A 72089-nucleotide genomic window follows, 5' to 3' on the forward strand; every position below is an offset into this window, starting at 1 on the left:
CTCATTGTTGTTATTTCTTGGACACGCATGACCCTTAACGTCCTTTAAGATTTTTCTTAATTTTGTTTTTTGCCAAGGCCAGCTAGGTTGTGGATATACTCGCTAAATTTCAAGGCACGACATACGTACATCATAACTAGTGAACATTCTCACTTCTCATATTAAGATGTAGCCATGCACACCATATGCACACAACATGCACATTACGGGAAAATTTTCATAAATTTCTGCAATTGGACACTTGAACCAGAAATTTTTCCATCCAGTTTTGAAGCAAGTCAAAACTTAAAATTTATTGCACAACTCATAGGCCCCAACATGAAACACAAACCCTAACTTAACTTCTAAGTATTAATTCATCTTACAAACAACCCATTTATTCCCTAAATCATTGATGAAGGAACTTGGAACTAAACACCCTACCTTACTATGTCTGCCGAAGCTTCAGTTGCCCGAAAAAAATGGAATTTACTAGCCAAAACATAAAATATGGTATAAACATCCTATCTTTAAGGATGGAACAAATTGTTGTGTTTAGTTATGGCAGAACAACACATATAACTCACAGATCTAATCTAAAACCCCGAAAACCCCGACATCACTCTTCTCACCTCTCTTGACATTCTTGTATTCGAAATCAGAGATGTGAGGTCAACCCAAAACCCATCTTACTCTTCTCACCTCTCTTTGGACTTCTCTCTTTGAAATCCTAGCTCATAGATATGTGCTCAATGATGAGTTGATAATATACTATATATTTTACCCTAATCTTAGTGTTAATTTATTGGTTATTTTGTGAGAATTTTGACATTTTGAATTATATTTCCAATATAGGACATTCGATTTCCTCTTGAGCAAAAAGTTATCAAACGGACGAATTTTGGAGTGATTCCAATTGGAGGATATCCATGAGTCTTTCAAGATGATTGTACCAAAGTTTAAGATTTTTCTACTAAGTCGTTTGACTGTGGCAATGAAATAAAGGCCCAGCACGCAACTTTCCCTTTGGATATTTTGGGTATTTTGGAGGTCAAAATGACATATTTTGAGGAAGATTCCTTCTAAAGTTTTGTTGGGAACGACTTAAGCTTTCAAAAGAGACCTTTTGGAAACAAATCGAAGTTGAGTTGGTTGGTCAAAAGTCTAATTTTCTGAGAATTCCAAATTTCAGTGCAAAGAGGAAACCTTTTATTTGATGTTTTATTATTTTATTATGTTTCCTTGTTTTATTCCAAGACCTTTTCTAAGTAGGGTTTTATTTTGTAGTAGTATAAATAAGGCTTTTTAGCCATTAAGGTAAGAGGAGAGGAGAGGGGGAAAAACGCATCAATACTGTGCTAGGCTTTGACAATTTGTGTTTTTCTTTCAAGGTGTTTTCTATCCTTTTTCTATTTTCATTAATATTTTGTTTTATGATTGTTCGTAACTAATTTCTGTTTGCTAGGGCTAGGCCACGAGCCTTAGCAAGAATATGTAGTTTCCTTTCAATTTGCTTATGATATTATGCATGCAGGTTTTGAATTATTAATCACCGTGTTTGAAACTGATTAGCCACCATTATAATATTTAGAAAAGTTATTTGATGTAATTTTCACAGAGGGCTATCCCTGGAATTGACTAAGGCTTCTTGTGATTAATATGTGTGACTTTTTAGAATGGACGACATGTCTTAAGGGTTATATGGTCCTTCAAAATGTTTTCACATAATTTAATGCGTCTTGCATGTTCACATTCGATCTAGACACCATGGACGGGTTGCATGTTAGATATACATTATATGTTGGAGGTTCCAAGTAGGATATACTTTAGGAAAACCTAACCTTCAAATATGCATGTATAAGGTATAAGTAATTGGAAGAATTATATAGGATTGTTAAGGTGACGGCAGAATCCTAATGCTTAAATATATTTTCAAAACTATTTTCTTTTGTTTTCTTTACTTTCCCAATTTATTTAATTGTTTTAATTAAATTCGTTTTTAATGTTTTAGGTCATAAAATCACCATTTTTCAAACTTTGTTTTTAAATAATTAATTAAGATTTGGTTAACATAAATTATTCATTCAAGCTTTGTGGAGAACGATCTTGCTAGAGCCGGCTATACTACAATTACTTTATACTCTTGCAAGTATTTAAGTGTTTTTATCCCCACTTTTGTAGGTGGTAAAAATCCTATCAAGAAATTGGCGCCGTTGCCAGGAATTGTTTTAAATAATCTGTGTTTATCATATTCTTAGTTAATTATTTTTGTATATAACTTTTTATTTATTTTATTTTTTAAGTTATAATTTGTGCAACGATGGAATTTGTTCCTTTTCCTGGATTCAATATATAATTAGAAGAACCGCCTTTATGAGTCAAATATGCAAAATGGGGTTTTTATGGATTTAAACCCATAATTTGAGCACTTTGCTATGTGAAGACCCATGATATTTTGCAGTGTTCGAAAGGGAATATTTTCCATGGGTTGTCCAAGAGCATATCAATGTGAGAAATGACTCAAAAAGAAATTGGAACAATCCATATTCAGAGTTCTACCCCCAAGTTTGCAAAAGCATCTTAAGCACTATTTTGAGCAGTCTAATGTGCCATGAGCTTTTGGTAGAGAACAAACTCTCTAAATTGTTGGAATCAACTGAGTTGTACATAGAAATAATCAATCATGGATTTCATATTCAAGCATTAAACTGTGGGAAAAGTTTTGATGATCAAGAGGATATTAGTGCAGAAATTGAGGAGCAATTTGCCATTTATTCACGCCCAAGGGAGGAAACAACCCTTGATGATCTTGAAAGTTCTCCAGAACTTGCTTTAACTCAAGTCCATATGGCACACATGCCCAATCAAGAGGCTGCAAAGAAACCAACCAAGCTGATGGAATTCATCATAACGGACATGTTGCAAGGGGTTGTTCACACCAAGTTAGAATCTGCTAAATCACATGACAATGCACCAACAAAGCCATTCATAATTGCAGAAATTAAGTGCAAGTCCATCGAGCAGGCTACATTCTATAACGGAAAGAAGAAAAAGCTTAATGGCTGCTCAATTCTTTGTCAAGACATTCAGCCTATATAGAAATTATGGGTATTAAGTCAATTCAAGGGAAACACAAGCATCGATGGAGGGGACCCTATTTGATCACAAAGATTCATTCACATAGAAGGGCAATTATGAAGGATTCAACCACTGATAAACATTAACTCATTATGTACCTATTGTTGTCGTATGATGCTATCAAGGAGTAATTGACTCTAAGAGGACAAGTGACGTGATCACAAACCTCATTTCAATATGTCTAGCTATAAACGTTAACTAAAACACTAATTGGGAGGCAACCCAATTTTTCTAACTTTTTTCTTCTTATTTTCGTTTATTTTATTTTCTTGCTTTTATTTCAATTACAAACAAATCAGAAAATTGAAAAACACAAAAATAACAATTTTTAGTTAATCAGTATTTTATGTTGGGTTTTATTCTAATTAAATTTTTATTGTGTGATTTTTGCATATTGCATTTGGAAGCACTTCGGCCCTAAATATCCAGTAAGCTCGCTTATTCGACTGAATCATGCATTCAGGAGCATTCATCCGTTCACATCGACACATACATCATCCCATTCATCAGAATATTCATGGCAGTCAAATTCAACACAAATTCAAGCAAAGAATACAGAACGAGCACACGCAGAGGTCCAGGGATATACTCACAGTTGGGTTGCTGATGAAGCCCTCTGCTTCGCTTGGAACCTTCTCTCAGTCAATATCTCCTTCACATTTGATTAAAAATTCCATTACATTCATGTTTGGGAGGAACCAAGCAACACAAAGGAAGACCATTGATTAACTTCAGCACTCAGATCTGGATTCATGCAAGTATTTTTCCCATGCATCCATCAATAAAGACATGCACACATAGAGACAAATATACATGAGCATTGATGAAATTTTAGATCCATGGATGCATGAATGACAACACAAAAATCTAAGCACTGTATTCCAAACAATTCACGGAACAGTACCAAGAGAAGAGTGGATGGGGAAGAGATCCCATCCGGATCTCTCCCACCAAATCCTATTAACTTCAGCACTGAGATCCAGATTCATGCAAGTATTTTTCCCATGCATCCATCAATAAAGACATGCACACATACAGACAAATATACATGAGCATTGATGAAATTTTAGATCCATGGATGCATAAATGACAGCACAAAAATCTAAGCACTATATTCCAAACAATTCACGGAACAGTACCAAGAGAATAGTGGATGAGGAAGAGATCCTCTACGGATCCGGCGATTCGGACTCTTAAAATTTAATTCAACGACTACAATTATTATAAATTTTAAAGGGACCCTGTTTGTAGATGTGAGATTAAATTTCAAGAGTTTGAATCTCTAAATCTCTAGGATTTGGTGGGAGAGATCCAGAAAGAAGGGGATGATAGTTACCTTCGTGAGGAATCTTGAATCAACGCTCTGGACCATGGAATTGCAGACACCTCCTTGACAACAGTGATATTTTGGAGGTCACTCAACCCACAAATCCAGAGCTCACATAACTCTCTCAACATCCTTTCTCTTCCAAATGAGAAAAGTAATACAATAAGTTGAGGGCTTTTAGTACTTATATGGGTATTTTAGTAATTTTGGTATTATGTATGACTTGTCCATGGTCGGTTTGTTCTATTTCTATCCCAAGATAAAGAAAATTGATCATTTTTGTCTATTTCCCAAAAATTTATGGCTTGAAAATTATATTTTTAGTGTGGTATCTTGTTTTGCTTTTAGCTCATTTTTTTCTTCTTTTTGGCAGCTACGAATTTGTTGGAAGAGTTGTTCTTCCCAGTTGCAACACATAGGTTTTCATTGCATATATTTTTCGAGAAGGGAATGCGGTTGCCGATAAATTAGTCAATTTAGGGATGCTCTCGTCTTTACTTGTTTGGCATGCGGCTCCACCCTTAGCAACTCTTCCTTTTTTACATTCAGATTTTTTAGGCATTCCTACCTACATGTTTGTCTCCCCTTTTTTATGTGTGTTTTTAATTTCCCAATCATTTTGGCTCTTTGTTCTGCAGCTTGTTTTGCAGGTTATAACCTTCTAGGTTTAGTTTTAAGGGGTTTAGCCTTATGTTCCCTCTCTTCTTTTGTATTTTATTATTTAAGAGGGGTTAGGTTTTATGTTCCTTCCTCTTTTATTGTAATTTGTGTTCTTAATTTCTGAGGGGTAAGGTTTATATTCCTCTGGACTATATATAATTTCTTATTTCATATCAATAAAATTTCCTCGTACCATCGATGTTTTAAAAAAATAAAAAAAATCACCTATTTTTAGTTGTTGAATTTTATTACAAAAATGCTAGGTGATCTTAGGGGTTGAAATCATATTTATAAGTTGTGTGGTACTTTGTCATATGCCTGATGCGAGACTCTATTTTCCAACACGTCTCCTCACGAGTAAACCCACATAGTCACAAGGGAAATCAATTCCTACATCGAGAACTGGTCAAATTAGTCAATATCCACTCTTTGGAGCCAACACTAATCTTTTCAAATGTGCAGTCATTCAGTAGGATGTTCAAGCCCGTAACTTGGGCCCATTCTGTCTAGGAAGAAAATTCAAGTGTAGACTGTTCAATTAATCAAGCCCAAGATAGGTTGAAATAATAACATGCTATGATATCATAATAAACTTTTCAAGCCTATACAAGTCCACCACCTGTATTATCGATATTGCCCTCAATTTAACCACATATTATTAAGTCCTGAGTTTTATCACAAAATGGCTTGGTGATATTAGGGTGGAATATCTCCTATATAAATTGTACTATTTTTTGTCGTATGCTCGATATGGCATGTAGGACTCTATTCTCCCACAATGTGCAACTTAAAAATCGTTACAGTGAAAGCACAATTTAAGGTTACATCACATCGAAAATCAAGGAGGACATTAGATTAAAACTCCGCAGTTTGTCATACATAAAGTTCAATATGCCACCAGCATGAGCAAGGTGACTTCACAAAATTTACAAACCACATTCAGAAACTCAGATTATTTATAACTATCCAATTATTCAAGGCTGTACGTAAATTGCCTCAACTTGGCCATCTCTCTCTCTTATAACAGTGCAAGCAGCAGAGAGAGAGAGAGGCGAATCATTCATTCGTGGGCTACACGAATAACTTGCTTACCAACATTTGTTCCCGCAAATAAGCCTACAAAAGCAGATGGAGCACTTTCCAAGCCTTCATTCATGTCTTCAATGTAAATAATCTTCCCTTGCTTGTAGTAACTAATGACATGTTCCAGGAAGCGTGGGTACAAGTGTATGTAATCACTTTGCAGGAATCCCTGCATCCTGATACGCTTTGATATCAGATTGAATACATTGCGGATCCCTCGGGGATCAGAGAGGTTTTTCTCAGACACCATTCCACAAAGAGCAATCCGACCATGAATTCTCATGTTCACAATTGCTGCATCAAGCATTTCCCCTCCCACATTATCAAAGTAAATGTCAATGCCTTGTGGAAAGTACCTGTAACAACATAACATACTGAGTGTAAACATCTTCATTTGACAATGGCCCAAAGTCTCAAATATCGTCATGTTCACAAGTGTAAACATCTTCAACATAACACGCCCCCTCACCCTAGCTCAAGTGCAACTAGGCTTGAACAAAAATGTGGATCAGTTATATCGAGGGCTCATACGTGGATTGCCTATTTTATGCCAAGTTAAAAGTAAAGCATCCAACCCAAAACCTTATATCATTGTATCATTGTATCGGAAGGTTTTACATTCGCAACATGGGTTATACTCTCAATACAACATAACTCAATCACTAACCTTTTCAAAGCTGCATCCAGGTCTGCCTCTTCTTTGTAGTTAAAAGCTTCATCAAACCCAAGCTTATTCCTCAGAAGATCAACCTAGCAAATAACATGTCCCAATTAAGCTCTATTTCTTGTCAGCGCTATTTTATGAAATATGATTCAAATATATTGTCTCAAACTATCAACATAACTAACAGAGAAACACAAATGAGACCTTACTTTTTGGCTTGAGCCACAACTTCCAACAACATAACAGCCATGCAATTTAGCAAGTTGGCCAACAAGCTGACCAACAGCTCCGGAAGCAGCAGAAACTAAAACACATTCCCCCTTCTTAGGGGAGCAGACCTCGTAGAATCCTGCATATGCAGTAAAACCTGGCATACCTGTAACAAGAAATTCTTGTTTGGTTACTGATTTAAGAGCTAAACAAAAGAATTTTATTTAAACTAATTTTTTTTAATCTAACGAAAACAGTAATAGTGTAATACACTAGTCTAGAAGCAGGGTTGATTTGAGTCCCTCGCATCCTCCCTCATTGCTGTCTAAGGGGGAAAGGAACAATTGGACACAGTTATACAACACTCTAAGCTAAAGCATACACTGAATAGAAAAATGGAAGCGTCTTAAATCTCCAGGAAAACAAGCGGGACTCTGAATGACTAGAATGCTGAAATTGCGGCTGGTTGTTAGAAGTGATCAAATGACTCAGAATCCCTCCAGAAACTATCATTAGTTAAATGTTAATGCTTGATTATCTAGTGCAGAGGAATAAAAAATAAAAAATAAAATGAATGGTTCGTTCTTTAAAAAAAAATTCTCTTGCTTAGTCAGTCAGCATTACATAATCAGTGATTGACCGGACAAGTACATGCGCAATCCAATCTTCATAAGTTCATAACCATAACTAAGGTCTTCAACTATTTACAATGACACTTTAGATATAACGAAGCACTTTACGGTTATAAGTTATCTAAACAATATCGTCAAAGGTGTTTCTAGGTCAATATTCAGATGATTTACTAGTGTTTAATATTCTGATGATATTATTCTTCTCCAGCGGAGATATACATATATGCTGATTTACAAACAAGTGTAGGCATAAGAATCGAAAGATGAGATAGAAGAATAACATTACCAAGAAGACCCACATGGAATGATAGAGGGATGTCGCCGTCTGGCGTAACTTTTCTCAACTGCTCAGTTCTAGAAATCAAACTGTATTCTTCCCATCCAGTGAACCCAGAGATCAAGTCGCCAGGCTTGAAAGTCGGATTATCAGAACCCACAACTTTGGACACACCAAATCCTTCGATTGGCTAACTCATTTATGTGTGTGTATATAAGAGGAAGGAAGAAAAGCACAAATTAAGAATGATTGAAAAAATGAGTGAAATGAAATGACAATTGTTAGGTAGGTAAGGTAGGTACCGTACCTGGCCAGGAACGAATGGAGGAATATAGGAATCACGAAAATCGCGCATACGGCCTCTCATGTAAGGGTCGCAAGAGAGGTAGAGATTCTTGACCAGAAAAGCTCCGGAGCCTTTAGGAGGCTTGAGCTCAGTCGTGGCGCTGACCACCACTTGCAAGTCCGTCTCCTTTGGAGTTCCCTCTACGAACCCCTTGAATATCACTTGCTTGTTGTCTACTAGTACTTTTTCAGCCATTCAGTTCAATAACACTAGACACTCACAGATGCCTCTGGTTTCAACGCTTCTTCCCTATCAAAACAATGTGACTGACTGACTGACTGACTTTCGTGACGAGGGAGGGAGGGATTAGGGACACTGAGTAACTACTCCCTCTGCCTGCCTCTGGGACTGGGTCCGCCCGTACCCATCATTCCAATCACCGTGTTCGTTACCACTTACCTACCACCACCGTCCAACGTATACCTTTTGCACGTGCCATTGTTTCTATCTGCACATCCTGCCTACCTAAGACGGTAAGACCAAACCGGCTCTCTCATTTTTTTTTTTGACCATTAGAGTAAATGAACTGGAAAATATCAATCGACAAAAATTAAAAAGAATGTGTGAGATGTAAAAAAATGTGTAAATAACACTACCCTACAATAATGCCATAGAAAGAGAGATCATCTGCAAAACCTAAAATCCACCATTTGAGGAAGAAAACGAGGAATCCATGTTGTCGAGGCCGCCAAGGCATCAAATATACAAGGGAAATGATCTCATACACCACTTTTCTCTTTGTTACAAACCCCTGTTCATTTCTCAGGAATAATGAGAGGTGAAAATCACTTCCCAATATAAGTACAACGATTGGCCTGTGAGTGCAATTTCCACGGTACGAATTTAACAGCAACCACCACCAGCATTCAATTATTAACATCCCAAAAAAGGGATCAAAGGAAAATTCGGCTTTGAATTCACTATACCTGTACACTTCGGAATTGAAATGAATTCCAAATATTATCAGTTGGACTGATAATAGGCGTAAACAGGAAAACAATGACTCTCATCGCTTGAAGTGAAACACAACTCCATGGACACAAATCAAATTTTGTAAAACCTTAGAAATTCAACAACGTTTCTCGGTTATTTACAACAAAATCCTTGAAGAATTGGTTAATAAAAAAAATAAAAAAAAACTCGTTCTGCCCATCAAAGAGCCAGTTTTAGTGTGCTGCTTTAAGGACTACGCGAACTCCAGAGATGGTCAACCACATCATAGGAACTGCTCAGGTGTTGAAAATCAGACCGGCGAAGAACCGTCCCTTGTGCTTGTCTGGTGCTGTCTCCAGTGGGTTCGTTTTGGTTTGTCTTGGCTGAACAGCATTGGCGCACACATACACGGTGATGTCTTGTGTCAGTAGTGTAACTGCCACGCACCTTAACCACCAATATGACTTCCTTGTCTCTGGTGTCTTCACACCACCAAGTTTGTGGAACACCATGAAGAAACTCTTCTAGGGTTTGGTGCTCGTCGTGATGAACTGTCACCTCAGCTATATGATCTGGTCTGATAATGCCAGCTGAAGGAGTAACCTGGTTCAGAATCAAGACTAATTATCTTTGGCCAAAAATTAAAAATTACAACAAATTATTTTCAACTAAATGTTGGAGAGAACAAGGTTTGACCAAGGTACCACGTTACATCCTGATCCAAATGGAAACAATTTAATTATGCAACAGACGACTCAAATGATCAATAATAACACGACTTCTACTGCTACAACATTAGCACGCTATCCAGAATGTAGTCTGGTGTACAAAATTAAAAAACAGAAGAATTTCCATGTTAACAACAATAACTTTGGTAAACTTTGTTCCTAACTTACGGATAACAATGAAACATGGTTATGCCCAGAAGGATGAATGCACGAGTTTCCAACATTGGTGCAACTCTGATTTTAAAATCCATATCTTAGTCTTAAATTCTCAATATAGAACAATCCTAACTTTCCTTACAGAAAAAGGAAAATGGCAAATTCATAAGCACTTTCTGTGGTCTAATTCACCTTTCTAATGGCAGAAAATCACTTTCTTTTCTTCCTCCCCCACCACCCCACCAGGGGCAAAAAAAAAAAAAAAAAAAAAAAAAAAAAACCCAAAAATGATATTGCAAGGATAGAAACTGGCATAGTATCTTCCAACTCATTTCTAACAGCTCCAATCGTTGAAACTCCAATGCCTACACGCATTCCTTGTCCTAATGGGTTATTGTAGCTAAAAAAACGTATACAAACAACTTTTCACTGCAAAATTACCATGTTGACTAACACCCTCCACAACCAAAACACTCAATTATTGTAATGAAAATTGGGCCAAAAACAATAATTGGAATGAAAAGCACATGTATTGTTCCAAAGCTTGGGAAGTTACCTCAAGCCATCGTGGAAAGCCAAAGGAACAATAGTCTGATGTGGGTCCATCCTCCTTAATGATTGACTGTCCTTCGCAAATAATATCAAAAAAAGCATCTTTATCGCCACATTTATTTGTAATACGCAAAATGGAGGTGTCCTGGTTTTGAAGGATTATGTTGTTTGTACTGACAATAGTTTCTGGAATCTTGCATTGTTCTTCAATAATACATTTGATTTTCTCATTTGATTTAAGGATTTCTCCAAACTCTTGTCTCCTTAGAGACTCATCAACTCGAGCAATATCAACAGTAAAAATGCAACGGACAGGCTTGTGATCACTGTCTGTCACATCCATGCAGGCCTCGTACCTATAAAAGAAGATGTCAGACTTGAAACACATGTTACTCGTGCATTCATCATTCCATCAAAGATTTCACTGCCACCCAATCTCATGAACTTTGCATATTTCATAAAACAAATTTATTTCCAATAAAGTTTGCCTCTAACAACTAAAAAAAAGTCAATGTGAACGCTCGTGAGCATGAAATGCATAGGAGATGAGATCCTCTGGCCACAATAACTATTTTCTTTCCAATCCATAAGTTACACAAGGCACAACATATAACAATAGGCCTGTACGAATTACTTAACCCTATTCCTTTGAAATTTGAAATGGGAAAACTTACTGTGAGATTGAGGACACTACAGGGCATTCTAAGCTGCACTCTGATACTGACGCTGAGCGGCTGTCACGGTACAAGATTCTATCGCACCAAGCTGGAGTGCGCTTCTTCTCACCAGAATCATATCCTATAGGAATGCAATTAATACGAGTTTAGAGTTCAGAAGAAAAGCAACGCAAATGCCTTACATTGAAAAATGTCTTATCTTTTTCTTGCCGAAGCATAAATGTTCAAACAGCACAATACAACATAAAAGTGAAACGATCTAGTAATTCAAAAAACAGAAACATTGTCACTGAGTCTTGACAGACCACCTACCACACAAGTTATAACTAAATACTGCTAAATGACCTAAATAGATTACTCAGCACTCAGTAAAGAATCTTCAACCAATCCCTTTTTTTTTCTTTCACTTTTTTGTGCCCATCTAAAGCAATGAATTTAGGAATCACATGTACAACAGTAAACTGTACCTGCTAAACCAGCTTGATGCCTTTCAAACTTATACGTGGGAGGAAACTTAATATCTGCCTCACGCATTCCTTGGAAGACATTTCCAGCTTCCATTTCCACTCGGAGCTGATCCCTTTCTCTAAGCCAATCAAAACATCTTTGAGAAACAAAATCTCTAGCTTCATCATAAGATATACCATCAAGTCGATAGTTAAAATCGCCAAGAAATATGACCATGTCTGCCTCAGATAACTCAGGCATCCCTTCTGCAGAATTGTTACCAATAGCCTGAAAAGACACCAACAATGGTTTATAAGATGGCTGGAAGAAAATTGATCCTGTAACAAGTAACTTAAAAACCAAAAAGGTGCTTCTACCAATTTTACACATACATGTGTGCCACGAAGCATTTGAACTGCAGATGAAGCACTAGCTGCAATAGAATGGATCAATGGCAAGCCAGATCTATAAACAAAGCAAAACAAATATATTGAGAAGGCAAGGGAACAATAGAAGAAAAGTTAAGTGTTGTACCAGCTGCACAATTGAGAAAGTTAGGTCGGCTGAAGGTCATTGTTCGATATACATGATCGAAGTCTGCATTGCGGCGATTAACGGCTTCTAAGTGTGCAGCAAAGTGACAATTAACAAAGCACATTACCCGGCCATATATTCTAATCCTCAAACCAACAGCTCCCTGTTTGAACGACCTTTAGCCAATTAATATTGGTCATAACCAAATGAAAATGGCAACACAACAGTACAATGAACAAAAGCACAGGTGTACCAGTGTGTATGCAATATGCATGCTTATGAAAACACAATGGGAGACAGAAACCCCCTAAAAAAAAATTTTTATAGAAAACAGAGTACACATATTAGTAAAAATGTAATACAGCAGAATGAAGGTGAACAAGCAGTCCAGGTCAAGTCAAGATAAATCAACATGCACAATATGGGAAAAAATAAAGCAATCTCGTAAGTAACCACAGCCTTCCAATCCAAGAAGATAGGTTTTCTAAAAAACTCAAAACCTGATCCCACAGATGCCCAAAACAAAATTTATCCTACTAAAAATTCACCTCCTCACATTTGGTCTCAAAAAAAATTTCTTTTCATCTCCATCCAGAAATTGAGACCATCTAAATGACTACTAAAAAATATTTGAAATTAATTGACCACCTCCTGATCTATATTCATCAACTTATAAGCAGAAACTTAGATTAGAACCAGAATACTGATGTTTCTACCCTCTATGAGTAGATTAATAAATAAAGTTCACCAAATTGAATAATATCACTAGTACAGGGGAGAACTCATAGGATAAGCAGGAAAACTATCAAATCTCATTTGTGACGTATAACCAGTATTAACACTAATTTTTCCATGAGATTATTCGTGTGTGGAATTGTGAACTTTGACCTCAAAACAGATACTGGGACAGGCACAGAGCTATTAAAATTCACTCACATGCAAAGCACTAAAGTTGATCCTTACTTTAATATATTTCATCTTTCCTTTTCCGTTTTCCCTTTATATCTTTGGCAATCATTTTGTTAATTATCGCAACACAAACACAATTTTTATCACAGTACAAATCAGCATAACAGAGGTAGCCCTACCTTGTTACCAATGGCACGCCCAAAACCACATGGAACTGCTGCAGCATCAAGATCCCCAACATGAGTCCTAAGATTGTTTCTCACCCTCAAAGACAAAAAAACTGAAAAGTTATGATGACAGACTTGCAAGGGTAAAATCTATATAAAAGGGTACGAAAATCAATTCTAGGGCCCGTTTGGATTTAAGGGTGAATTTGGACTTGGATTTGAATTTGGGTCTCTAAATCCAAATCTAGTCATTTGGGCTGCATTAATGAGAACCAGTCATTTGACAAATCCCTCAATCTCTTCAATGTCCTCGATGACAAAATTGCAATCGAACCGTCTCAGAACTCATGCCCCCATCTAAACCTTCACCACCCTCGATTAGAGGTATGTTCCTCATGACCTCTCTCTCCCCTCCGCTGCCATCTCTCAGTATTTCTCCCTTTCTTTCCTTTCTCCACTTGCAGATCAGATTCCAGTTTTTATTTGCAATCGATGCAAAATCATGGATCAAATCTCCATCTCTCTCTACAAAGTGACCTCAAGAAGAGGGAGAGACATATGAGGGACATAGGTTGATTTGTGGGAAATCAACAATCAAATCCCACAAATCTCCATCTTCAGTGTTTGGTTGTTGAGAAATTGAGGGAAAACGCAGGAAAATTCTGAATTGGTGAGACTGTGAATCACTGTTCTTTTACTAAATTTCAGTCTATATATTTAACATTTTAATTAACTGATTATATTTTTTATATTTTTCTAAACCTTTAGATGAAATCTAGGAGCCAAGAATTTTATTCAAACAAAAAAAAATTCAAATAAATGGATTTGAAAACCAAATTCAAATCCAAATTTTAAACCCAAACAGACCCTTAATGATAAAGAAATAATCAATCAACGAATTAGGGAGCTTCCTGTCAAAAGATACTCACCACACAGCAATGAGCAATCCTGCCAATTGCCTGGAGCCAACGCGCTCAAATTTCGAAGCTTCATCCAATGTTTTTCCAATCATATCCAGCCACCACTGCCCAACAGAGCTGCCCTCAAGCCCTACCTACAGATGAAGGAGAGTCATGACGAGAGGTGATTTAGTCAACCATACAAGTGACAATACTAACATGTGAGAAATATCAAGTTACAGCCATTCCATTGCTTTCATTGGAAAGAGAATTGTGGTTAACGGGTTAAGTAAAGAAATACTCAAGCATCGCCTTATTAAAAATAAAAGCATTACTATTTGTGTTTGGTTGCATCATAGAAGATACAGAATGCTGCTCCAGAGGTCCACTTCACCAGTGGTACATGTGCTCTAAACAATGCATGGCATTTGGGTGATGGAAATAGATTCTTAGAGTTTGAGCCCAATATTAATAATTTAAAATGATTTTTATATAAATGGCTATAACCTTAACATCCTCATCGTCTTAATTCTAGACCTAGGCTTCCTGAACTAAATGATTGATGATCACACACAATAACATATATCAGTATTGTTCTTCATCGAAGGCAGTTTGACAAGCATTTCAAAGATAAACTCAACACATGCATATTGCCATCATTATTATAATAACAATAATCTTCGTCTAGGCTTGTTGTATCAATTGAAACTTGCTCATATGCAAAAGAATGCATAAGCATTGTCCTCGATGGAAGGCATTTTGATGAGCATTCAAAGATACTTTTGGATACGATTAACCTTAAGGCATTCTATGTGGCTCAAAATTTCTTGCATCGAACCTTTTTCATCAGGCACCAAGCAGCAATTTATCAACTCTCTAGGCAAGAAAATTCATTAATAAAAAATAAAATAAAAACTTACAGTTTCTTTGGCTGCAGACATGGCAAGAAAACCAGCGCCCATTTCAATTTCTTGCAACCCGACAACAACAATTCCAACAGTAGCAGCAACAGAGCCCAGCCAGGATATAAGTGAGTCCTGAGATGCTCTTCCCTGTCCAACATTCCATGTACCAGTCAATATTTTCAAATTTTCTATCCTTGTATATGTAAATTCTTTGCCGGCTAACTCTGAGCACAATATATTGTCAAGAGGTCCAGGGGACGTGATATTCCATCCACATATACCACCTTGATTAGCCAAGGTAAATATAAAACCCGCTCCTGCAGCCATTTTTATGACAGGACTGCTGTGAGCCACCCATCCTCCAAGCAGATTACCCTCAAGGTCCAATACGTGGACAGTACCACTTGCATAACCAACCCATATACGTAGCCCAAATGTACAAAAGCATTGGACAGCAGAAGAATGATAGTAATATTCTTGTATACGATTGCCATTTCTATCCCATTGTACAAGTAGGCCATTTGTACACCCAGTCCAAATCATTCCATCCATTGCTATCACCAGTGCTTCAGTTCTTCGATTATCATCTCCAAAGGCACCCTTCACTGCAACTCGACGAACAGCATCTGCTGCTCCCATTATGGCATTACGTGACCGCTGAAAGAAACCAAAAGAACTTTGTGTTTTGTCTTTCTTTGATCCAGCAATGGGTTCAGCTGAGAAGTCCTGTGCTGACGAAATGTCCACTCGATTCTCAATCTGACCATCTGTACTGAACAGCTTCAATAACTCCCTTGTACGAGCATCCCTGTATATGAAAACTACTAGCATAACTTAAATACATGACTTTATTTAGCCTGCCCTTACAACTGTAGGTGCCCACAGCTTACTCTATAAAAATGTGAAGCGGGCGGGCAGGCGGGGGTCAAACTTCAAACTTTGAGTAAAATATTCAACAACAAAAAAATTCAACATTCTCCAGTAGAAACGTTTGCCAATTTGAAAAAACAAAGAGAGGAAGAAAGTCCCCCACACACGTAATCATTCGGACAATAAAACCTCTATATAGTCATAATGCTGGGACCAAACCAATTTATTACTACAGGGAGGTTATTACTTAATAGAGCTGCCGTTACAAAACTTGTTCTTTCACTTAGTTATCTAATGAAAGCTGTATAGATACAATAATCTACATTACTATAGAAACATGTCAATTCCCAAGATGTAGACATTGGAAAAAAAGAGAAACCTAGTTCTAAAATATCTAATGCATGTATGTATGTAGTGATATCTTTAATGCCTAAAGTTTCATGCCAAGAAGCTCTAAACATGCTTGAGAAGCTAGAAACAGTTTGGCTTCAAGAACAAGATGTCCATGTTGACGAGTTATTACATACACGGAAGCTCAGAGACGTAGCAACAATTCTAAAGAATAACTCATTATCTCAAACAACTTTAGAGAAAATATTTCATTTCATCTTAAATTTTTATTTGTGAATTGCATATTTTTGGACTTACTGACAATTATTACCATGTGGAAGCAAGTTTTTTTAAGATAGAACCTAGAAAAATTATAACTAATTAAAATGTGGAGTTTATTCCTATTATAACTGGCCCAAGTTGGAACTGAAACTTTTCGTGACTAGATAAAGGTTGTTCCAATAGAGTATCGCTATAGAGAGGTCTGAAGTCACAAAAGGTTAGTAGTTTCTGCAGTTCTCATTCACTAATAATTCTAAAACATTTCATAGTGCATAAGATAATTCAAAGGGGCACTGAAAAAAACTTTAAACCCATATGCCAAAACAATACTCCCTAACATTTTACACACACAAAAATGATGAGTTCGCACCAGAAAAACCAAACTGTTTCTGGTGCGAACTCATCATTTTTGTGTGACATACCACAATGGTGCACCAGAAAAACCAAAAATGATGAATTCAACATTTTTGTGTGACATACCACAATGCGAATGAGAGATAACCAGCAGTCCAGAGCTTGGCTCCAGAACGATCAGATAATAAGTAGCGAACATCTGAAGTTAATATGTTATTGAAACCATTGACGGCAACTTGGGTCCAAGGTTCAATGTAAGATCTCTCGACCAACAAAGAAGACATGTGCCTTTCTTCGGCTGTTAGGGAGAGAGCCTTTTCAAGAGCTTCCCGTGGCCATATCTTGATGGAACCACCCTCTGAGCCTGACCATAGATCCCCTAGATGGATCAAAGTAGTAGTAGTAGCAGCATTAGCAGCAGCACTAGTAGAATAAATAAATAAATAAACAAACAAATAAATTTACCATAGCAGGAGATGACAATTGAAAGAACGGGGCCTCTGTGAGCCTGCCAAGATAAGCCCTCCTTAAACGGATTCGTCGGAGTAGGAGCCGAATCCATCTTCCAACACCTGATCCTTCCATCCCTATGCCCGCTCCACACCACCTTATTCCCCTCATCCCCAACCAAGCATATCACAGCCGATGTGCATACCGACTCCCTATACGGCACCGCCTCCTCATCCCCTGATTTGCCTTGTCCTGCCGCCGAGTACAGATCGCTCAAGTTCCAAACCCTAACGGCGCACTCCGTCCCAACCCACAATTGGGACGCGGTGCTCACCATTGTCCGCAAGAAGCACCCTATCTGAGTCTCCCTCAGCGGGTGGGGCCTCACTTCCAGCCTCGGCGGCCGGTTTGGATGGACTGCCGCCCGAATCGGGACTTTGAAGATCCCAGTCCCTCCCCCACTAGCCACGAACTCCGGAAGCGAAGACGAGCAGTTCCCCTCGGAGGCGTTGCTCTTATTATTATTATTGTTATAGTTACTGCTGCTGTTGTTGTTCTTGTTGTAGTCGTCGTCGTTGATGACGGACAGCTTGCGGTCAAGGAATTGGAGCATGTAGTCGAGGCGTTTGGAGGTGGAGTGGAGGGAGACGACGTTGTCCTCATCTTCCGATGAGGAAGAGGAAGAGTCCGGGAATAGCTTTGGAGCGGAAGGAGTAAGTGTGTCAGTGCGAGTCTGGTCGAGGAGGCTGAATTTGCGGAGGTCGCTTGGTGGTGAGTTACCGGAGAAGCTCGGGGACGAAAACAGGTCCTCGTTTTCATCCATCTGTGGCCGAATCACAAATTCTGATTCAGAGATTTTGGACTGTTAAATGTTGAAGGCGGAAGCAGGAAGTAGGAAGCAGAGCCAACCCCCGATATTGGAGCTTTCCAGATGATCTATGTCTACCTACACCAAACAACAAGTATCATTTTACCGAAAGAAAAATAAACAAGTATCATTAACTAACAAAGTGTCCGTGACCGTTTAATTTATTCCCAAGTGGCGAAATAGCTGCAAATGTAAATCCTCCGTCACTTTGACCGTCAGCTCAAACGTTCGTATTTTCTTTTTCTTTTTCTATTTGGTCAACTCAGAAAAAATGCCCACACATCGCTAGTACCTACCGTCGATATTTGTAATCAAATTAAGAGATTCATGTGTACGTACATGTTTTTTTTTTTTTTTTTTTTTTTTTTGAAGCGAGAAGTATTTGATTAACAAGAACAAAAATATAGAAGGTATCACTACGGTTTAGTTATATTTTTTTTTCACTTATAAGTGACAGGTTTTATATTCAATTATCGCCAAGATAAGTTTAAATCATATTATTGCTAGCATATTATGAGACTAAGCACATCTCTTCTCTCTTAATGTAGATAATATCATTTGTTCAAAAATATATATTTAAAATGTATTCCATAAGTACACATTTTTCAATGACATTTTTTATTTGGAGATATTTTGCACAAAATAAAAATGATTCTAAACCTATGGATGCTACACTAATCTACACTAAGGGTGCGTTTGTTTGGGTTCCTTAACCCTCACTGGACTGGATTGGACTACACATTAGTGTAGTCCTATGTTTGTTACTTACACGGACTAAGTTTAATGGGATAAAGCCGGACTCGCATGGACTATATCCGTCACTAGGAGGTCTTAGCGAGACCCCCCAAATAGCATGGGATTGCTAAGACCTCGCCTGCTCGCTTCGCCAACATCACCTACACCCACCAACCCAGAACTGCAGAGAACCTAGAATCCAGAATCAAGTCATCTCGTTTTGAATCGTGGAGAACCCAGAATTGTCAGTTCTTCGTTTGCTCGTTTCGAATCACGGAGAACCCAAAGCCCAGAACCCAGATCTTTGTCTGATGAGCTTGGCTGTTCCCTTCTCTCTCTAGAAATGGACGGTTTCTCTCTCTCCCTCACCACCAACACTACCCCTTTCTTTCTCACTCGCACTCGTCTTCTTCCTTCACTTTCTTGCACAACCCAAAATTTCCCTCTAAGGCTCAAGAAATGGGTTGTTTTCAGTTCCAGGGAGGAGCCAAAGCTCGACCTTTTGGACCAAATGGAGCTCAAGTTCGTCGATTTGCAGATCCGATGATCGACGAAGCCTTTGCAAATTGAAAAAAAAAATTGGGGATTTTTCTGGGTTTGATTTGAAGAGAAAAGTAAATTAAAAGAAGATAAATATGGGTTTGAATTCAAGAGAAAGTAAATGAAAAGAAGAGAAGATATGGGTTTTATTTTTTCTGGTTTGAGTTTAGCAAATCTGGGCGTGAAGAACCAGAGCAAATGAACAAAGAAAAAAAGAGGCAGGGAGAGAGAGTCAAATAAAAATAGGTGTAATTTGTTTATTTTTTTTAAGATAAAAAAGTGTATTAATAATAGTAAAATATTTTAGTCCGTGATTTAGTCCGATAGTACACCAAACACTTCATTATTCTTATCCAGCTTAGTTCAAGCCAAGACAGTCTAGCTTAGTCCCAAAAGTTAGTCCAGTTCAAAATAGTCCGATGCAACAAACGCACCCTAAAGGTACTTAAAGGAGGTAGGGAGAGTTGGATACAGATACCATCCTGATCCAAATTGTGGGGATCCTAGGGATCCTCACATCCTAACCACTTATCATACATCATACGGTCAAAAATCATAGTACCCAACAAAAATTGGCTGCACAATGTACTGAACTTTTAGGATGTGAGGATCCCTAAAATCCCCACAAAGAGGATATAGAGAAGATCCTCATCCGGGAGAGTTTCAGCTCAGGACGCAGTGAGTTAAAGAATAATACCTAACAAACAAGGTAATCCACTTATTATAGAGAGTTTGAAAATTGTTAGGCCAAGTTTAATGGTTAAATATGAGTAGCACGCGGCTTCGGGTAGACCTTGCAATTTTTTGCACGACTCGACGATTGGACCCAAAATGGCACTAAAATAATGGATTTTGAGTCAACACGTTAACTAATAGGATCATTATCGTGTCACTTGTTAAGAAAAAAAATTAATTTGATAATTTTAAACTACTAATGAAAAACCTTACTAGTTACTACAATCGCCATAGTAGTACATAATCTCCCATAAAAATTCCAAATCACATTAAAAAAAAATCACAATAATTAATTTACAAATGCAATATGTGAAGAAAAAAAATACATATATGCAAATGCTCGTGATTGCATCATCTACAGTTTGACGATGAGTACATCGTCGTTTGAGTTTCTAAAACCCTACAAACCCTCGTAAACAGTGGTTTTAAGGATAATTCAAATAAATAAAAATTCATAATTACAAATCTCTGTGTTACATCCCACATCGCCTAGGGGAGTGGATCATGTAAGCCTTATATGTATATTCTCATCTATACCTAGCACGAAGCCTTTTGGGAGCTCACTGGCTTCGAGTTCCATTGGAACTCCGAAGTTAAGCGAGTTCGCGCGAGAGCATTCCCAGAATGGGTGACCTACTGGGAAGTTCTTGTGTGAGTTCCTATAAACAAAACAGTGAGGGCGTGGTCGGGGCCCAAAGCGAACAATATTGTGCTACAATGGAGTCGAGGTCGGAATGTGGTGGGGGCCCAAGCCGGGATGTGACACTTTGGTATCAGAGCTAATCTCTGGTCGGAAGTGTGCCGACGAGGACAACGAGCCCCTAAGGGGGTGGATTGTTACATCCCACGTCGCTCAGGGGAGTGGATCCTGTAAGCCTTATATGTATATTCTCATCTATACCTAGCACGAGGCCTTTTGGGAGCTCACTAGCTTCAGGTTCCATTGGAACTCCGAAGTTAAGCGAGTTCGCACGAAAACATTCCCAGGATGGGTGACCCATTAGGAAGTTCTAGTGTAAGTTCCCAGAAACAAAACAGTGAGGGCGTGGTCGGGGCCCAAAGCGAACAATATCGTGCTACAATGGAGTCAAGCCTGGGATATGGTCGGGGCCCGAGCAGGGATGTGACATCTGTCAGGTGTGAAGTTTTATTACAAAATGTCTCGATATTAGTTGGAGTGGGGTAATTACATTTAAGGGACACTTTGGATACGGTCCCTAATTGTCAATAATCTTTGACTGAAACCTTATAGGTTTTCAATTTTTGATCGAAGTCCCTAAAATTAATGTGATAAATTGATAATGTATTCTTATGTAGGTTACTATATTTTTTTAAATTAAAAATTGAAATTTATAGTTGTTTGTACTAATGAGATTTTAAATTAAAAAAAACCCATAATTTGTGGATTAAAATTATTAAAATATAAATTATACTCTCCATTATATTGTGTGTGTGTGTGTGTGTGTGTGTGTGTGTGTGTGTGTGTGTGTGTATAAATATGGGTACATTCATCAAAATTACCAAAAAAAATATTGTACCAAAATATGGGTACATTCTTCAAAACCACACAAAAAATAATAGATACTAGGCTAAGTAAACATTAGTAAATTTCTTTGATTAAATTTGACATGGATACATTCTCAAATTAAGAAAAAGAATGTACTCATATAAGTTTAAAAATGGATTAGAAAAAAATTTGAATAGATTTTATATAACAAATAATAATAAATAAATAAATAACATTTTACTACAACAAATTGGTATATTTAAGAATGGGTACATTTTAAGATTAAAAATTTGAAAAATTACATGAATGGGTACATATAAGATTAAAAAAATGGAAACCTTTTCATAAAAAATTAAGGGGTACAAACTTATTCAAATTTTTTATTTTTTATTTTGGAAATGTTTTGAATTGAAAATTAGTTAGGAGTTTAATAAAGGTGTGAGTATTAAAATCCTAAATCAATTATTAATTTTTATTTTAAAAATTATGAAGCTGACATGTAAATCCATTATTGTATTAATGTTAGGGACCTTAATCAAAATTTGAAAACCAATAAGGTTTCAATCAAAGAACATTAGTAACTAAGGACCAGATACTAATTTTTCCTATATATAAAGTGAGAAGCCTAAATAGATGAAGCTTTCAATATTCCAATCATGTCCTTACTTTGATACAGAAAATAATTAACAACTACCCAACAAAATAGGGATAAAATAGTAAATATCGTACCATTTAGAAATCAAACGTGGAAAAGACAAATTCCACCACATTTGCAAATCAGTTTTTCTCAAACTATTAGATATCCTTGCCTAGGAGGATGGGCGGAGACCATTCCATCAGTTTATCTCAAACTGCAGATATTCCAGTAGAGGCCATTGGTAAAGGCTACGGTACTGAAGAAGCTAAAAAAAAAGACGTATGTTAGCGCAAAAAGTCATAGCAGTTTCATTATATTTAAAGATTGGAGGGTACGGGCACGAAGTACCAATTGTGTGGGCTACAGTTTCAATCTTTGTCCAAAGTGTGCAATTTGGGATGATGGATGATGAATTCCAGATGGTTGCGACTTATTATTTAAAGCTACTCCTTGCTTCCTCTTTAGTTTTCTTATTTGCACATGTTTCTGTTTGCATTTTGATATATATGTTCTCTACAATTGTTGTTTGTAGTTTGACTGTTTATTTTTACTCTTCAATGTTGGATATATGTATTTCATCAACGGTGATTAATGCATTCGTTACTGTTTTCCACAAAGAGTTTGCACTTTCTCATCCAAACGATAGTGACATTGGTGATTAATTTTAGCAACAAAAATACATTGAAGCCACCACCATGGATCTGGGGATTGGTGGTGATCGGAGATTGAAAACCCTAGAAACTGGATGTTGACGTGTAGGGTTGAGTTGGGAAAAAGTGACACGAAACCTGAATGGGCAAACGAAAACATTTGGTACTTCAAGTATAGGTGGGTTTTCTTCTCTCTCTCTTTTTTTTTTTTTAGCTGTTCTTCTTCCTTTTCCGGCAAATTTTCTTATAACGATAGGCCATGATTGCTTATAAAGTAATAAAATCATAAGGTTTTGCACAAAAAGAGAGGAGAGATTGACATTTGATGGGTTTCTCTTATTAATTTTTCATTCATTTTTCCTTTTTTCTTTGTTTATTAATTTTATTGACACAAGTTTTTTCATTAGGGATAGAAATTTAGGCAATAATATGCTACTGTGATGTATCTTGCAAGGCTAAAGACGCTTCTATGCATGTTTGAAGGAACTATCTGAGTTTGTCAAACACTAGCGTGGTCATACAGGTTCGATTTTTCCCATTTGTAATTTTAATTATTCAAGTTCTTCATTGTCTTGGTTAATTGCTGTCTTTTTATCTTATCGCTTTATTGTGTTCACTTCCAATATCATACTTGGAATCTCAAAGTAGTATTCCAAATTGAGGAAGAGTAAACATATAGAATATTTGCATTTAGCTTCTTCTATATTTACAAAAGTGGGTTGAAAAACATAAGTAAAATCATGTGTCATAGTTCCCTTCTAAGAGTGTCAATACTAGCATGGATGTTGGCAATGGCCACAGCTCAAGTCGTGGCTTGAACGAAGAGGTGAAGAAAATGAGGGAGGAGTGGATGAATAAAGAAGAAAAACACAGGAAGGCTGTGGAGTTGGTTTAGTAAGATTATGCTGCCAAGCTTGATGATTTGGAAGCTCAAGTTAGGTCAGTTTTAATATCAAATTAGCGTTCAAAAAAAAAAAAAAAAAAAAAGAAGAAATACTAAATATATGTTGCTAGGTTTATTTTACAGTTTCCATTTTTTTTCCTATCAAGATTGATTTGGGACATTATGTTTAGCTTCACTCTGTTTATGTGTTTTTCTCTTCCAGGTATGGAGGTTTAAACAATATTAGTTCAAGACTAATAATATTGACCCCTCCATTATCCCATGGAAATAAAATTTGGGAGGATCAAGAAATGAATAGAGATTGAATTGTTAGGTCATTTTGTCTTATTTATTTGTTAATTTTATACTCATAACAACATTTGAACGAGTTTAAGTTTTTTAATCAAGGTAGAAATTGTTATTTTTTTTGTAGCTAACTATGATCTCCATGCTTATTGTTCTATGTGGACTGTTACAAAACACTCCAGAAAGTGAGCCAATTTTATTTGACCTTGGATTGGTTAAAAGAAGAAGAGCATGTGTTTTTTGCAATAATCAATTTTCATTGAACTTGGAGAAATACTATTTGACCAACTAGGATTTTAGTTTGTTTGTAACTTAAGTTAAAACTATAGTGACACTATTAATGTCTATGCCCAATGAACAATTATGGTAAATAGCTAACACAATACATCTTTAGGGACGCTTAGCGTCCGTGATTAGAAAAAAAGTTTCTCGCATGCACATGAGCGCGTGCAAAGAGGTTATTCTCTATTAGAGCATCTCCAAAAGAGATGCCAAATTTTGATCATAAAATTTAAATTTGACAGCTTATGTGGCATTTTGACATCTTTTAAAATTTTTATTGTCCACCCGATATGTCAAATTAAATTATTATTTTATTATATTATAAAATAAATGATTAAATTAATAAAAACTTAATTGCAACATTAATTGCAAAAGGGAACCGTTTCCCTTATACGGTGTTAAAAAGAAAAGAGAAGTCAACAACAACATTAATTGCAACGATGATTAAACCAATAAAAAATTAATAAAAAACATTAATAATTAATTTTGAAGCTGCTGTCAAATTTGACAGCAACTACCTTACTACCAATCCATATTATCGCCACATAGGATTTGACATTTCAGTTGGAGAATGTTAGTGTGGTCTTTTTTTACTGTTATAACTTATGTGGACATTTTGACATCTCCTTTGGAGATGCTCTTAAAAAGCTAAAAGTGAGTTTTGATGTTTCAGAGCTTCACCAAAAATTATTGGACTAACACATCCCTCAAACAAAAAAAAGGCTAAAACTGGCCGAAAATAATGAAAACAAATTCGCAGGGATAATTTTGTCATAAAAATATAAAAACCTGGAAATTAAAAAGTGAATTTTTTTTTTTAGTCAAATAAAAGGTAAATTGTTTGAAAAGTTTATAAAAAGGGAGAAGGGATGAAGACGTGATGAACCTCCAACTGCACTACACTATCACTTTGCAAAACAGACCGTTTTTTCTCCTGAAAAAAAAAAAAAAAAAAAAAAAAAAAAAAAGAGAGGAAAGAAAGAAAAAGAAAAAGAAACCGTTTTTCCTCCTGAAAAAAGGAAAATCATGAATCCAAAGTTTGGAATTGGATTGGTATTCGCTCTCTCCTATCTCTGGTTTTATGCATTAATTTTACTATTGGATTTGGATACATTAGGTTCAATTTTGTGCAAAATCTTCAGGGAATAGGGTGCGCTGAAAAATAGATGTTCACATTTCAACAAATTTCACAATCTACAGACCAAGAAAAATGGGTATGATGTACGTTCTTTGGCTTCATTTGGTGGTTTAACTCATTTACTGTGGAACAAAAAAATGGGTGTGATGTTTATCAGTGAAGGGTTTTTTTCGATCAATGAAGGAACACAAGTCTTATCATTTTTCTCTTTATGCTAACGGAGGATATTTATCTGTTTGTTAGTGATAATTGAGATGAAATTATGGTTTTTGTTGCCGAAAAAGGACGAATGATGTGCAGCATGCTCTAGATGAGACTGACCCTTTCCCGATTCAGTTCACTCGGAAAAGGAAGGGCCCGCTGTCTAGACTGCATTTCTGGAGTTTGATCACCATCCCATTTCAACCAGAAATACAACCCTGTTAAAGGTACTAACCTTCCTTCCTTATGAGGGGAAATCCAATTCCATTTTGTCCCTATTGCAGTTTCTTCCCATGATGCCAGCGGAGGCTAAACCAATGAGGGTGGATATATTTGTCAGTTAGCACGATGGATCACAATTCACAGGTATAATTTGATTTCCACAAATGTCAAAAACATTTTTTAATAGAAGGGGATGATTAGTGTTTCTCTGTTGTTTAGGTGGGAAGATGATGGACGTCTTCTTCCTCAAAAAACAATATATGTTACTCATAGTAAAGATATGTGACCAAATATGTTTGATGATACTGTCATTCGTCGGTTACCAAGAACGGGTTTTGATTTACAAGAACAAGGTGTGGTTTATTTATGAAGAATATTTTCATGATTGGTTACTGTAGTTTTGTAATTGTTTGTCTATGTCTTTCTAGATTGGTTGTGGTGAGTCTGTCAATTGTTTTATTCTTTGATATTATAAGTCTCAATAAATTTTTGCCATTATTTTCTCAATTTTCTATTTTGCTACTGAATATCTTCTCTTTCACTTGCAATGTGTGTAAAGTTTTGAACTAATTTTATTGTGTCTATTGGTAGTGTTTGGTTACTCATTATGTAGGACATTAAAAGTGACGCATCTACAGTGTTAATGCCTCTTAATTTTTGGATTCCATTTTTCGTTTACATTGTTTTGGAGAAGATCATATATGGTATGTGCAGTTTTTCAAAGTATGGCTTATTTCCACTAAAGTATATTGGTGTGTCTTCGCTGTAGTTTCACTAACAAAAGAAACCCATGGAGCGTTGGTCAACTCATTCGTTGGGCCATGTTGGCAATGAAGACAATCAAAGCCAAATTTATATCAGTAGGTGGATTAGTTAAGAGTGTAGGGAAAAGAGGATTATGTAAAATTGGACTACCACAGTACCACATATTCGAGTACTCTATAGGTTTTTCCTGAACTACAACATAAAAGTTATTACATATTGATTGCATATCGTACTATACATTATGTTTTGTATTAAAGTTGTACAGTTCACATTACTTAATGCCGTTTGTTAGTAAATCCTGCTTAGAAGAAGTCCCTTCATTAGAACTAACTTGCATTTTTTTCCTAACATTTATTTTATGTTTTTTTTTTATTTTTCTTGCTACCATACTTTAAAAAAAAACTAATGAAAAATGCTTGAAAACTTTGAGTTTTAACTATAGAGAGATTCACACACCCCAAATTACTTTTCTCACACCTTTTTAATTTTTTAATATTTTGTTATCAAATGTTAGTGGTGTGTAGAAAATATTAAAAAATTAAAAGGGTGTGAGAAAAGTAAATTGGGATGTGTGAATATAATCTTTCTTAACGATAAGAACAAAATAAAGGGTAAAATAAATTGTAACAAAATTGATTTTTTTGTATAAAAATGTGGTTTTTCGTTAAAGTCAACAGTACTGAGAGCTTTTCGTTAAAGTTCTTTTTTTTTAATGAAACTTACAGTTTAATGAATTGATTGTAGAATGTTAATTATATTGTTTTCTTAATTTCTATAGTTGTAGAATTTGATAATCTATTGCATATAGGTTTTGAAAATTCAAAAAAAAAAAAAAAAAAAAAAAAAAAAACCAATGATGAACTATATGAGGCCATCGATGACAAGGACTGTAGTTTTGAAGCAGCACTATAGCTTTGTTTGTTTTTAGAGAGACTTTGAATACGGTCCTTAGTTATGAATATTTTTTGATTGAAACCTTGTGGGTTTTTAATTTTTGATCGAGGTCCCTGAAATTAATATGATAATTTATTTCTATGTACGTTACTATATTTTTTTAATTAAAAATTAGAAATTTTAGTTGTTTATATAAATGAGATTTTAAATAAAAAACCATAATTTGTGGGATTAAAAATATTAAAATATAAATATACTATTGTGTGTGTGTGTGTATAAATTTAAAAAACCATAATTTGTGGGATTAAAAATATTAAAATATAAATATACTATTGTGTGTGTGTGTGTGTGTGTATAAACATGGGTACATTCTTCAAAATCACAAAAAAAAAAAAGAAAAGATATTAGGCTTAATAACATTAGTAAATTTCTGATTAAACTTGACATGGATACATTTTAAAATCAAAGAAAAAAGAATGTACCCATATAAGTTTAAAAATGGATTAGATTATATCTATATATATATATATATATATATATATATAAAGGGTACATTTTACATATAACAAATTGGTATATTTAAGAATGAGTATATTTTAAGATTAAAAAGTTTTACATGAATGTGTACATATAATTAGCATGGGTACATTTAACAAAATAAGAAGTACAAATAAAAAAAATATATGGGTACAAATACAAATAAACTTTGAAAAATATGGGCACAAAAAGAAATTAATATATGGGTACAAATTAAAACTTAAAAGAAAATTGGTACAAGTTAAAAAAGAATTACAAATTAAAAATGGGTACAAACTAAAACTAAAAATATATGATAAAAAATTTAGTCATAAATATAAATATACTAATTGTAACATTTTTAACATTAAATGAATATATTTAGAAATAAAAAAATATTTTATTATTGAAATAATTAATGATGTTATTAATACCCAAGGACCTTGATCAAAAATTGAAAAGGAATAGGATTTTAATCAATGGAGTAGCAAAAGGAAGGATGAGAACCTAATTTCTCCTTGTTTTTATTTGAATTTATAAGGTGTTGCTAGGTGTTATCATGATACTTTTAGAATATTGGTTTTAGTTTTTTTTTTTTTTTTTCTAATGATTCCATTTACTTCGCTTTAAATTAATTGTTTTTGATTTCTACTTTAATTGTATTACTAAAAGTTTGATTACTAAATTACTTTGCTGACATATAGTTCACAAAAGCCAAGAAGATACTAAGGAACTATGACTTACAACATACATAGTGACTCAAAATAGTCTTGCTATTTTTTCTCTTTTGTTTCTCTCCATGTTTTATTGTATGTATTCAACCATTCTTTTGTGTTAGTAATTTGTCTACATGTATGTACATGGTTGGTATTAAGAGATTGTCTACAATTAGTGTTTTTGTATATGTATGTACTACTATTTTTAAACCTTTTGACAATGCAACACAATCGTTTCATACTTTATGTAATAAAAATTGATCCCTTAATTCAAAAATACGCTTGCCAAACACACATAAAAATATAACAAATGTTTGTAAGAAATAATGAAACATAAAAGTATTCAATATCGAATGACATGTTTTGGACATATATAAAAGATCTTTAGGGTGCATAAAAGTATTCAATACTAAATAACATGGTTTGGACATGCATAAAAGATTTTTAGGGGCACGTAGCACCCGTGATAATAAAAAAAGCCTCTCGCATGTCGTTAGTGCGTGCAGAGAGGCTAGTATAGTATAAAGGGAAAAAAATTTCCAAATATTTTAGGGTCTATTTGGTATTTGACTTGGATCTAATTTTTTTAACTCAAAAACAAGTTTTGAGTCACAATTTTAAAGTTCTTGTTTGGTATTTGATTTGGATCTAATTCTCAAAACCACAACTCAAATTTTTTTCAAAACAAAGCCTTTTTGTTGAAACACAAAAAAGTGTGTTTTTAGACTCTTTGGATCTTCTCTCACGTCTCTCTCCCAATCCCCTCTCTTCCCTCTTGCCTCTTAGATCCTTTTTCTGACCCGTCGTCTCAATTGGATCCCTCATACCAACCACCAGTGGCGCAGCCACGTCGAACGTCAAAACCTGCATGGAGAATCTCCGCCATTGATTTCGACTACCAAGTCCTGGAATCCAACCTTTATTTGCAGGACCAATATCGTCTGTTGGGCGAGAATGTTGCCAAGATTAGAGCCGATCTCATGAAGGAGCATCTTACCACATTCCGAACCCACTTGGAAGCTTTCGCTCGAAAGCAGCAGGTCCCTTTTTTCTTCTCAGTCAATCAATTTCAGTACGAAATAACCCAGCTTTCAGATCAAAATTTCATATATGCACGAAGGTTGGAGTGAGAGAGATGATAACAATGAGTTCATCAATGTTGGCTGGGTATTCAAATTTGTTTCTTTTTTGAAAGAGCACGGTAGAAATTTTGATTAGTTTGAGATGTAGAACTTGCAGACCAAACAAAGTTTTGGATTTAAAAATTTTAAATTAAAGCATGAGTTTTTAGAAAAAAATAAAAATTTTGAGATCAGTTCTCAAGTAAAATACCAAATGGGCTCTTGGGTTTTGTGCCTTTTTGTATTCATGTGTAAGCATAGGTTTTTATGTTCTTTTTAATCAATGCCCATTTTTTTGTTAGTGTGTGTTTTGAAGAGTACGAGAAGAAATAGGGCATTAATTTGGTAATTTTTAGTGGCTGGGCAAAACAACTGAAGAATTAAGAAATTCATCCGAGCGATACAAATCTAAATTACCTATTAAAATATCATTTTTGTTAATTAAAAGATGGTGAAAACACTATTTACTTTTTTATCACAGAAAAAATGATGAACAATAATAAAATTCACAAAATCAAATTTTACTGTTTTTTTATTAAAGTATCACTCACATATGATTTTAGCATATTTCTAATCTCTATTCTCAGTGCTGCTCCTATATCTTCATTTCTCTGTATGCGTCTTAACCTCTCTCTCTCTCCTTCTTGTCTCTCTCTCTCTCCTTCTTGTCTCTCTCTCTCTCTCTCTCTAATCCCGCTGTTTGCATCTCACTCTCTCTTCCTCTCTTACCACACACGACCAAATGGACGATATTATTTACACTGAAAGAATGAAATGTGTTTTGCCTTACAATGAGCTAGCAATAATGTAGTTCAAACTTGCCTTGGGCAAAAATTGAATCTAAAATCTTTCACTTACAAGTGAAGAAGAATATCACTAGACCATAGTACTAAGTGACAATCAATCCTAAGTTTTATGTTTTAATTTATTACCAAACAAATTATTAGTTCCTAATTATAAAATTGCCTAGTTGTTGACCAATAGTAGCTTATGTGTAATATATAATTTGCTCATATCTTATGTAGATCAATCAAGATTAATAACACCGCCTGCAACTCCCCTACATTTGATAAAATTAAGCAAACTTCGTCGCTTTGTGTTTGTGTAGTTTGGACTCTGAAACTGCCGGCTAAGATTCCATGTGGCAACCTCTGTTTATGCCGATGCTATGGGGGTTAGCGTATAACTCGATTCATCCATGTTTGATCGATGTTTATAAATTATAAGTTAAACCTCCTCCTCTATCGGATCGATCGATGTCCTATATATATGTTGTATCTTATTGCAAGGAGCATTTTGCAGCTGTAGTTAATCAAAACGAAATGAGCTAGAGGGACCTCAAAACCCTCAACGTTAGATATATAGAAATAGTACCATGAATTCGAATTCGAAACCGAATGGAGCAAGCTTAAGGGGTGGTACCAGGAGGAGAGTTCCCGGGATGCCCTTGATCAACGGAGGACGGAAGGACGACAGAGATCATGATCAAGATCTTATTCTGTTCCAGGAGTTGCAAAAGCGCGAAAAAGAATGCAATATCGTCAGCCTCCTCCAACCCGTTTCTGACGAGTTTGAGCTAAATGGTACGTACGGCACTGTTGCATATTATTAGCACGTGTATTTATGCAAATATTAACTGTATAATAATTATTACTATATATATTAAGTTTTAGAGGCAAATTAAAATCATATTTTTAGAACTATATGTGAATATTTCATATATCCTTCATCGGTTTCTTAATTTGATTCATTTACTATAGCTAGCCGTAGCTAGCTGTTTGTTGCTTTTTAATTATTCATGTACTATAGCTAGCACTAACTCGTCTACATTTGTTTTGTTTGTAATAAAATTTACCTTTTATTTTTGAAGAAATAGTATGATATTCATGATTGAAAAAGAATATGTACAAAAGTAAAGATAGTGTACGTGCAAGTGCGTGATAAAAATCATTTTAATTTAAGAAAAATTAATGAAAAAAAGTTTGAAAATTTTGAGTTTTAATGATAATGACAAAATAAGTAGTAAAATGAATAGTATCAGGATTGATTTTTTAGTGTAAAAATATTATTTTTTATTAAAATAAACAATACCGAAATTTTTTTGTTAAAGTTTCTTTTAATTTACCTTAGAAAACCAAAAAACTGCGCGCAGGAAACTACCAGCTCTACAGAATTGCGTCTGCCAAGAAGGGATCTGAAATTTTTGCCGAAAACGACAAGAACGACTATGATTGGTAGGCCTTCTTTATTTATCCCTTTTTTTATCCATTAATTTGATTGCAACCTAAATTTAATTTTATTTCTAGTTTTGTTTCTAGCTTTTTATTAAAGAGAGATACGACATAAAATAAATAAATCAAAGTGAGAAAAAAAGTGATCAATTTTAAGTTTTGAAGCAAGTGATCATTTACTACAGTGGTGAAAAACTCTGTTGATGACTAATCTAACATATAATTTAACAAAATCTATCATTTTGCCAAAAATAAAAAATAAATAAATAAAATCCTAAATTTTTAAGTTTTAATTTACCAAAAAAATTATGAGGTCCTAATTATAAAATTGCCTAGTTGTTGACCAATAGTAGCTAATATATATGTTGCTCTTATCTTATGTAAATCAATCAAGGTTAAAAACACCGCCTGCAACTCCTCTTTTCCCGTCTCTAGAAATGGACACAAATGGCCCTGAATTGGTCGTTCAAAGGGAAATACCAATCTTCCAACCTCTTTCGCGGGTATGTAAATGTTTTCTTTTAATACATACGATATTATCTATACTGAAGTGTGGATGAGTGGGCTAACTTTCATATTAGGCTAGTCATAATAATTTGATTCGAATTCTCCTTTGGCTAGAGAATCAAAACCTAAGATCTCTTGCTTATAAGTGAATAAAAATACCACTAGACCGCAGTACTGAGTCGAATTTGAACCACATGCCATGCATGTAAGCAGAATAAGCCACTTAGTACTGCGCTCTAATGGTATTCCTCTTCACTTATAAGTTGTAAGTGAAAAATCTTATATTTGATTCACGCCAAAGGTAAATTTGAACTACATTATTGCAAACTTATTGTGAGGCTTAGCCCACTCCCTCAAGTTTAGTATAAATAATATTGTTTGTTAAAAAGAAAATTCCTAATGTCATGCACGTAAGCAGAATAACAAAAATGTACCAAAGTTTGGATGAAATGACTAATTCTCTCCATTTTGTCAAATTCAAATACCATAATTAACACAAAATCAATTCAGAAACGAAATCTAAACTATGATGAAAATTTAAGGACAAATTATATGGTTTACTCTTTTTATCAGTATTCATAAAATTCATATATCGAAATGATTGTGTTTTTTAACCAAAAGAAAATTAATGACTTTTTAGTAAGCTATTAAGAATTTAATTTTTTTTGTAATTTCTTAGTCCGTAAAAAAGTGAGACCTAATGTCACATCCCGGCCCGGGCGAAACCACTTCCCGGGCCCACTCCACCACCGTAGCACGACATTGTCCGCTTTGGGCCCCGACCACGCCCTCACGGTTTTGTTTCTGGGAACTCACACGAGAACTTTCCGATGGGTCACCCATCCTGGGAATGCTCTCGCGCACTACTCGCTTAACTTCGGAGTTCCCATGGAACCCGAAGCCAGTGAGCTCCCAAAAGGCCTCGTGCTAGGTAGGGATGAGAATATACATATAAGGATCACTTCCCTGGGCGATGTGGGATGTCACACCTAATTTCATTAGACGATTGAAATAACGATTTTTGAACTATGGTCGAATTGAAGTTCTAGTTTTTGAATTAAAAATCCGTAACATTCGATATAATAATTTGATATATGTAGAGAATGGGTTCTTTTAACTGATTTTGTTAGCATTTTTATCTAATTATTCACGTGGTTATTTTTTAGTCAACACAACCTTACTTTAAAAGTTGATCACGTGCTTCTACGTTTGCAATTTAAGACCAAAACATGAAGGTAATTGGCTAAAAGAATTAATGCTCCACGTTAAGGAGAGATTTTTCGATGTGACCGTCACACGAGATGGTACATCACGTGTCGTTATATAAATGGTGGGATATGTATGTTAAAAAGTTAATAACTTAAAAAATAAAATTTACCCCCACTTACATAAAAACACGTGATATACCACTCGTATTCCCGTCACAACTAAAAATTTCTCCGCATTAAGGCAAAAATATCACGGATTTCTAATTCTATGGACAAAGCTCCGACTTGATCATAATTTGGAGGTCATTCACATGCCATATTAACTAATGAAAGGAATTACTAATAACAAACATGGATGAAACTGAAACCAGTTTGCAGGTAGCAATAGCAACACAGAGGCAGTTGAGCCAAGAAATGGGAGACCAAAATCTCCAAACGCAAAACCGAAAATCCCGGTGAGGAGAAGTGTCACCCCGAGTCAAAGACGAAGCATCTGCAGCAGCACAGGCACAATTGTGTCATCCAAGGCTCAAACAAAAAACAGAACGACACCAGTCGCAGTTGATCCTCGTCTGAACCAGAAACCAGCAAAGAATGTTAATATTATTAGGTCATCAGCATCCGTTGACACAAGAGCAAAAAGATCAGCAAATAATAACGTGGTCGGTGAAACATCAGCTCCAATAAATTTCTTATCCTCGTCGGGCATGGCCATGGGACTGGGAGGAGTACTGAAGATGGAATATTCAAAAACAAAGCCAACGACGTCAACAACTACTACTACATGTGTCTCTGCTGCCTCCCCTGATCATCTAATTGTAGCTGGATTTTCTAACGAGAAACCAGCTAGTGTGACGACAGAACAACGCTCAACTTCTGCTACACGAGGAGGACGAGGTCGAACCAGTACGATGCCGACTCACCTGATCCCGACCAAAGCAGCTGCACCAGAAACTGCTTCAAAACCAATAAGGAGGCAGTCATGCTCACCAAGCGTCTGTAGGGGTCGGAAAGTACTGGAACGCACGATGCAGGTCCAGGAGATTACTACTACTACAATAGCAATGCACGGCAGTTTGAATAGTACTCCAAGTCTAAAAGGAAGAATTCAAACAGGAAACAACGGAACCCAAGTTCTGGGAAGCAGAATAGTGCAGAGAGTGATGAATGCTAGAAAAGCAGTTACTCATCATGAAGAAATAAATGATCATAAAAAACCCAGTGCGCGGTTTCTGATTAATGAAAGCTCTGGTCTTCGAAGAATGTACGGTACTCATGCTAGCTAAGACTACGTACAATGGGCAATGGACCTCCAATTCTCAAACGTGCATGCATATGAGACGTACTTATATATGTTGGAAATTTTATTATTATCTTAAATTTATTAATTGAATGGAAATTATAAGTGATGTCTTTTAGTGAAAAATATGTGTCTATCCTAATGAAGAGTTGCAACTTTTGACTCTTCATGAATAATCATATACTTCCAAAGATATCTCAATTTTTACAAATAGGGAAGCGCCCTATAATTGTAAAACAACTTTTTATCATACATGTAATTATACATATAGTGTAGTAAATATTAGAGAGTCTCATTGAGTCCATATGAGAGAGTTTTCAACATAATCGTGGTTCATAAAGCTTTGTGATTTGGAGTGCTACTATTATAAGGACATGGTCGTTGTTGGTAGACACCATAGTGGAGCATAAACTTGTCTTACGATCAAAGTGTCCAACACTTATCTCAATCGTATTTTCCAGATTTTTCTAATCCATTATGTCATGTTCATTTAATATTGGTTACTTATGTGCCTACATTTTTTTCATATATAATTGCACCAATTATTTCTTGATTTTAGACCCTATTTTTTCAACAATATATGCTTCTTAACTTTTTCATGCTTTCCATTTCATATCTAGTAATTGTATCCTACAATTAGAATTGTTTATTTATCTCCCATTCAACCGCTAAATAATTTTACAGCAGCCAACCAAATAATGATGATGTAGTTGTTTAGATCCATAGTAGCTTGGTAGATTTTAAGTTGGGTAATGTTAGGGAGACCATCTTTTTTTAAACAAAAAAATTCCAAACAATGGTTGTAAACATTGAAATTTCCGTGAAATAAATGTTCACCAACATATTAAAGTTTCAACATGTCAGAGCATATGCGGATTACACCATGCGTCTCACAAATCATACATGTGAATGTGACTCATCAAAATTGGATGAGTCATCAAGAATGATATGTGTCAACACTTGGCGGAAATGAATTATTTGATTTTAATTAAGGGAATTGTTATTGGCACTCCAAAAATCTCATTTTGCACTCCAAACTTTATATAATTAGAAAGAAAAATACACTTGTGATGAGTGTATAATGAGATTTTTGGAGTTCTAATAACAAATCCCTTAATTAAATTAAATCAAATGTTAATTGATGCAGTCAAATCACGAACCGGCCTATAAATCGAGTTATGGTTCTTTCGTCAATTAATCAAGCTCACAATCAAGGTCAAACCATTTGTAGACAAGGCTTGAAAAGTCTATAAATACGAGGCTCCAAGACAAAGAATGGGTCTAGAAAATCATTCACGTAGGACAAGAGGCAGAACAACCTCTCGATCTATTTACTGTAGCCCAGGAATAAAACCATCATATTGGCGCTCCCTGTTGCTTCCAGACGTTGAAGCTCTGAAACTCTGAAGCTCTCAAGCATCCAAATTCCCCAAACACTCAAGAAGACTCGAAAAACTCTTCAATTTCTTCGTCAAACCCGTGAAGAATCATCAAGCACTATTACCCGTGGCAGTTCTTCTATCCCCACAAGTCAAATCCTTATGGCAACCGTTCATCTAAGATCAAGTCATCGTGACCTTCAGATTAATCACACACATCTACACATTTCGGAGATCGAATCAAAGGATTCAAGTTGTAAAGAGATTGTATAAACTCATTAATACAATACAATTATTTTGTACACGTGTTGGTTCATTTGCTATAGGATTCGTTTTTATAAATTTGGCACGCCTGGTGAGACAATCTTTGCCTCTCATCTCTTTCTTCGTTCAAGAAATCTAAACACACTTCGAAATCAATGTCTTCTAAGAAGAGTCAAGTTGTCATCGCCACCAAGGCAAAGAGTACATGAGCGCCTCAACTGCAAGTGGAGAATCCGTCGGTGTCATAACTAGAAGTGAAGTAAAGGCAGTAACCACACTTCAACGCGCCCCTTCCAAGTTAATGTCATCGAGAAATGGGCAGCTAATAGTGGTTTAAGCAATAATGAGTAGGGCTGGGCAAGGGCCGGGCCGGGCCAGGTACAACAAATTTTAATACAAGAATCAGACCTAACCCGGGCCGTTTGAAACAGGCCAATTCCGGTCGGGTCTATAGGTCTAATTCCTTTTTTTTTTTTTTTTTTGGAATTTTGGATTGGTGCATGAGCATTCAGCTGCAGTATCAGATTATTTTTGTTCATAAGAATGTTGCACAGTCAGAGTCCTAGCTTATTCATACAAGTATTCAAGATTCAAATCCAAATAAGCCAAGAAGCAGTCACCAATTTAAGCCAAGATCTGATATTTGGAGTAGAACCTCTACAAGCAGAAGTAGCATGGAAAATAAAAGTATTATGAGAAGACAAGTAATTTCTGGGCTAATATGTTTGGATGTTTAGAGCTAGCATTACGAACACATGCCAACAAAAGTTGCAGAACTGCTAAACTAGTGTACAAATACATGTACTAATACTACTAATTTACAAATATATATATATATATATATATATAAGGTTTACAGATATATATATATATATATATATATAGTCCAAATTCAAATTGAGAACACAGAAGAGCATACCAGATTCTAGAACCCAGAACAGATTCATCTTCCCAAAAGCAATCTCGAACTGATTCTTAAAACAACATTCTATCAACATAAGTATTCACGCTAGAAAGCAATTTTCACAAATCCAAATTCAAAAACTTAAATCCCTAAGACCATCTCCAACCCTAAACTTAAAACCTAAAATTTTTAGCCCATAAAATTTAGGTTTTAAACTAGAAAAAGATTTTCTACTCAAACTCTTCTGACCTAAAATTTTAGCCCCAGATTATTAAAGAATTAATTTAGACTATTTTTTTTTTCTTAAAGTAACTTTTTTAAAATAAAAAATTATGTAGACTATCCTAATTTAATTTTATGAACATTTTAACCTAAAAATATTTAGATTCTGACAAATACTGAAAAATCACTAACCGACACCATGAAACTCGTTAAGCACCATGAAAAAATATGAAACAAATGAAAGATTTTTTTTTTTAATTACTTTAGCCGTTATATTTAAATTTGGACAGTTAAATTATTTTTTTTACCGTTGAATTTCTTCAAATTAGATCTTAACAATTGGATTCAATGTATTCATAAATATAAAACTAAATAAAATATGGGTTCTTTGGATATAGACCCTTAAAACTCCTATTTTCCAAATAAAAACCCATCTAAATTTAAACATTCAAATAAAATCCAAATTTCAAATAGCCTACCATGTAGACAAATATATGACCAACTATTACAATACAATTACAACTTATGCCATAGAATCCTAATTTGGTCAATAAATGTTATTACTCATCCTAATTATGATGAGCAATTAAATCCATATGGATATTTTACCTTTCTTGTATCATAAATATTAGCAACATATATAAATTAATTTACCAAATTTAAAGAGAAAGACAATCTTGTACGGAAAAAATAATATTGTTTGAATTATGTAATTACCTACATACAAATTAATTTACCTACTTATAAAATATTATACTAATAAACCTGCATTTTGAATCATGTAATTACCTACATACAAATATTATACTAATTTACCTACATTTAAATTAATTTACCTACTTATAAAATATTATACTAATTTACCTACATTTAAATTAATTTACCTACTTATAAATATTATACTAATTTACCTACTTATTAATATTATACTAATTTACCTACATTTAAAGTAATTTACCTATTCCAAAAAAAAAAAAATAGTGATAGTAGATAATGTTCGAATGTTGTGGGTTTGTGCTTGTAGGCAATTAAATAAACTTTTAATCTAATGCACATAAATCATGTAGGTAAATTAGATCATTTTGAAAGTAAACTAGACCCTTTAAATTTTGGTTTGATGTAATAGGTAAATTAGACTATTTTGTAGGTAAGAATTGTGCGGAACATATAGCTTTTGTTTTGTGTATGAGGGATTGGAATATTAGCCGAAGCTGTTTTAGGTTTATTGTTGTGTTGGTAGGTAAATTAACTTATATATGTAATGCACAAAATTATGAAATTAGTATTATTATTTTTCAATTGGCACGTTATAAAAATTTGAAATTTCATACATTGAATATACAATGAATGGCATGAATTATTTTGTAAAATATATAAAATTAATTAAATGGATATATCAAGTAACTGATCCAAAAACCCCATCCAAGTATTAATAGGGGTAGTTTAGGCATTCGAAAAATACACAATTTGAAAAGTCAAACTTAATTAAAGAATTTGTTTAGTTGGAGGTTAGTCAATGGGCTTTATTCAAGAAAACAAAAGGAGATGGGTTTTAGTAGAGGAAAATATAGTTTTAAGGGGTAATATCAAATTTTCAGATAAAATATACATATATGGTGGGTCAGCCCCACTAATCCTGGGCTAAATTTGGCTTCCATTTGAGTTTTAGGTTTTAAGCCACATTATAGCGTTGGGTTGGGTTGAGTTTTTTTTGGGGTGGGGGAATACAAGTGGAAATTTGATTTTTAGCTCAGGGTTGAAGAATGTCTAAAATAAAAAACCCTATTTCAAAAATTAACTAATTTTTTGCAAGATGGTGGTGTGTTCCTGATGCGATGATGGAGTGGTGGTGGTGGCAACTCGCGATTGGGAGTCAAGAGAAGATGATGGTGAATCGGTGATAATGGCAGGCTATGTGGTGTAAAGGAGGAGGAGACTGGCCTCGTTTAGCAGCTCAGACTGTACTGACTATTTCAGTCGGATAGGATAAACAATCATCGGATAGTACTGACTAAATTAGTCGGGCGTTTGGTGAATGCTGGACTAATAACCATATTATTTATTATGTATTTGGTACATTTTTTTTACAAATATATGTTTGGTACTTGTTAATAATATTTTTAAATTGATAATTCAAAAAAAAAATACAAATGTGTTTTTAAAAATAAAAGTTCACAATCCCCTAAAAAAAACGAAAAGCAAATAAAAAGTCATCAATTCTTTCGCGACCATTATCGTCTTCCTTTTTTTCCATCCACTGACCAATCATATTTGCAAAAGCAAATCTCCAAATTATTGATTGTAGCTTGCTCACCTAGCAAGCAGAAAGTCCATGTCCATGCTTTACAAGGGAGTCAGTGCAGCCAAAAACCCAGGTGAAATATAAAAAAACCCAATTTTGAGTTTTTAATCCATTGAAACCAAAACCCAGATGAAATCTTTTTCTAGTTTTGAGTTTAATCACCGAACATCATGAAAATCAAATAAAAATTAAGCCAAATACCCAAATAATGTCTCTCCACAACAGGAACGACGTGACTTGGATTCGATCTGCCACCTCTGGTTTTCCGTTCAAAATCTACTTGATGCTAATCGGAGGTGGGAATGGAGAAAGAGGGAGAGAAGGAATACCTTAGTTGAGAAAGATTTCCTGATGTGTAGAAGCAGATGGCGAAATGGTTGAAGCAATTGTTTTTGCTTTAGCGTGAAGTTCATGAACTTGACTAAATAATACCAAGGTATAGGACGGGATAAGCAAGTGGGCGTAAAGGGTATGAAAAAAGGTTGGGCCAAATTAATAATCTGGTGCTTATTTAGTCTAAAACTCACCAAACACCTGTTTTGTATTATATAGTACTATCCGGTGTCTTATACGGTGTGCCAAACGAAGCCTACTCTGGAGATGACTGGAAAAAGAAAAGGTTGAATCGAGGTAGTGAGCGGATCCAATCCATTAATTTCGTATTAGATACGGGCCAGTTTAGGACCCCGTGCTTCTTAAGTTTTGGATCCGCCTCTCCCCGTAATTACATTCACCTCGCATTGCCCTGTCCCATTTCTTATTTGATAAATTTGAACCTGCCCTAAATCGCAAGTACCCGTCTCTATTCACTGGTCCTAGACCCATTTGCCCACCCTAATAATGAGAATTGGAGAGGGTATTTGTCATATCCCCGCCTGGGCTCCCATCACATCTCAGGCTCGACTCCATCGTAGCACGATATTGTTCGCTTTAGTCCCTGACCACGCCCTCATGGTTTTATTTCTGGGAACTCACACGAGAACTTCCTAGTGGGTCACCCATCCTGGGATTACTCTCGTGCGAACTCGCTTAACTTCGGAGTTCCAATGAACTCCGAAGCCAGTGAGCTCCCAAAAGGCCTCATGCTACGTAGAGATGGGAATATACATATAAGTCTTATAGGATTCACACCCCTGGGCGATGTGGGATTTTACAATCCACCCTCCTTAGGGGCCCAACGTCCTCGTCGACGTACTTCCGACTAGGGATTGGCTCTGATACCAAATTATGACCTACTGGGAAGTTCTTGTGTGAGTTCCTAGAAACAAAACCGTGAGGGCGTGGTCGGGGCCCAAAACGGACAATATCGTGTAACGGTGGAGTTTAGCCCGAGATGTGGTGGGGGCCTAGGCGGGGATGTAACAGTATTTTCTATAGTTATATGGATAGTTGGGTTGGGCTTTTGAATTAATGAGATTGGTGTAATAAAAATAAGGGCAAATTATATTTTGCACCTTCAAGTTTTGGTGTAATTACACCTCACACAACATCTTTAAAATAGTTTAATCACATATATTTACTATTATTTCATTTTACTGTCATACAACCGTTAAATAATTTGTTAAGTTAACCATTAAGAAATATTTAACTAATAAAAAAAAAAAGTTAATTAATAAAAAATTTAAAAAATTTAATAATTAAAAACTTAAAAATAGAAAAAGAAAAGAAATTATACGTATACTAAGGAGGTGTATTCAATTGAGAATTTGAGAGACTCTAATAGATTTATAAATCCATGAATTTTTATGGAGTTTAATTGATTTGTAGAGATTCCATATAAAATTTTGATTCAATTCCCTCGAAATCTCATGTGAAGAGGTGAGATTTGTTGTGACAGCCCGTTCCAGAATTTTTAAAACGTACGTGTAAAAGGAGGATTTTACCCCTAGTGTGATTTTTACGTTGTGTGGTTGTTTTGAGCTTAGTGTGGCTGGTTGTGGACCACACACATTTCCCCACACATTTCCCTCATCCTTTCCCTGCCCTGCGCCCTGTCCCGTGCCATTTCCCTTCCCCATTTCCTATCCCATTGTACGGACATACCCCAAAACCCTTGTAATTTTCACAAATCGAAGAAACAAAGTACATATTCTTGCTCGTGAGGTCCGTAGAAGTTCAACCATACCCATTTCAGGTAAGGATACCTTCGTTTTCACGTCGAACTCGGGATACCCCGATTTTGTCACTGTTCATGCACACGTTAATTCTTGTGTTTTTGGGAATTTCAAGCTTGTAGGAAGCTTGGTGAGGTCCTTAAGAGGCTCGGGATGGTTCGTTTGAAGGTTTTGGACGTCGGGATAGTGAGTTTCGAGGTTGGCTGGAGTTGGTGGTGTATTCCCGGCGAGATCCCGTGTGTTTTAGCACTTGAAAGTGGTATGAATTTGTTCCTCTCGTTGTAAGCTTCATTTTGGTACCAATTTTGTGAAATTTGGTTGAAAAACTAAGAAGATAGAAGGATTTGAAAATTTCCCGATTTTCCGGCGCCGGAGAAGACGACGGAATATTCCGTCAAAACTGACGGAATATTCCTAACGGCGTTAACGGAATCCGTTAAAGTTAACGGAATATTCCTGACGACGTTAACTGACGCCGTCAGTGTGCCAGGCACGTGCTTGCGCGTGGCCGGCGCGTGGGGGCGCGTGAGACTGTGGAAAATGTTTCTAAAAATTTGGGGATGTTCCTGAGGTTGTGTAGATCACATTGGTGTATTCATACACCCCATTTGAGCATTGTATGAGAAGTTATTTCATAAGGTTGGTTATGTGCTTTAAAATTAACGTTTTTATAGTTGTTTCGCATATAGGTGAGACCTATCTCGAGGACGAGCGCGGTCACTCGAGGCAAGGGGGTTATGACCCTTCTACATACCAGTGAGTGGGCTTTTGGTTTTCCGTATATACCTATATACTTATGTTTTTCCCAGAAAATGAATTGAAACGTTTATACGTTTTTATGCCATGCTTATTGTTTGCCATTTATTTATACATTATTAGTCGCATATGTATATATATGTTTGGTGCTGCGGACGCACAGGTAAGTGCCAGGTGAGTTATGATTTACGTTGATGTTCAGTAGTGATTTGAGATACATAGAGAGCTCATAACCTGCACCTCCGGTGTTAGTGCTCCCGCCCAGAGTTGGGCACAGTCCTTCACGTGATGTTCACCTCCCGCACCACACACTCATCTTGGATCCAAGTTAGGTGCACAGTCATGTCGTACATACCACTTTAGGTGGTTCCGACTCGTAGGTGACCCGCGATTCGTCGCCCAGCCTTTACGTGATCGTAACACTTGAGCGTATATATATTACACCCAATCCTGTCGTACAAACCAGTCTAGGTGGTTCCGACTCGTGTGCAGGTATAGTTAGTGAATAGAGATTTGAGCTCTAGATTCAGCTGTACAGATCACGTTAGGTGACTCCGGCTGACAGCTTATATGACATTGATTTGACATTCCTGAGCATTGGCATTCTATTTACAGACATTTGGCATGGCATATTCCCGAGCATGACTTATATATATGTATATTCTATTTTTCTGGGAAGTATACAGGTTTTACGACGAGGGGTTAGAACTTGTTTTGAAATGGTTTTTGAAAAGCTTTGTTTTTGCTCACTCACGCTTTTGTTTTGTGCCCCTCCAGGTTCTAGTTGGCTAGCACGTTTGGTGGCTTTCCTGAGGATTTCCCCGGCATATTTGACAGACTATCACCAGTGTAGGACCACCTTTGGGTGTGCTTTTGTAGTGTCGTTCTCTCCCGGACTGCATTAGGTCTTCGTGCTCTGAACTTTGTTTTCACACTTTGCTTGCACATGTATGTTATTACCTTGTGTTAAGCTGGATTTTATTTATTCGTATTATTTTTATTATTATTTTATTAGCTTCCGCACTGTGCACATGGCTACGTCACTTCCACGTGACGGCCAACATGCCCTGATCTCGACCGGGGTGTGTCATTTGTGGATACTCAAAATATACTACAAAATCTCTCTAATTCTCTCTAATTCCTTAACTTTCTCAATTTCTTTAAAATCAATTTCTAATTGAATACACCTAGAATGTTATAAACTTCTTTAAAATCCTAATTGCATACATCCGGATTTCTAAATATTTTAATAAACTATCTTAAAATTCTAATTGAATACATCTTGAATTTTAGAGAATCACTGAAAATTCTGATTGAATACCCCTAGATTCATTAAAAGAATGAAATTATCTCAAAATCTCAATTGAATACACCCTAAAACTCAACTAAAAACATTGTTCATTAACAGTATAAGGACGAAAATGCCATCCAATTCCTTTGATATTAGCCCTTTTTTTCCATTTTACACAGCAAAAAGATGGGTTTGCCCTCCTATCCCACGCGTCCATCATCGCTGCACCTTCTACTTCGACTTCCGCTTCTTGACTTTTCTGCTGTATTCCGCTTTCTCTCATCCAAAAAAATAAAAGATCGTTGCTTCTCCTACCCTCTCTCTCTCTCATTTTCTTTACTAGGATTGCTGCGTGCTTCAGATTGGTTTCTGGAAATCGGAGGAACCGATGAAATTGGCGTCTGGATTTCGAGGGGAGGCTGAATTCTTTAATGTTTCTGATGAGGTTTCCTGTGTACAAGTGCTTTCCATCTCCCATTTTCTTGATTTATTAAGGACTTACTTGCATTTTGTTGGATTTGTAGATGGAAAAATATCAAAGTAAGGAAGAAGTAGCTCTTGGTCGTGGGAAGCGCCTGCGGAAAACTGTTTCACAAGGAAGCATATGCTGCACACCTAACTGAAACATTGAGTGAGGTACTCAAGTATAGCTTTGGTTTCATTAACCTTTTGGGTTATTAAATTTGTATGCTCTGATTGTTTTGCAATTTGAGTTTGGATTGGAATTTAATTTTGGTTTACAAATTTTTGATAAAACCTCAAAAAGAAATTTAGGAACGCGTTTCTTTTTTTTTTTGGTCTTCTTTCTTCTGATTTTTTGGGTTTTCATTTGGGATATTTTCTGAACATGCTCCATTTATTTTACGCTTGGTTTCGTATACCCTGCAGCAGTCAAATAAATAACCTTACAGAACCAGAAGCCATTGAAATGGCGAGTGGTATATATGTTTATTTCTATGTTTTCAAATCTGGGTTTTAGATATTTTTCTTTGTTTTGGTTAATTATGGAATTTTGGCTCCTAATTTCTTAAAACTTTAGAATTTTTTTTTTTTTGCTATTTAGTGTGAGAATATGGGTCCAATATTGGATTCTTCCAATTTCTAGGCAGAGAAAACAGGGTGGTGACAATAGAGAATTCCAACTTCTTTGTGGTGGAAATCATAGTTTCATTTTAGATTTTCCTTTGGGTTTATGAAATGAGTTGGAATGATGTCTCATGATTATGTGAATTTTTTTTTAATTTAGTTGTGAACCTAATAATCTAATCGTGTCTCATCTCTCATGATTATGTGAATATTAATAAATTTAGTTGTGAACCAGAACCTGGGTATCAACCAAGGACTGGTATCAATCCCAGAAGGTCATGTTGGGGTATATTGGAGAGGAAGCGCTCTTCTGAAGACAATTATAGATCCAGGGTGATGTGCATTGAGAAGTTGCTTGCATAGGGCCTTAAATTTGCCTGCTTCTCATTATTTCAAATTTCAAGTTTTCATCTCAATCTGCCTGTGGTCACCCATTTTGAACCTGTTCAAGTGACCCTGCAGACTGATCATGTAACTTTGGTAATCCATGTTTGAAAGATTGAGGATTCTGTCTTTCCATTCATTATAGTTTTAAAGGCTTCTGTTAGCAACATTGTAGGCAAGGGATATTCCATATGGTACGAAAGGGGGTGTCATGATCAATTTTGAGAAGATTGAGTTAAGGCTATACGATATTATTCTTTAGTATTTGTATAGTAGTTTCACTTAGTTGAAGGTTTGAAAAACTCCATTTAATAAATCCAAAATGTGTATTCCCTTAGGAGCCGTTTGATAACCATTTAGTTTTAGTTTCAAGTTTTTGTTTAGATTTATTTTTGGGCATTTACGATAACTTTACTTTAGTATATGTAGATTTAATATTACAATTTAGTATTAATTTATATATTATCTTCTTCTTAGGTTCTTCAAGCATTTAGCTTCTTAGAATATCATTTTTGAAAAAAGCTGGAGTTGTGCATTTTATAGTGTGGCCTAACTTCCTTTTCATTGAAGTGAGATTTTTGAGAGGGACTGGTAGATCTCTGAAAATGAACTTGGTGGAAATTCCTTATTACACTGTTCTGTCTCAAAAGTTGTGAATTATATGCAGGTATGGATGTTGTCTTAGCTAGATCGTTGTTTTAAACAACTGACTCATTTATTGCTATTACTTTTCAGATTTTACTTATGTAGATACTCTCTCTTCATTTTTCAGATGGTTGACAAATTGGATGATGAAACCATGGCAATAGAATTTGGTCCACCTGATTTTACTGAGGCCCATAAGGTAATATGCTCTGCCTCAATTTTACAAAGCTCTTACATTAGTTTTTTCTTGCTCCTTTTTAACTCCTGACATGATTTCAGGATGTTGGAAGAGCCCTCTTCCAAGCACATGTTGAGGGTCAACTAAAGGTTAACAGATTTGTATATTTATTATTAGCTAACTCTTAATTACGATGCCGTTAAAAAAAAAAAAAAGTCAAGGATAATTTGAAGGGTTTGAAAGAAACTAAAGTGGAATTAATTGGAACCGAACCATTCACTAGAAAGCGATATATTTTTAGGTGTATTCGGAATACAAAGTAGTATAATAAGTGGTATATGTGGTTTATATTTTCTATACTTTTTCTTATAATCTCTTATGCCTTGGTCTAATTACTTTTTTGAATTTGATTTGTTTTTGTAGAAACTTGGTTGCAAGGCAAGTTGGAAAGGCACAAAAGTTTGATCGCGTCTTATAGAAATAGAAATGCCAGAGAAGGTCATTTCCATTTCGTGCAAAATCAAACTTCTTTCCGCACACAAAAACACTAGGTAAACACGTATTATCCTTATTTTGTTCATGATATACTGTCTATAAATTTATTTCAATTTTTTTCCCTTGCTTGGGATGCTTGCTTAATGACCAACATAACATAAGACAACTTTTAGCGTTGCAGTAAACAATATTTCCCATTAATGTTTTTGGACAGGAAGCAATTTGTGTTTTTTCGTATCCAAAGAACTTCGTAATATTTTTAATAGACGAAATAGGTTTCTCTTTTGATATTTAAATTTGTTTCATTCATGATGAGGTTGTGTATAATTTGCATTGGCATTGGTAACTCAGTTTTTGACTCAAACATTGTTTATAAAGATTGAAATTGTATAATCTTTCATATAATTTTCAATCCCGCAACAGCGCGCGGGTACAAATTCTAGTTATACATATAACTCAACAGAAAAGTTACTGTCATTAACAGTGTGCTTCCCTTTTTGCCCCGCTTTTTTTGTTGTTATTTCAACTTTGCCACTTTTGCTTTGCTGTCAAACGGAGAGCAGAATCGTTGTAGACGTTTCTTTGCCTTCCTTTTTTCCTCTCTCACATACCTCGGGTTCCATCGTCTGCCGTTCTGTTTTATGTCTTCATCTTTCTTCGTTGGTTTTGTTGTTCAAAATCTTGGGCCATTTGCTTTGCTGTTCTTCAATTATCGTTAATTTATACTTCTTTTGGGTTCGATTCGAAATATTTTTCCGCTCATTCGATCGGTCCTTTACAAGGAAGTTTTGCATGTTTCTGACGGCAAGGGTTTTGAATTTGCTTTTTTTTTTTTTTTTTTTTGTTGATATCTGATGTGTTTTGGTTTTGGATTTCAAAGATTTGTACCTATTTTGGATTCGATTGGGATTTGGTTGGAATCGATCTAATCCAGCGTTTCCAAGTCAGTTTTGCTCGGACGACGAGCCTGTGGCTCATTCCCTTGAGAGGGACAAGTCCGAAACGGGGAGTATTGAGAGCATTGGAGGAGGAGAAGGAGGAGGAGGAGAAGACGAAGAGGAAGAGCCAGTGGACGAGCCCGACGATCCCATGGAGGAAGACGATGTCAACCCCGCCGTCGTCTTCTGCATCAGGCTGAAGCACCCCAGGTCCAATTTGCAGCACAAGATGAGCGTCCCCTAACTTTGTCGCAATTTTAGGTAAATTTTGAAATTCGAGCTCCAATCTATTAATTTTTTTAGTTTTGTTCATTGAATTATGCTTCTTTTTAATGGGGGTGGGGGGCATTTGATTGAATTGTGTTTAGATATTTGGTTTCGAGGTGGTACCACAAATAAAATGAGAATATTTGTATTGGTTTGAGCTTTGTAGTTGTGTGTTCATGGAGAAAAATTCAAAATTTTTTGAAATGAAACAAGAAATTGTTGTTATATAGTATATATTGAGATGGGAAGGAGAGAGAAGTTGTTGACTTTGAAATGCGGAGAGAGAAGGATTGATATTGGGGGATTCTATGGCGGGTATTCCCAAAATTTTAGGTCTTTATTGATTTAGTTATGCCATTACTCCATGAACCGTTGCCAATCAATGACTTTCTATGATGTGAATAAAGGTGGACATGAGAATTTTTGGTAGTGGATAATGTTTACTTCATTCTTACAACTCAGGAGAACTTACCTCCTCTCTTCACTTTGTAATTCAATCGTTAGTTTTAATACTAATTTCCTGCCTTAGTCTGAGAGTTGTATGAGTTATCAGCTTTTTGCAATAAAGGAATTGTTATATTTAGTTGCTCTTTCGTTTCTGGTTCAATTTTTTGCGTGAAAATTTAAAAAAGGAGAAATGATGATGGTTAATTTTTCTCCGATACTTGATTTTCTTGGTTTGTTACTACTGATCTTTTGTTTCTTGGGCTGATTACACTTCTTTTTCATTATTTTTGGTGCAGATGTGAAGAGGATTTGTGAAGTTGCTGTGATTTCATGGTAAGTTTCTTTGAATGGATTTGAGAATTTGGGATCGTTTGGGGTGTTTGAAGGGTTTTTCTTTTTTTTTTTTTTTTTTTTTTTTTTTTTGGGAAAAAAAATTGTTAACAGTTAATTGATTGTATTTTAATTTTTATTCAATTCAGGTACTCATGTTCAGTTTTTAGATTTGATTTGAAGGAATTTCTAGGGTTTATTGGTGAGTTCTTCGAGATGTGAAATGGGTAGTTTTCTTTTGTTTAAATCTGGGGCTTTTGTATTGTGGGATCTGTAAATGAATTGAAATTTATTGTTTTATGATTTGGTTCTCTTTTTATTTTCAAGAAACAGTGGTCTTCATTTTTTGGGGCTATTGTGCGTAGGCTTCCAAGCTGTTTGTGCTTGAGGTATATAATTTCAGCTTTTCTTTTTGGGGTTTTTATTGAAGAATTTAAATTTTTATGTGCTCTGAATCGACTCATTTTTTGCTATTACTTTTCAGATTTTACTTAAGTAGATACTCTCTTTTCATTTTTCAGATGGTTGACAAATTGGATGATGAAACCATGGCAATAGAACTTGGTCCACCTGATTTTAAAGAGGCCCTATAAGGTAATATGCTCTGCCTCAATTTTACAGAGCTCTTACATTAGTATTTTCTTGCTCCTTTTTAACTCTTGACATGATTTCAGGATGTTGGAAGAGCCCTCTTACGAGCACATGTTGAGAGTCAACTAAGGGTTAACAGATTTGTATATTTATTATTTGTCCATTGAATAAGAATCAGAAAATGGTTCATGAACACAAAATGATTTTGGCATATGTACAGAATGAGATAATGTTTAAGCCTGACCTGTTTGTGGCGCCTCATTTAGAATTGCCACTTTTGCTTTTGGATCAAATGACGTATGTTGTATAGCATCTTATCTTTGCACAACATGTCGCTATTATTTAACTCCGAATGGATCTCATTTTTTTCAATAATTAGAATTTGGGGAATTTACTTGGACTTATTTTTACGTTAGGCTGGTGAAGGGATTTTGCTCTTATCAACTCAGATTATCATTACACAAACAAAATGATGCATCATTGTTCACATATTTCTTCCTGATGAGATGGGTTGGAAGGATCGAGCTGGCAACCACTGTTCAGTAGTCAAAGCACTACATTTTTGAAGTACATCAGTAAAATAGGATCAACAACTCTTTATATGTATATTGGAGTTAGTGAACAACTACTATATATTTTATGTAAATACTTTGTACATGTTTTAGGTTTATAGTTTTTAGTTTTACATATTTATGCACAATGCTTTTAGTCCCTTATTCTAACACTTGCTTACATTACTTATAATCCATTTGACATTATTTGGAGCTCATGGTTTTATAGAAAGGATATATGTGCTGACATGAACGCATGCATATAGTATTTCCTCTTCAATTAAAGATAGAAATTCCTAAACGATAAGATATATTATGAATGCATGCATATATTATTACCTAGCAAGATACTAGAACACATTTAATGGCATTTAATTTTGTCTATCAAGAAACTAGAAACTAGAAGACATTGAATACCATTAGAAATTTAAGATGCATTACCTTCTTTTCGTATAATATTTTGAAGTTCTTTTTGAGTCGGTAAAAAATTTATTTTGTGGACAATTTTTCGATGAAATATGATTAAGTATAATACTTTCCGAGTTATTTTGTTTCGAGTCAGAGTAATTGGATTTTTCATGTGGTAGAAAGGAATTAGAATTTTGCATGAATAGAATTATTTGTTTTCACATTCCAAATTGAATGTAGTGTGTTTTATATATTGTTGTATTAGTTGCAAGGAAATAAAATGTTTATGCATATTATTATGAATTTAATATATTTTCACTTATTTAAAAACAGAGATTAATTGTAAATATAATACCTACAATATTTAACGTAGCTTTTTTCTCAATGTCATTTTCCAATGCTTAACGTTTGCTTTTGTTTATGCATTTGATTGAAGTGTTATTTCATATTTTAACGCTTTTAATTGATTCATGTTTATGTTTGAATCAGGAAAAAAACATTGCTAATGGTGAACCGGTGATGATGCAACGTTGATATGCTTCTGTGTCGATTTGGCTTCAGTTATTTGGTAAGAGAACTTACTTTAACCACCTCCCCCCCCCCCCCCCCCCCCCCCCCCCCCCAAGTTTAATTCATTTTGTGTATCAGTTTTCTTAAGTGGAAGCAATAAGTATGTTTTATACAGCATATTTTAAATAATTACATAAAAAAATAACTTTCTAAAGATTGATGTGAAAATTTATAAACTGAATTTAAATTTAAGAAATGCATGAATGAAAAGAATTGAAGTGTTATTTCATTTTTTAGCGCTTTTAATTGATTCATGTTTATGTTTGAATCAGTAAAGAAACGTTGCTGATGGTGTACCTGTGACGATGCAACGTTGATATACTTCTGTGTCAATTTGGCGTCAGTTATTTGGTAAGAGAACTTACTTTAACCTCCCAGCTTAATTCATTTTGTGTTATCAATTTTCTTAAGTGGAAGCAATAAGTATGTTTTATACAACATATTTTAAATAAGTACATAAAAAATTATATTCTAAAGATTGATGTGAAAATTTATAAACTGAATTTAAATTTAAGAAACACATGAATGAATTTAGCAAAGAAAACAAAAAATGATAACTATTTAAAAAATTTAAAACGTGTTGTAGGGTTTAGTAAGAAAAGTTGTTCCATGAGTTGTGTTTTGAGGTTTACGTTCATGATATGAATAGAATATATGAATGAAATGCACATACATTATTTTTAATATTTTAAGAGATGAAGTTTTTTGTCTGGAGAAAATAACATCATCATTCCTACATGTCAAGTTTTTTTATTTTTTCAATTATTCTGGAGAAAATCTGAGGCCAAGTTCTTCGCTCTTCTCAGTTTCTGCTTTTGATTTGTTATCATCACACTATGTAATGAACTCTTCTCCTTCAAATATCATCTTCTGATTGTGTAATCTTCATGGTCTGTTTGGTCTATTCCATTTCCAATTGGATTCTCGCTGTTAGTTCTATGTTTGAAGTTGGAAAAACTCATGTTGCTTTTACAGTTTGATTAACAATTCTTAATTAGAATTGGCAAATTCTTTTACTTAACATTTTTTTACTCATATTTCTAATGTTGGAGGTTCATTCTAATTTGATATGAATCAAGAGTTTAAAATGTGATGTAAGACATAAACTATCATGATTTTGTAGAGAAAATAAGTTTTTAAATGAAAGAGCTGTAAAAACAAAGTCAATGTTAGGTTAAAGGGTTTAAGAGAGTAAAATTGGGATTATGAAGGGTTAGAGAGGTATGGGTGGGATTGGTTGAAGGATTTGATGGAAGCTAACTCTTCATTATGATGCCGTTAAAAAAAATGTCTAGGATAAGTTGAAGGGTTTGAAAGAAACTAAAGTGGGATTAATTGGAACCGAACTATTCACTAAAAATTGATATATTTTTAGGTATATTCAGAATACAAAGTAGTATAATAAGTGATATATGTGGTTTATATTTTCTGAACTTTTTCTTATAATCTCTTATGCCTTGGTCTAATTACTTTCTTGAATTTGATATCTTTTTGTACAAACTTCGTTGCAAGGCAAGTTGGAAAATCACCAAAGTTTGATCGCGTCCTATAGCATTGCTAGAGAAGGTCATCTCCATTCGTGCAAAATCAGACTTCTTTCTGCAAACAAAAACATTAGGTAAACACGTTTTATCCTTATTTTGGTCATGATATAATTCTACTGTCTATAAATTTATTTCAATTTTTTTTCCCTTGCCTGGGATGCTTCCTTAATGACCAACATAGCAAAGGACAACTTTTAGTATTGCAATAAACAACATTTCCCATTAGTGTTTTTGGACAGGAAGCAATTTGTGTTTTTTTGTATCCAAAGAACTTCGTATTATTTTTAATAGACGAAATAGGTTTCTCTTTTGATATTTAAATTTGTTTCATTCATGATGAGGTTGTGTATAATTTGCATTGGCATTGGTAACTCAGTTTTTGACTCAAACATTGTTTTTGAGCTCTGTGATAAAAACCTGGACTGGCGTTAATCTAGCAGAGCTCGGCCGTGGAGAGTCCCAACCCCAATCCCTATCCAACACCCAGTCACCCGCTCAGTCTCAACCCTAGTCTCACAAATTGGCTCGTCGGAGTCGACTGAAAACCGTCGGAGTTGACTGAAAGCCGTTGGCGAACAACCGTCATCACTGCAAAGCCGCCACCACACCCACCGGTGACGAAGCGGCGATGCTCTTCTTTTTCGGCTTCCCGGAAAGAAAATTTTCTGTTTGTTTCTCAGGAAAATTGGGATGGAAATTTGGGATTTGATCTTCATCTTGTTTGAAATTTGAAGCTTTATTTATGTGCAATTTAAAGTTTGGAGAGAGAGAAAGAGATGGAATGCGGGACGAGGGACTGGAAGAAGGGGTGGGCGGAGCATCTCCTCCTTTGAGGTTTCGTATTTCATATTTTTAGGAATATCAGAAGGGTGGAGGTTTCATTTTTTTCACCTTAGTTTTTAATATTTAATTATTTTTACTAGGAAATTTTATTTGAACTCATATAACTTCTTTCTACATTTAATTTACTCTTTACACCCATATTAGTTTTAATTAAACTGGTAATATCTCTTTAAACCCAAATTTATTACCTAAACTACTCTTACAAACCCAATTCATTATGTAAATTGCATTTGCACCCATTTGAAAATGAACAAATCAAAATCAAAGCATTCTCTCCATGTACGTTCTCTCCTTTTCCAACAGTTGCTTTTGATTCCTTTATTTTTAGGTTCCTTTGCATCAACTGTATAGATTCACACCATTTCCATTAAGAAATAACTACAGGCAATCAAATAATTCATTTATGGGGAAACTTGACATCTGATGGTATGGAGTAATCTGCAGTACCATGAAACAAAATAATAGGAGCTAAGAGAAGCATCATTTCGAACATTCTAGTCTTGAATCAAAAGTTTTGGGGGAAAAAAGTTGTGAAGATTGTTCTTCTTCCGTTATACTGTGAGAGGTTCTAAAGTCATCAAAATAAAATGCAATTCTGACTTCTTTTTTTTTTTTTTTTTGAACGAAAATGCAATTTTGACTAAAACTATGAAATTATAAGATATTATGTAGGGCCAACATTTTAGGAGACCAAGAAGTCTATACCCTAGAAAGATTTAATGATAGATACCTCGGCGGTGGAATTGATCCACTAAAGTTAGGCAAATTGTATCTGTTCTAAATCAGAAAACTCAGAAGTCAACTAAATACATGAGAAGCAATTCGAAGGAGATAGAAAATATAGTTGAGAGCAACTCTATTTGGTGAGAAAACTTCTTGTTCATTTGCATTGGATAGTCATTTTTTGTGTAAGAGAAAGAACCATGAACATAAACATAAAAACTGTAATGCTGATCAATTTTTTAGTAACATGATTTGTATTGGGGTGCTGCCATTTTTTGTTAGGGTTTGATTAATGAGTGCGAGTTTATTGATAAATTTTATTTTTATTGTTAATTGTATCTTGTACTTGATGGTAATTATGCAATAGGATAATATTGACATTTCATATTTAAAATTTAAGTTGTGTGTAGAAAAATGTTATATGAGTTCAAATAAAATTTCTCATTTTTATTTGTCACGTCATTAAAATATAAGGGTTTTATATATGCCACGTCATCATTTAATGGTCAAATTGATGATTTGACTAATGGATGTATGAATTTGCAATGAAATGATAGAAAATGTACGAGATTGAAATATTTTAAAGACGTTGTATGAGGTTGCAAGTGCACCAAAAACTGATGGGGTAAAATGTAATTAATCTTAAAAATAATTTGGGCTTAAGAAAAACAAGATGGACTTGGACTTGGCAAATTAGTGGGTAAATAAAATTGGGCCTAATATGTAATAAAAACCATATAAATATCCTCACGGTTCGGTTCGGTTTGTACTGGTTTCTTGAAGGCCAAAACCAAACCAAAATCGGTTCAAAACAGTTCGGTCCAGTTCTCATTCAAAGTTTGACGGGTTTTGATCAGCATGTTTTTTTCGTTTTTTTTTTATTCGGTTTGGTTTGATTTCACGGTTTCTTGGTTTTTATGCCTACCCCTAAATGAGATCACAGTTTACGGCACTGGTTACAACCAGAGGCAGAGGCTCAACAACCACAATTGTTGGATCAAAATCTTCGGATAGCATCTTCAACGCCACAGCTTCGTTTTTGTGATCCATGAAATTTATAATGTTGAAAGATCAAACAGTCGAGAGTTGGACGAGAAAGAGAGAAAGCTCTGCGCACACTAGAGGCTTGACATTACAACGAATTCATAAGTCGATGTATAATATTGCAATGTTTAAAAGATGAGGTATGAATTTGTTGTGTGACCCAAAGTTGAGGTGATAAAATGTAATTTATCCAATTTTTTAGTAAAAAGAGATTAGTTAAGTAAATTAGTAATGATATGGGAGTGTATAAAGAATGTATTATCCGTAAGATTTTCATTTCCATACGGAAAAGAGATAAAGTTGCTATAACTTGTATCTACGGTACTGGGGATGAGAAGATGGGTCATGTCACTCCCAATATCACAGACCCAATCTCTGTGATCAATACTACATATATACACACGCACTATAGCATATAAAAAGAACAACTGAGAAATAAATAAACTCAAAGACCCAACGGACTATTATAATTTACTTAATTATGCAAGGACAGACTAATACCCTCAAACTCATCATATGTATTTTGCATCACCTGATCGCTCTCACTCACCAACACCAGCTCAACTCCAGTTTGATTTTGTCCGGGTCTTCTTATAGTCACTGATTCTGGGGGATCTTTTCTTTTTCTTTTTAGCTTCTGGTTCTGCTGGGGGAACATTCCTAGATATTAATATAAAAGCGGATTCACATCTGATTCACTAGCAAGTGTAGTGAATCCTCTCTCTCTCTCTCTCTCTCTCTCTCTCTCCACGTAGTCACGTACGAGTCATTTCCTAAGCCTTAGGACTGCCTTGCGAGCATCATCTTTATATGCATATTCCGTGCTATTTGTTTTCCGGCGAATAATTAGAAACGGTAGATAAGAAAAAGAGTGCCAAAAGAAGACGAAATTTGCATGAACCCCTGAATATAACTTTATATATATATATATATATATGTATGTATGTATTCCAACCGCTTCCTTCTCCTGATTAATAGTAGATTGCTAGAAGGGAAAAAATATAGAGAGAAATAGCAATAAATTAAGTCGAAACAAATAAATTAGCTAGGAAACATATATCTCTATCCAACTACAAGAGAGATCGAAATATACACCTAGTATTATCACCACATGTGGAAAATAAAGTAAACGTTTGGAAGGGTAGGCTTTGTGTTTGTGGTCTGGATATCGGGTCCTCCCCTCCATTTTCACACTACACCGACTGCTAGTCTACTAGTCTGGTACAGTAGTGGTAGTCCTGGTAAAAGTTCCACCGAGAAAAAAAGGTTTGACCGTAGAAATCGAGGCCACCGCACGCACGCAAGACTAGAACTAGTACTACTCTTGCTGTCCTTTTCCATAAATAAATATTTATATATCTTTAATTTGATAAATACTTATATTTATCGTTGTTTATTATTCTTGCCTTTTGCTAAACTTTCAGGACAATAAAAGGAATAAGAATAGAAGTTGAAAATAGAAGTTGAAAAGAGTTGATAATCTTCCCTTCCACCCACACGGTCAGAGTTGTCGAGTCACATCCACTTAATTCTTATTCTTTTTATCTCATTCTTGTCCTCAATCAAGACCCATGGCCTGGACGGCATTTGTTGTTTTTTCCTTTCCATTTTTAACACTTGGTTCGACGTTTTACTTTTTTATTGGACATTATTATAGCATGTTACTACCGGTAAGTAAGTTGACCTTGGTTCATCCCAATAAAGTCGTCTTATTTAATTAAAATTTTTTTAGTCCCATACAAATCTTCCCGTAGAAAATATATAATTTTTCTAGTATGAATTTCAAGCAAGATCTGCTTCCAAAGCCTTCATTGAGAACGGTGAAACATAACCCCTTTTTCTTGAACTCCTTTCCATCACGAGATCCGATCTCTCAGGCTCAACCCACGGGTAAATAACCTTTCTTTCTTTTTTAGTTAAATATTGTTACTACTGTATGCTTCCTTCCTTCCTCCGATTAAAACCCTACACAGAGAGGGGGAGAGAGAGAGAGAGAGAGAGGACCCTGCAAATTAAAGTCCCGATCAAATAATCTCTTCTTCTCTCCTCCTCTCCTTTTCTCTAGCTCGCTAGTTGCATCTTATCTTCTCTCAGTGTTTATCTAGTGGTCGACTATTCCCTACAAGAGGAGATCTATATTTTTGCACCGCTACCCGCAGCTTAAGGTTTCTGGGGTGGTGAGAGATATAGCTATTTGCATCTTATCTTGTCTCCGTGTTTGTCTAGTGAATGTATCAATGTTTTCTTTTTACTTTTACTTTCTTTTTCTGGCAAATAATACTATATACCAATTTTAGCTGACCATCGCGTTCACGCGAATTTTGAATCTTTTGATTACTTAGTTGGTTTTATTGGGGAATTATTCAAGGTCATAATTAAGAAGGAAATTCCAACTTTGATTGGCCGGCGCTGCTCTTACTATGGCAAACGGCCATTATACCATAGATTTCGCATTTTCTCTCTTTTCTTGTTCCAACTCGTTTCTTTATTAAGTCCCATTTGTTTGTTTAATTTCTTTTCCACTCGGGTTGGGTCTATTCATTCATCATGATTCATTGTTTCCTTTTCTGCCGTACTTCTCATCCCTTTTGCATCATTTGTTACTCGGTGTAAGAATTCAAATCAATGTTTGGTGAGATAATCATCAATAACTATTTAATTACTGTCCGTCATGGTAACTGGATAAGTTTAAAGATACTGATAAGAAAACTAAACATCGACCAAAAATTTATTTTTCCATCTGTAATTCTGTGAATGTATAAGGTCTTTTTCTTTCCATTTCTTTGTAGTTAGACTTTTTTTCTTTTTAATTTTCAGTTTATTTCTGGAAATGCCATATGAATTGAATTTTATTTTTGGAATTTTCACTATCTTTTTATGCTGACGCTGATGCTGATGGGTGATGGTCTTATTTAATACACGTATATTATATATGTTATATTAATGACTGTATAGGTCAAAATTATTTACAGAGGAGGAAGAGGTGGAAGATGGCATCATCGTCGACGAATTCGCCATGCGCCGCGTGTAAGTTCCTGCGACGCAAGTGCCAGCCAGAGTGCGTATTTGCGCCATACTTCCCACCGGACCAGCCGCAGAAGTTTGCTAATGTTCACAAAGTTTTTGGGGCCAGCAACGTCACTAAATTGCTCAACGAGTTGCACCCCCACCAGCGTGAGGACGCCGTCAACTCTCTCGCCTACGAGGCCGACATGCGCCTCCGCGATCCCGTCTACGGCTGCGTTGGAGTCATCTCTCTCCTCCAGCACCAACTCCGCCAACTTCAGATGGATCTGACCTGTGCTAAATCCGAACTCTCCAAATATCAGAACCTGCAGGGTCTCACTGCCAGCCACGGACTCATAGCCGCCGCCGCAACTGCCACTGCTGCCACCCACACCCACAATAACAATCACCACCATCCTCTACATTTACAGTCCTCTTCACTCAACAACTTGGGAATGGAGATAAATCTCATTTCAGGCGGCGGCGGTGGCCGAGAACACTACCCCCACCAGTTTTTCCCCAGAGATCGAGAACGAGACCATCATTCCCATCATCAGCAACAGATGATGATTAGGAACTTTGATGCCGGAAACAACTACGATGCAAGCCTTCTGTCCATGAACGCTGCTGCAGGGGGCATTCATGGCCAACTCAGTCATCAGTTCCAGCAAACTAGGGCTGCTGCTGGCGACGACCGCCGAACCATTGATCCTTCATAATTAGGATTTCCTCTTTTCCTTATTTACTCACAACAACTTCAACCAATTCCATCAAATTAATTAAGGTACGTTTATTAGTTATACATAAATATATAAATTACAAATTTATATTTCATTTCCACAATACCATCAGTTTGGTTGTGATCCATTTATTAGTTTTATTGTCGTTGTTCTAACTCTTGAGGGTTGGATATATAAGTGCCTTTACTTAGTACTGTATGATCACTGTTTTAGGTCAATTATGCGCTAATTGACATACAATCAATCAGGCCAAATGCTGATCAAATAAAAGTTTTCAAAATTTTTAATTATGGTGAAAATTAATTAATTTTTTTTTTTAAGACTGAAAATGAATTGTTGAAGTTCATATTTAGTTATTTAAAAAAGATAATGCTAGGGAGATTAAATTTAGAGGTTAAAATTGTAAACTAAATGATATGTCACCAATGGAAATCAGCACATCTATCAACGCTTAAGTAATAAATCAATCATTAACTTTCATATCCTTTAGTTTTTAAAATTTAGTTTCCAATTAGGTAATGCTAAGAAGACTAAAATTTTAAACTAATTTAGTCTCGTATATATGATTGCTTACTACTACTCTTTAAAAAAAGTAATTTATTATTGTTTACTATTAAAATGATCAGTAAAATACTCAAAATTAACTATAAATACTAGAGTGATTTGATTGACATCCTACGTTTGTTAAGTACACCTTATCTACCGAAAATACTCTAAATTCTATTTTTCAAATAAAAAATCATCATTTACACCCACTTAACTTGGCCAAACTATTCGCACACCCTTTTACCCAAAAAATAAATAAAAATTATTCGTACACCCGCACATTATCCCAACTCCCAAGTAATACATTGTTTTAAAAGTCAGTAACTTCCAACCGAAAGTGAGTTAAGTTTCAGCGAAGAAATGCTGAAAGTCTTGAATTTTTTCGCAAAAATCTACTGAGGTAGTGTCTTTGGAAGGTGCTTACCGAAATTGTTTTAAGGAAATGATTCACACACACCATTATTTGTCTCTCACACATCATTATCTTTAATTTTTTTCTTAGATGTCTATAGAAATGTCTTCACCTTTTCGGTACCAAAATATCTCCATAATAAAGAGAAATATCTAATTAATAAAAAAAAAACTCTCGTTGGTTTGACCAGAAGTATGACATTGTTCCAATTGCAAAAGAGTAATGCTACACTTATCACTCAAGTGTACCATCATTTGTACCATCCTCTAATTGAGATAGGGTCTGTCAATACATATGAGTCTTATCTCTATTAGAGAGATGATACTATTAGATGGCAAGAGTAGAATTTTTTATTGCAAAATGAAAAAAAGAGTTATACCGGCCAACAATCGATTTTATGTTCAATTTGTCAAATTTAACCCTTTTTTTTTTAAACCAAAGTGTATGAGAATTCACGTCACTAGTGTTTGGGGTTTATTTGATTCCACAATAAACGGTGGGAGCATGTCTGAGAATTTGAAGAAAAAGATTTTTGGTGTGTAGATGTTATTTCACGGTAGACTTGGGACTTTGAGAATCCTTCCTCCAAACCTAAACCCTTTTATATTAATACATATAAATTATTAGTAATATCAACAAAATGTGAGTGCCAATAACCCACCCTAAACAATTTTTTTTTTTTTAAATTTTAGAAACCCTAAATATTTTCAAGTGAGCACTTCCGAAGAAGAGTCCAACTTAATCAAAGGGAAAAAGAAGACGACACAAATCGCACTGCTGAATGTTTGAACAAAATGCCTACGTACCTACATCAAAGTACTTTTATCAATTCTTTGTTCTTCCTTTTTCCATTTAAAACAAAATAAATTCTTACTATCACAGAAAAATGATTATACCCAAAACAGTGAGGAATATAGCCACTTAATATTACGACCTAGTGGTATTCCTCTTTGTGAAAGGTTTTATGTTCGATTATTGTCAAAGACAAATTTGAACCACATTATTGCTAACCTATTGTGAGACTAAACTCACCTTCTCTTTTAAAGTAAAAAATATCATTTGTTAATAACAAACATACAGTGAGGAGTGTATATATAGCACCCGATGTCCGGACTCAGATTTTTCGCTATGCTATCATACTTACACTGCGCACGGTTGTATTGTATGACAATCTCAAGTCATGCGAAAAGCTAGCTAGTTAGTATATGATTAATTAGGTTTTGCTTTACAAGTGATACAGAGTCCCAGACTCCCATACACTCATGATTTTGTTAACTCTTTCTATCCATTTGTTTTGGCACACATGCAGGGTATCAAGTACTATCAAGAAACGAAGTTGGAAATTTTTCAAAAGCCAAAATAAACAGCGATGAGAGGGAGAGATGGGTGGAAGAGGTTGAAGGTTTTATTTAATTAATCGAATACCTGTTTTACAGACAATTTAATATATCTAACTTATGTCTCTTTGAAATTGTTTTCTCATGCACACATAGTATATCAACTGTATCTGTTTTCATGCATATAATATTATTGCGTATCCTCCTCCGTCCTCTAAGGAGAAAGAAAAATGGGGAGAAAAAGAACAAGAACTTGCACAGAAAATAAAGGGAGAGGGAAAAACAAGTTTGTCCAGAAAGTGTACTTGAACTCGCAGCAGTGTCACAGTATAACACCACAAGTTCCTGTCCGCTTATGGAGCTGGCACAGTGCATGGGTCTGGATTTGTTTGTACTCTTTTTGCACTCCTTGTCTCAACAGTAAAATTAGGAGACAGATATATCTATTTGCAGGAGTCCCATATATATGATCCTATTCCTATGATAGCAAAGTCACTTCTATAATACACACACACACACACACCCCACATTAATTAGATGATATAGTGGTTCTGGAAAGATGGATGCTGGATGCATGCGTGTATGCATGCATCAAAATATGATTACCACAATAATTAGTTAATTAGTATATAAAATGACTAATGACCATTTTAGTTTGTACGGGATTAGAGTTAACATAAAATTTCTAACAGCACTCAGAAGTCATTTGACCAACTGGTGAAATCAAATGTTGTAAGTCACTCGACAATATTTATTGCAAGTGGAGAAATAATCAAGTTTAATCGATCATGTGTCCTTTTTCCAATAATAGGGTTTATATGTGTTTGTCCTCATAGTTTAATTAGACTGACGCGGCAAAAGGAATAATTTAGCCAGCATATATACGCATTTTGAAATATACATATATATATGTATATTTATACACACTGTAGAGAGTATATACCTATACAGATACAGATGATAAATGCCTGAGCAAAATTAGTTTGGAAGTCATGGAGACTGTTAAGCAAGCATAAGGCATTTCTTCCGTTCCCGGACAAAGGCAGAAGACAACGAAATAAGACAAAATGACTGACTGACGGATAGGTGATGGGGGAGAATTAATTAAGGCGACCCTAAACCTCAAGAGAGAGAGAGAGAGAGTGTTAGCCTAGTTTTTCTCCTTCTGCCAGAAACATGAAAGGCTATTCCAGAGAAGATGTCATGACCATTTACTACCCTCTGCACAGAATACTCACTTTAATATATGAAAAAAAAAATGAAAAAAAATCCTACTCAAAATCCGATGTAAAACAACAGAAATCAAGCACAGAAAGGAGATTAGCTAGCTAGCTAGATTGATCAGAAATATGATGTGGCTAGGCCGGAAGGAGAAGAAGCAGACATACAGATCAAAGGGAGGTAAACATGAATTTAATTAATTGAAATTTATATTAAAGGCAAGCAGTGTTAGAATAGAAATGTAAATATTGTAATTGATATTTCCTAGATTATTTCCCAATAGGTCTTCTTTTTCTTAATAGGTCTTCTTGATTATTTCCTAGAGTAATTGTGATTTGGTTTGTATAGTTATATATTTCCTCCTCGCGAGATGCCAATGTGATAAAAAGAGATATCAATGGTTGGTAGGAAGATTGATGTATCTGGCTTATCCGCAGACATACTTGGCTTATGATTTCAGTGTGGTAAGCCAGTTTACGCATGATCCTATAAACCAATATATAGATGCAAATTTTACGATATGTGAAGTCAGCTCCGTGTAAAGACATCTTACTCTCAAAGAATGGTCATTTGAAAGTTGAAGCGTATACAAACATTGATTGGGCAAGATCAGTTGATGATAGGCGATTAACACCATGTTACTTCACTTTTGTGGGAGGTAATCTGATGGCGTGGAAATAAAAAACAGAATGTTGTTGCTCGCTTGAAGCAGAGTACAGAGGCATTGGTTTGGGAACTACTGAAATGCTTTGGTCACGAAATATGGTAAGAAATTTAGGATATGGTCCGAGAAAAGGCTATGAATTGGTATTGTGACATTAAAGCTGCTTGTTAGATCAGAGCTAATCCGGTTGATCATGATCAAACGAAGCATGTAGAAGTAGATTCGTTCTTTATCAAATAGAAGCTAGACCGGAAGATTATTGAGATACTCAGAGTCAAGTCGGAAGGTCAGTTTGCATGTCTTAACAAAAGTTGTGTCGAATAAAATATTTGCAAAACATGTGGCTAAATTGGGCATGTTTGAGATTTATGTACCAATTTAAAATGGAGTGTTTAATTCAGAAATCATAGACAAATAAACATGCATTTAATTAATTAAAATTTATACGAAGGCAGGGAGTGTTCGAATCAGAATATAAAATTGTAATTGATTGTACAGAGGATTGCTTTTCTTCAATTAATTATGATTAGGATTGTACATCTATATATTTTCTTCCGATATTAAAGCATTAACAGATTCTTAAGTTGCAGATGCTACGCATATGCACATTTAAATTTGAGTTCATCACGCATCAGTGAAAGAGATAAGTTAGTAGCTCATCAATCATTTTTAATGAAGACGATTAAAGGTTCAAAAGTCAAAAAAATTTTAAAAAATTATCTCTAACCAATTATTAAATCATAATTCTATAAAATCTACCAGACTCTTATTTGATCAAAAGATTATCATACGGTCCAAATGTAACCCTCCTCCAATGCCTTTTATGGGTGAAAACTGAAAAATCCAATCTTCCCTTGCACCCTTCCCTTCATTATTTGGGTCCAAAATCAAAACGGACGTGGTCAAATCAAGTCAAAGAAAAAGAAAAAAGAAAATTGATTTGCATGACAATGATGACGTACTATTGCAATGATGGTTTTGGCCTTCAATGCAATTGGCATTTGCCAGTGTCATCTGTCTCTCCTCTTTAATTCTCTATCACGCATGTCCATATTTCTTCGTATATATTAGGTGGATCAAATGTTCAGACTAAGAATTTTAAATTATGTAATGTTATCACTAATATAAAAAAAATATACGTTTATCAATATTAAAGCTATCTCCAACTAAAAGAATTAAATATAATCTTGTTTAAAATTATAGCTTCTAAAAAATTATTTTTAAATAAACTATGTCAAGTCAAACTTATATATTATCTTCAACCGATTAAGCTAAACATGGCACCAATTTTAGTAAAATGCACAAATTAACTTGGCAAAAATTTATTAGTTTAAAGTTTATACCTTAAATTTATTTGTTAGTTTAGTTAAACTATCGTTGAATGTTTTCAAATCTAGTCGTTGAATTTAAATAAATTATTGCAGCTGAGAAGCGGGGCTACAAAAAAAGGCCAAGATGGGGGCTACATATGGCCAACATGATGCCTTTTTGGCCAAATAATAGCCTAATAAGCTCCATAAAATTATAGTCTTCCCATAAGTTGAAGATGAGTTTTTTGACAAATCAGACCATTTTTTTGGCTTTTGAAACTTTAGCCTTCTCTATTAGAGATGACCTCAGTAATACTTCAATTGTCAATAACCATATCATATAGCTTATAAAATATGATTTAAATAGATAGACTCTCTATCATTAGCCTATGTGATATATATATACACACACACACACATGAAGCCTTTAAGGGGAGGGATCCCCATTTTTCAAAAAAAATGGGGACACCCTCTTGACCGTTAGATTTGACTTTAATGAAATTCTGTGGTTAAGATTCTGTAGCCTGTGATTTAATCTCAATCACAAAATTTAATTAAAGCCAAATCTAATGGTCAAGAGGGTGTCCCTATTTTTGAAAAAAAATGGGGATCCTTCCCTTAAAGGGTATATATATATGTGGGGTTAGGATTTAAGAACATCAATTTTGATAACTTTATTTAATGAAAAAGACTTAAAGTTCAATGAAAATGATTTAAATTTTAATGAAAATGACAAAAATTTAATATAATAAAAAATATAATAGAAAAAAAAAAGACGCGCACGCATCCATCATACAGACTATTTATGAAACTGAACAACACTATATTATTTATGGAACTAAACGGTACTATATTTCGGAAATTGAATAGTATTTCTAAAAACTGAACACTAATTATTTCTGAAACTAACACGAATATCACACTATTTCTGAAATTGAACACGAGTACTACACTATTTCTGAATTGAACACAGGTACTACACTATTTTTGAAATTGAACTCAACACTATTTCTGAAAGATTGTCATGCACTAACTATTTTAAAATTGAATATGGTATTCTCCAGGAAGTCTCACAACCATTATTCTCTCATCTTCTTAAATTTTGTCGGCACTTTCTCACCTTCCAAACACCTTTTCTTCCCTTCCAAACACCTTTTCTTCTTCTAATTTTCTTCGATTTTCATCCTACTTTTTTGAATCACAAACCCAAAAAAAAAATGTCTTAATGTTGTAAAATGATACGAAAAATAAAGATGTAAGCACCTACACGCACAACAAAACAAGGCCACATTCTACTATTACAAACCTATAATACCAAGAGAAAACTCAATAATTACATTTAGGACTAGATATTTGTCGATGTCCGTCAGGTTCCTAGGGGAATTCTGTCATCCGGGGCAGTTAGCATGATCTGCTATATTATGCATTTACTATTAATAATCCCTTCATCAATCATATAAGATACCAGAGGGAGAATTCTACATACATTACAATTGCTACAATGGAAGAATTTTCTTCGATTCTCATTTTTTTTTCCTTGGGTTTGTGATTCTTATTAGGTTTTATTTATGGGTTTTTTTAATAGAAGCAGGCTTCCATTTGCTATAAATGGGGAGTGGCAGATTTTTTTTTTTTGCGTGTTTGTTTACATGAAATTAATGGGGTCTCATTGTTGATGGCCAAATTTTTCATTGTGACAGAAACGTGGATGGTACATTATGTGTATTTATATAAGTAGTGGAAATTTTTATTTTTTAAGTTATTAACTTTTTAACATACATATACCACTATTTATATAATATCACGTAATGTATCACCTCGTATGCCAATCACACTGAAAAATCTCTTCCGAATAAGAACTTTCACTCCCGTGCATGTGCTGCAACTTAGGTGCAGAGTCAAAAGCAACAAAGGTATGTTGCACGCGCCTTTAGTTAGTATTTTTTTTTTTCTTTTGTCCCTATCATTAAATAAAATTATAAGATGATTTTTGAATGAAAATCAAAGTTTTGAAATTTTCTTCATTAGGTTTCCTTAATTTTTAACAATTTGAACCATCTATATTTATCGACATGTGTCAAAAACGTATATTTCAAATTCTAGCTCATATATATAATTATATGTATAATGTTTTTTTTCATCAGCGATTGGTAGGGATGGGTTCAAAAAATCAAACACCGAACCGAAACCGAAAAAAAAAATCAAACTGAACCAAACCTTATTGGTTCGGTTTTGGTTTTGGAGGTTCAAAAACTGAACCAAACCGAACCGAATCCCTTTACACTTTATGAATGTATGCCCATGATATTTCTTTTATGAAATTTTGTTGCCAAGTTTAAAACTAAGCCTAGGGTTTTTTCAATGAGCATACTTCGTTCAATTAGGGAGGATATTTCATTGGTTATAGAGAAAAAAAATTTGGAAGGCTTTGGAACTTGGAAGAACTTCTTTATTTGTTTGTGTTTTGGATGGATACGATGATTATTTTTCTTTGTAATTGAGGTTGTTGATGAATATGACTGATTTATATGATCTTGTACATGTACAACTACCTTCCCAATTTCCCACTTTTCCACTTTCCCCATTTTCTTATTATTAGTCTACCAATGCAAGCCTCTTTTCTAAATTACATATTAAAAAAAATTAAGTTTTATAAAATAAAATAAAAAACCAAAATCAAATCGAACAAAACCAAATTGAAAAAAAAAACCAAACCGAAAAAAACTCAAAAAAATTAAACCGAACCCACCCCTATTAATTGGGGTACGTACTTATACTAATAATTTGACGCTTCTTGCACGCATGCCATTGTATTATTTTCGGATGCATTCATCATATTATGTGTGTGTGTGTGTATGCGCATTCAACATACGTAGCTATTACATATTCGTGGCACTATTTTCTAACATAGGCTCGTTTAGATGTGTTTTTAAAATGATTGAAAGAGTTTTTAAAGAAAATATTTTTGGGTTTCAAAAACACTTTAAATGTTTTTTGCAAGAAGCAGCAGTTATGTGCTTCTTCCAGGAAGCACTTTAAGTGTTTCTCCAGGATTTACTTGCCTATTTACTAATGATTGGTTCTAAAAACATTTTCGCCAAAATCGTTTTCAGTCATTTCAAAGCCTACGTAGCTGCTACATATTCGTGGCACTATTTTCTAACATTAATTTTTTACACAAGTTTTATGGGGTTCATTATGTAATATATTTTAACAAAAATTACCCAAATTTTTTACAACTATTGGTTAAGGGTTTAGGATTTTTTGTAGAATCGTATTCGTTCAATTTCTTCACTACAAATGAATGTCTTAGTGATTTTGGATTTGTCTAAGTTTTTGCAAGGATGATCTTTAGGTAATGTTCTAAAAGATAAACAATTTGAATCTTTAAAATGCATTACGGAGTGGCACACAAAAACTTGTGTTAGAAGTTGTGTAAAAAAGGTAATGTCACGCATAATGGGCTAGCAATAATAGGGGCTATCAATAATGTGGTTCAAATCCAATTTTGATGAAGATTGAATTTAAAACCTCACTTATAAGTAAAAAGAAATATCATTAGATAAAGAATCGAACCTAATTTTTAGATCTTAGACTTCAAGAAGCAAAGTAAAAGATCCAAAGAGGAGATTAGAAGTCGTCTAGGTTGAAAATAATGTGTGAATGTGATGGTGTGAGACTCAAACTCAAGATAGCTTACGCGGTGGTGGCCTAATGGGTGACATGGGCTTTTTTAGGAAGGGAATTCGTATGGTATGGGTATACTTAATAATTTTTATGTTAATAATATAGAGATATTTTTTAATTTATTTTACATGTTTTTGTATTATTAACATAAAATATTACTATAATAGTATATCTATATTAGAAAAAAATATTAGGAAGATAACATTATATCATCTCTTCATAAAGATAAATATACTTCTATTGATGAGCTCTACTTATATCACAAATGATGATTGGCTCACCAAAATATAATTTATCTAACGTTAGTACGTCTATTTCTTCTTTTCAATGTCTTTTTTTTTCCTAGTGGAGGAAAGAAGCAAATCATATCAGTATATGAGCATGCAAACAAATTGTAGAAAGATGTAAATTTTGCATTTATTTCGGGTTGTACCTCTGCCTCAGGCTCCGCGCAGTGAAATAATAAACCCCCACAAAAGCACCAAGGGGATCCCCCTTGTGTCATTCGAGGACAAATCCATCCAGTATTTACTACTCAATGCCGGAAAAGGATCCGTTCTGGTGATTCTAGAAATATTGCGATTGTAATAGTTTATTATATATTGTACGGTTAATTTTTGTTAGATACTATTTATATTTAATTTTAAATTTTAAAATAATTTCTAACTGTATAATGTACGATGAACAATCACGATCGTGTGAATCTTTTTTCCTCAATGCCTAACACAACCCTTTTGCATTTATGGGACAGTGCCAACTCCAACACTATTCTCTCTCTCTCTCTCTACAGGTAGGCAGGCAGGCGGGCATGACTATGAGATGACTAATCCTCAGCCCACACCGATCAATTAGTAAGTATTATTCCAGGCAGGTCAGGCAGGGATCAGGAGGGCAGGGCCTTGAATCTTGACTATTTCTCTCATTTTCTCTTCTACCATTTACTTTTTAATTCAACAGCCTCCCCTTCTTGGAATTTGGCCTCACACTCTTTCCAATATTTATAATAATAAAAATCAAATTTCCATTACAAAACAAACAAAAAGAAAGAATAGGAGAGAGAGAGCGAAAATGGAGAAAAAGAACGTTTCACGGTTTCATCAGGAGCAACAACTGTTGCATCTTTTTCTTTCCCCTTCTTTAATTACGTGCCTCCAAGCTCCTGACTCGCCTTTATCTTGCCCTTGCCCTTCAGGGAAAGTAACGACTTAATATTGATTTCTCTTTTCCTCTGTCCTCGCACTCCTCGTATATACTATCCATATACATGTTAATTATACCATCGCAAAATTAAATTAACAAACTAAAGTATAATATACACTGAATAGTTTTACTTTTAATTACATGAACACTTTTGATGGACAACATCAATGTTATTAACAATGAAACATTACCTCATCTCTCTCTAATGATTGACTAATAAGTTTGTTAGTCTTTACTTTTTTTCCCTTGCTTGAAGTATTGGGGTGTTGCCTTGACTTCCTTTGCTTTGAATTACAAAGGGAAAAAAAATCATCACTGAAGTGGAATCGGTTGCACTTATGGTTCACTATGTGGTCTCACATGAGAGGTTTTGTTGAAGAATTTAAAAATCCCACATCGAATTTTAGCATAATAAAATGCACTATACAATGAAAAGTTCCAATCCTAATTACACCAATGTTCTTTTATGATAAAAATATATGCTTGTCAAGTTGTGCATATGGTAAAATTTAAGTGAAAAGATCATATTAATATGTTTAGTAGTGAATCAATGACACTCTCTGTGGTAAAATTTAAGTGAAAAGATCATATTAATATGCTTAGTAGTGAATCAATGACACTATCTGAAATCTTGAGAATGACTTCAAAAATAATTATACAGTCATTTTGACTAAAATAATTTTATAGTCATTTTGACTAAAGTTTAACTTGAATATAAGAAACATGGTTGGAAATGCTCATATTCTAATTAAGTTCTATCGCTCTCAATTTTTTTCCTTGATTCCTTGAAAAAGAAGAAGAAAGAAAATAAAAGGCACTTGCATGACTCAGTTGAGCTACAATACATGCGAATGGATCGTAGTGTAACTTAATATTGATAGAGGATGATGATTTAAGTTACACCAGTTGTTGAAAATAATGGGGTTCCTTATATAGTCCTTTCTGTTTGGGCTTCTTGCGCATTTGGGCTTCTTTCACATGTAGTTCAGTATTCTAGTAAATAGGGTGCTAGATTTCCACTCATGCGTCCCGGGTTCGACCATTCCCTAAATTATTGTAATAGTTTTGAACCTTCCCCTCCCATAATTTTTAATCTCTAATCTCTAATATTAAAAGGCCAGAAGTCAAGTTTGGTGTCTCAAGACTTCACAAAAAATAATTGGACTTAAAAATCCTTCAAAGTTGATAGAAAAATTAGGGTTAGAATTGCCAAGGGTATTTTTGTACAAAAAATGTAAATAAATTAAATTGAAAAATACGAAATCAACATACGGTTATCAAAAAGAGATCAGTTTCACACCCGCTACAATTGCACATTTGAATAAAAAAGATAAGTTAACCTCCTCAACCTAAATCACGCTCAAAACAAAAAGTGGTGTCATTCATATCTTTTTCTCTAATTTTTTATCTTAGATGTTAGATTAGTCACCGACGAGGTTTAAACTTAGGCTTTCAACATCTTTTCATCTAAAGGACCACTTGCTATCTTTTTCTCTAATTCAATGCTCTAAAATTGTAGGTTAGTGATTTTTATTTTTTAGTTCTCTTATCTTCTACTAATGTGGTTCTGTGAAGGTGTGGCGAGGGTTGCTGGGCGAAGTCAATGTTATCGAGTAACGAAGTGACGTTGCTAGATGCGGCGGATTGAAGGGTTCACTAGGGTTCTTGACAGTGGGAAATGAGAAATGAATGCGGTTGCGGAAGGACTTGAGGAGTTTTAGAGAGATGAGCTACTGAAGGTTGATGGCGAGGGGCAGCGTGTTATGAAAAATCATGGGTATTTTGGTAGTTTGGCCTTAGCTCTCCACGCTTTAAGTTTGAGTTCTGTGATTTCATTTGTTGGAGAAAGTTTAAAGCTTTATATTGCCGATGGTTGTGTAGTTCTTTTCAATTTGTATGGTTGTGATGATACGGAAATAATGAGTTAAAGTTCAAATTTTCCAAGATTTTAGAGGTAACCTAATCGACCATTTAATCTTTTAAGTTGCCATTGCATTCAGATTATTTTTGTGTAGAACTAGAAAAGGTGGGAGTCTCTCCTGCGTCAAGGGAGGAGTTATTTGTTGTTGGTGATGTTATGCGCAACCAGATTTTGAGAACAACCAATAAGATGCTTGCTTGATCTCTATGGAGTGGGGTTATCTGTGCATGTAATTTTATGCATTGTTTCATAAGTGGGGTTCAGTACCTAATATATCCTTAAATTTCTAATGCTATCG

At 34.9% G+C, this 72089-nt stretch overlaps 3 protein-coding genes and 4 long non-coding RNA genes across 49 annotated transcripts in view; 4 read left to right on the plus strand and 3 right to left on the minus strand.

The window, feature by feature from the left end:
* Positions 1-2499: 2499 nt before the first annotated feature.
* LOC125475655 lies at positions 2500-4608 on the minus strand. Of its 2 annotated transcripts, none has more exons than XR_007257014.1 (3): positions 4454-4608; positions 3711-3769; positions 2500-2871 (listed from the first exon to the last, which is right to left on the minus strand). It is a non-coding gene; the product is annotated as an uncharacterized LOC125475655 (long non-coding RNA). The 2 variants fall into 2 exon arrangements; XR_007257015.1 differs by having other exon boundaries at positions 2500-2929.
* A 1329-nt stretch (positions 4609-5937) lies between these two features.
* Positions 5938-8728, minus strand: LOC125475648 (2-alkenal reductase (NADP(+)-dependent)). The gene is made up of 5 exons (XM_048580621.1): positions 8278-8728; positions 7980-8160; positions 7061-7227; positions 6855-6937; positions 5938-6543 (listed from the first exon to the last, which is right to left on the minus strand). The coding sequence occupies exons 1-5, from the start codon at positions 8509-8511 to the stop codon at positions 6165-6167; spliced, it is 1044 nt and encodes a 347-aa protein (XP_048436578.1). The 5' UTR covers positions 8512-8728; the 3' UTR covers positions 5938-6164.
* Positions 8729-9350: 622 nt separating this feature from the next.
* On the minus strand, positions 9351-18501 carry LOC103942083 (type II inositol polyphosphate 5-phosphatase 15). The gene is made up of 11 exons (XM_009352286.3): positions 17525-18501; positions 17186-17438; positions 15239-16031; positions 14349-14473; positions 13432-13516; positions 12344-12506; positions 12202-12242; positions 11830-12097; positions 11360-11483; positions 10690-11041; positions 9351-9852 (listed from the first exon to the last, which is right to left on the minus strand). The coding sequence occupies exons 1-11, from the start codon at positions 18330-18332 to the stop codon at positions 9496-9498; spliced, it is 3369 nt and encodes a 1122-aa protein (XP_009350561.1). The 5' UTR covers positions 18333-18501; the 3' UTR covers positions 9351-9495.
* A 7094-nt stretch (positions 18502-25595) lies between these two features.
* Positions 25596-27314, plus strand: LOC125475646. Its single transcript, XR_007256972.1, has 3 exons — positions 25596-26357; positions 26433-26566; positions 26983-27314. It is a non-coding gene; the product is annotated as an uncharacterized LOC125475646 (long non-coding RNA).
* A 17574-nt stretch (positions 27315-44888) lies between these two features.
* On the plus strand, positions 44889-55975 carry LOC125475649. 39 transcript variants are annotated; one of them, XR_007256985.1, is made up of 15 exons: positions 44889-45148; positions 45228-46840; positions 46946-47017; positions 47098-47145; positions 47420-47547; positions 48372-48690; positions 49440-49476; positions 49623-49675; positions 49807-49862; positions 49995-50067; positions 50148-50195; positions 50481-51591; positions 51866-51944; positions 53106-53211; positions 53578-54118. It is a non-coding gene; the product is annotated as an uncharacterized LOC125475649 (long non-coding RNA). The 39 variants fall into 39 exon arrangements; XR_007257001.1 differs by having other exon boundaries at positions 51513-51591; XR_007256982.1 differs by having other exon boundaries at positions 49801-49862; positions 50148-51591.
* A 1302-nt stretch (positions 55976-57277) lies between these two features.
* LOC103940908 (protein ASYMMETRIC LEAVES 2-like) lies at positions 57278-61919 on the plus strand. 4 transcript variants are annotated; one of them, XM_048580623.1, is made up of 3 exons: positions 57278-57637; positions 58703-59537; positions 61761-61919. In XM_048580623.1, the coding sequence occupies exons 1-2, from the start codon at positions 57523-57525 to the stop codon at positions 59470-59472; spliced, it is 885 nt and encodes a 294-aa protein (XP_048436580.1). In that variant the 5' UTR covers positions 57278-57522; the 3' UTR covers positions 59473-59537; positions 61761-61919. The 4 variants fall into 4 exon arrangements, with proteins under 4 accessions (XP_048436580.1, XP_048436582.1, XP_048436583.1 ...); XM_048580625.1 differs by having other exon boundaries at positions 57502-57637; positions 58720-59537; XM_048580626.1 differs by lacking the exon at positions 57278-57637 and adding an exon at positions 57658-57924.
* Positions 61920-71323: 9404 nt separating this feature from the next.
* The window catches only part of LOC125475651, a 2018-nt gene continuing 1252 nt past the window's right edge, over positions 71324-72089 (plus strand). Inside the window, exons 1-2 of the long non-coding RNA XR_007257013.1 lie at positions 71324-71824; positions 71892-72089. The exon at positions 71892-72089 is cut by the window's right edge and continues 198 nt beyond it. This is a non-coding gene — a long non-coding RNA (uncharacterized LOC125475651). The remainder of the gene's footprint in view (positions 71825-71891) is intronic.

This window comes from the organism of the source record quoted next, unplaced genomic scaffold (genome assembly GCF_019419815.1).
Source record: "Pyrus x bretschneideri cultivar Hongxiangsu unplaced genomic scaffold, Pyrus_bretschneideri_v1 Contig153, whole genome shotgun sequence".
In the NCBI taxonomy this organism is placed as follows: Eukaryota; Viridiplantae; Streptophyta; class Magnoliopsida; order Rosales; family Rosaceae; genus Pyrus; species Pyrus x bretschneideri.

Bases quoted from the DNA above. Each gene is read 5' to 3' on its own strand.
- LOC125475648 (XM_048580621.1), bottom strand. From the start codon at position 8,511: ATGGCTGAAAAAGTACTAGTAGACAACAAGCAAGTGATATTCAAGGGG. The intron at 6,938-7,060 runs GTAAGGTCTCAT...GTTATTTGCTAG, and splicing joins GTTGTGGCTCAAGCCAAAAA to GTTGATCTTCTGAGGAATAA. The intron at 6,544-6,854 runs GTTAGTGATTGA...ATGTTGTTACAG, and splicing joins CTGGATGCAGCTTTGAAAAG to GTACTTTCCACAAGGCATTG.
- LOC103942083 (XM_009352286.3), bottom strand. From the start codon at position 18,332: ATGGATGAAAACGAGGACCTGTTTTCGTCCCCGAGCTTCTCCGGTAAC. The intron at 17,439-17,524 runs GTAAATTTATTT...TGATCCATCTAG, and splicing joins AATTGTCATCTCCTGCTATG to GGGATCTATGGTCAGGCTCA. The intron at 12,098-12,201 runs GTATGTGTAAAA...GTGTCTTTTCAG, and splicing joins AAATGCTTCGTGGCACACAT to GCTATTGGTAACAATTCTGC.
- LOC103940908 (XM_048580623.1), top strand. From the start codon at position 57,523: ATGAATTTCAAGCAAGATCTGCTTCCAAAGCCTTCATTGAGAACGGTG. The intron at 57,638-58,702 runs GTAAATAACCTT...ATGACTGTATAG, and splicing joins CTCTCAGGCTCAACCCACGG to GTCAAAATTATTTACAGAGG.